Source organism: Tachyglossus aculeatus, chromosome 12 (assembly GCF_015852505.1).
Source record: "Tachyglossus aculeatus isolate mTacAcu1 chromosome 12, mTacAcu1.pri, whole genome shotgun sequence".
In the NCBI taxonomy this organism is placed as follows: Eukaryota; Metazoa; Chordata; class Mammalia; order Monotremata; family Tachyglossidae; genus Tachyglossus; species Tachyglossus aculeatus.
In genome coordinates this window covers 23,109,206-23,181,294 of record NC_052077.1, presented here as the reverse complement: position 1 = coordinate 23,181,294, position 72,089 = coordinate 23,109,206, and the positions used below count along the sequence as shown (strand labels likewise).

The 72,089-nt window shown below is 45.3% G+C and overlaps 1 protein-coding gene across 2 annotated transcripts; it reads right to left on the bottom strand.

The window, feature by feature from the left end:
* Positions 1-26,381: 26,381 nt before the first annotated feature.
* Positions 26,382-71,362, bottom strand: FHDC1 (FH2 domain containing 1). 2 transcript variants are annotated; one of them, XR_005453438.1, is made up of 13 exons: positions 71,313-71,362; positions 61,881-62,554; positions 48,640-48,701; positions 47,905-48,007; positions 44,254-44,339; positions 44,067-44,167; positions 42,050-42,120; positions 41,840-41,947; positions 40,689-40,759; positions 37,455-37,572; positions 32,742-32,906; positions 27,910-30,615; positions 26,382-26,903 (listed from the first exon to the last, which is right to left on the bottom strand). XR_005453438.1 is itself a non-coding variant. In XM_038755247.1 (12 exons), exons 2-12 carry the CDS (start codon positions 62,397-62,399, stop codon positions 28,516-28,518), a joined length of 3,504 nt encoding a protein of 1,167 aa, XP_038611175.1. In that variant the 5' UTR covers positions 62,400-62,554; positions 71,313-71,362; the 3' UTR covers positions 26,382-28,515. The 2 variants fall into 2 exon arrangements, 1 of the variants encoding a protein (XP_038611175.1); XM_038755247.1 differs by having other exon boundaries at positions 26,382-30,615.
* Positions 71,363-72,089: the final 727 nt, after the last annotated feature.

The window sequence follows — 72,089 nt, the reverse complement described above, 5'->3', positions numbered from 1 at the left end:
ACTATGGAATTTTTTTAAGTTTAAGGTTAGACGTTCTGAAGAATCCCCAGGCAGTGCTGTGAAGTCAAAATATTGTATATATGGTATTAAATCAATCCCGGGCTATAAATCCTTAGATGACAAGGGGGACAATTCACTAGCCCAAGATTTAGAGGAGCCTTTTGGCATGGCTGTATACTGAATATTCTCATTGTTCTATCACTTGTATGATCAGTTCCTTGTGGGACAGAGTGGGTGCTCATTGATCGATTGTGCCTCATATCTTTCATTACCGCCGAATGCAGTAAAATCAACTTGATAAATGTCAGTAATAATAACATCGCTCTTTGTCACCAACCATAGCATATGTGAATAAATGGAATCTGAGGGGGTAAATAACATGTAACTGAAAGGCCTCTGATTTCTGGCTAGAAGGAGGGGAGAAACAGATAAAAGAAAGAAAGTGTTTTTAAAAAGCTTTTACAGTATTAGTTGAAAGGCACCATTGGAAGGACTTGAAGAAAAAGTAAGAGAAAGTAATCTGTACTTGCTTTAAGGAAATGATATTAAGGCTATAAGAAAAGCCCAGTCCTTCCTGCCCAGATGAGACTGGGGAAAGGAGGGAGGAACATAGAGACAAAATCAAGAGCTGAGTCACTGGGAGAGATTTCCAGGGAGTACTGAAAGATATCAAATGTTTGGAGGAGAAAAGTCCAGAAAGTTGAGGCAGAAAATTAAATGCAATATGCAAAGGACTTAGAGAGAAATAGAAAAGCATTATTTAGATATATCAGCACCAAGAGAAGGATAAAGAAAATAGTGCCCACTTTTAGACAATGAGAGAAGAGCAATAATAGGCAGCACCCAAAAGAATTGAATGTTTTTACCTCCACTGTTATACCAAACAAATGAACCAGGAATAGACTCATATTGGGAGGATGGGAAAGACCTAGTGGAGAAGCAGAAGCTCTTATAAAAAGCCATCTCAATAATAATAATAATGTTTTTTTGTAAGGTGCTTTGTGCCTGGTACTGAACAAAGCAGTGGGATAGATATGGATCATCAGGTCCTGTATGGAGCTTACAGCCTAAGGAAGGAGAACAGATATTGAATCCCCATTTTGGAGATGAGGGAACTGAGAACAAATAAACTGACTTGACCAAGGTCACCCACCCAGCAAGTGGCAGAGTCAGGATTAGAACCCAGGTCTTCCAACTCCCAGGCCCATGCTCTTTCCACTAAGCCACACTGCTTCAAGTCAACTTGATGTTTTCAATTTGGAGGCCCTAATAACTCCCATCTCTGGATACAGAAAGAAACCCAGGACTGCTAGCTGCAAGAGAGCATTTGATCATTCACATGAACTAGGGAAGTGCCTTAGACTGGAAAAAAAGGCAAACATAGTCATGCCAATGTGTGAAAAGGGGAAGAATAAACAGTACTAGGAATTTCAGGCCTTAAGTATCCAGCAATGCTCTAGGAAGGAAAAAAATAACCCCAAATCAACTTGTAAAGACTTTGAGAAGAAGAAGCAGAGAAACAATCAACATGGCTTCACTAAAAATAAGTCCTGCCAGACAAATCTAATCTTCTATGACAGAGAAGTAGATCAAGGGAAAGCAATAATGTAATCTTTAGCAAGGCTTTTGCTCCTATCCTGCATGACATACACATTCATAAACTGGAATAAAATGGTCTAGACCACAGTGATTAGGTGGGTACAGAGCTGAAAATGGTTATTAGAGGATCAGTGTCTGTCTACAGCATATAAATGGGTTCTGCAGAGGCTGTCCCGTGTTGAAATATATTTTCATCAATAACCTTGATGATGGAATGTAGAACTCACTTATTTGATTCATAGAAGACTCCAAGAGGAAGAGATAGAGGAGAAGGAAGGGGGAGAGAAGAGAAAAGAGAGAGGGAGGGAAGAGGAGAAAGAGAGAGGAAGTAGCATGGTCTAGTGGAAAGAGCACAGGCCTGGAGTCAGAGGACCTGGGTTCTAATCTCGGGTCCACCAGTTGCCTGCTGTGTGGCCTTGGGCAAGTCATAACTTTTCAGTGCCTTGTTGCCTCATTTGTAAAATGGGGATTAAATCCTCCTCTCTCCAATTTAGAGTTTAAACCCCAGGTGGGACAGGGACTATGTTCAACCTGACAAACCTGTATCTACCCCCAGCACTTAGAACTATGCTTGACATATAATAATTATGGTATTTGTTAAGCACTTACTATGTGCCAAGCACTGTACTAAGAGCTGGGGTGCACACAAGCAAACTAAGTTGGACACAATCCCTGTCCCATGTGGATCTCACAGTTTCAATCCTCATTTTACTGATGAGGTAACAGGCCCAGAGAACTGAAGTGACTTGCCAAGGTCACACAACAGACAAGTGACAGAGCAGGAATTAGAACCCATGACCTTCTGATGCCATGCTTATTATTATTATATAGCAGTCGCTTAACAAATACCATTAAAAGGTGGCGGAGAGGGAGGGAGCGGGGAAGCAGCACGACTTATTGGAAAGAACAAGGCCCCTTCCAAGCTCAAAGCTGGAAGCAGTGTGGCCCCATGAAAAGAGCAGAGGCCTGGGAGTAAAAAAATATGGGTTCTAATTCCAGTTCTGACGACTGCTGGTTCCGTGACCTTGGGCAAGTCATTTCACTTCTCTAGTCCTGTTAACTCAGCAGTAAAATGAGGATTGAGACTGTGAGATCCACATGGGACAGAGACTGTATCCAACCCGATTTGCTTGTGTCCACTCCTGCTCTTAGTACAGTGCCTCAGTTTTCTCAACTGTTAAGTGGGGATTAAATACCTGTTCTCCCTCCTACTTAGACTGTGAGCCCCGACTGTGTCCAACCTGATAAACTTTTATCAAGACTGTGAGCCCGTTGTTGGGTAGGGACCGTTTCTATATGTTGCCAGCTTGTACTTCCCAAGCGCTTAATACAGTGCTCTGCACACAGTAAGTGCTCAATAAATATGATTGAATGAATGAATGAATTTTGAATTATGACACACAGTCAGTGCTTGACAAATGCTGTGGAAAAAAAAGGAAGGAAGGAGAGAGAATGATGAAGTAGGAGTGTGGAAGAGGAGCAAGTAGCTGAAACAACCAGGACTTAAAAGAATCAGAATTCGAAATCATCTTGATAAACTGAGAACTGGTCAGAATAAGCAATATGAAGTTTAATACAAGAAGGAGGGGTTCTGGCTCTTTGCAAGTATCTTCAATTCTCCTATAATGCTGGAATTACACTCCAGGTCAACACTGAAAGCACTCACTATGATAATCGATCAATGGTATTTATTGAGTGCTTACTATGTGCAGATACCACAATTGCCATTATTAAGTACAGTGATGTAGATCAGTCTTCTTTTACCTAGTTTTGGATAGACACTGGAAAGGTGTGAGCATCCAGGCAGAGAGGGAGGTGTCCCCTTGTGCTCCCTGATAGGAACACTGATAGAGTTATAGTGGGAGTACCTGCTTACATGGAGCAGGGGAGACCTGCGATGTGAAATGTTAAAACAATTTTATGCTGGGACTGACGGGGCGGGGAGAGAAATGGGTTTACGTGATTCGATCTCAGCCTCCTGAGAGTCAGTAAGCCAGCCTGCAGCCTGGGGAAAGGGGGGAGGGGTGTGTATGTATGTGTGTCTGTGGGGTGGGTGTTTGTAGGGAACAGACGGCATTTTATTAGACTTGTGCCTGCTGCTTGCTGATGGTCTGCTACAAATCATCCAAGGTTTTTGCTTTGATCTAATTACCCAAAACTCTCTGCAAATCCCAAGCTGGAGAGGCACTGCCGTCACAGCAGAGAGGTTAAAGAAAGGACAGTGGGTGTTCACAGAGAGAAATTGAGCTAACTTTTCATCCGCAAAACCCCTCCCGCCCCAAGGGAGAGGCCACTGTCGCCACCCCTAATGCCCCAGCGGCATCACCCTGCCCAGACCTCCAGAGAATAGGCACCCCCGACCACATAGAGGCTCTGATCCAGGACCAGACCTCAGACTAGAGGAGGCCGAGATGCAGGTCTCATCTCCCATGGGGAATAGCCAGGCCCGGGAAATTTGAATCCCGACTATGCTTAGCTGAGAAGGATCCCAGCTGGTGGAAAGGCTGGAAGGAGAGTGGGCCACCAGGGCCTGCCTGGTACCCGGCTGAAGGAAATACAGTGACTTTCTGCCTGCCCTTTCCCGTCACTCCCATCCCCGACACCAATCGACCAATCAGTATTTGAGTGCTTACTGTGTGCAGAGCAGTGTACTAAAGCACTGGCACTATGGTATTCGACTTTCAGCACTAGAGGGACCGGCAGAATGGTAACCAGTCCCATCTTTGTTTCCGAGCCTCCTTGTGATTCCCTCAGCCCGGTGGCTTTATTGTCACATTCTACTCTCCCGAGCACTTAGTACAGTGCTCTGTACACTGTAAGAGCTCAATAAATACAACTGACTGGCTGACTGACAAATCCCTTTGCTTCTCTGTGCCTCAGTTTCCTTATCTGTAAAATGGGGGTAAAATACCTATTCTCCCTCCCACTTAGACTGTGTGTCCCTTGTGGGACAGGGACTATATTCAACATGATTATCTTGTGCCTACTCCTGAGCTTAGCAAATAGTAAGTGCTTAAAGTGGGAAGCAGCGTGGCTCAATGGAAAGAGCCAGGGCTTTGGAGTCAAAGGTCATGGGTTCAAATCCCGGCTCCGCCAATTGTCAGCTGTGTGACTTTGGGCAAGTCACTTCACTTCTCTGGGCCTCAGTTACCTCATCTGGAAAATGAGGATTAAGACTGTGAGCCCCCTGTGGGACAACCTGATCACCTTGTAACCTCCCTAGTGCTTAGAACAGTGCTTTGCACATAGTAAGCGCTTAATAAATGCCACTATTATTATTATTATTAAATATTAAATATTATTATTAAATAGCAGTAGTAGTAGTCGAGTGCCCTGCACCAAGTGGGTACACAATAAACTCTACTATTACTTTATAATACCCCACAGAGTCTAGTGAAGTCCAGGGCTTTGACAATATAAGCAGGCGGAGAAGAAACCCCCACTCTTCCTGTTCTCTTGTGCTCTGTTCCGCAGTCATTGGTGTTGGATCAATCCCAGAACAGTCTGGAGGGCTCTGCCCTCATTCTTTCCCCAAGCACCCCACAGCGTAACTGAGTGGGCTCCTTCTTCCAGAATTTGGCTTCCATGAGCCCAGGGTAATGTGGGACTCGGCACAGACAATGAACCTGAAAAAAGCAGTGCCACCAGAGGAACTGGGGAGAAAGATATTTCGGCTAGGCCATTAATGGACTTAGCCAGGAGCTTCCTCCCGGTGCCATTTCAGGGTCTGAACTTGATGCTTTCCCTGAAGCCTCCTTGTGTGCAAAACCACCTGTACTTGAGGAAGTCCAGAAACAAGCAGAACAAGGCGTCCCACTCACGGATGCAGTTTCACCCTGGAAAGTGCCATCTTCAATCGGAGGAACAGCTCTACTGTTTACAACAGCAATAACAATCCCTCAAATTTGTAAAGAGCTTTGATTTTCCCAAAGCACTTTTCCATTATCTCATTTTTATGCTCACAACATATCTGAGAGATAGTGAGAGACAGACAGTATTATGCCCATTTTACTAATGAAGAGACTGAGCCCCAAGGTGATTAAGTGACTTACTACAGGTCATACAATGAACTAATGACAGAGCTGAAAACCAGAACACAGGTCTTCTGATTCCCAGGCTTGTGTTTTTTTTTCCCCCCACTAGATTACACCCCACCCTACTCTGGGAGAGTGGGAGCTCTCTGCCCCCGTGAGAATGCTATTCCGGCCTGGCTCTAGTCCTGCTTACTCTTCTTTCTGCCAGGCATGGCTGAGTGGAAAGAGTGTGGGCCTGGGAGTTCCAAGACCTGGGTTCTAATCACTCTTCCAGTTCTTGCTTGCTCTGTGACCTTGGGCAACTCAACTTCTCTGTGCCCCAATTTCATTATCTGAAAAATGGGGATTAATATGTTCTCCCTCTTACTTTGACTGTGAGCCCCATATGGGACAAGGTCTGTGTTCAACATGATTAACTTGTATTTACTCCAGCACTTAGAACAGTGCTTGACACATAACAAATACTTAACACCACTAAGATAATTATTATTATCCACTCAGCACTAGTGCTGCTTCCATGTAACAGAGGGAAAGCTGACTCTAGGCTCCAGTCTCACCTCTGTTCCTCACCAGTCTAACTTTCTTCCAAAGCTGCCTTGCCCAGGCAGTCCCAGGGAGGCTGTAGGACCGAAGCTGTCTGTGCTAGGAAAGGAAGAAGGGGAGTGAAGTTTATGCAAAGCACCTTCTCCTCTTTCAACTTATCTTCAGCTCCCCCTGAGGTCAGCCCCAAGGGCACAGAACCCCAGAATATGCACACACACATACACCTGTTTCCACCCAAATGCAGGTCCCTTTCTGCCCTCTTCCAGCCTCCAATTTTTGGTGGAATCTGCAGTGTTTTGAGGAGCCAGGTCTCCTGGGAGCCAGGGGAAAACACTCAGTCCTGAAAGAGAATTGGAACACTCCCAATTTTCCGGTATTTTTCCCAGCACACCCACAGATCTGCTGCTAGCTCCAGGAGGTGATGAGGAAAGTGAGGGATGGAGATAGTGGGGAGGAAGTTTGCAGGCTGAAACCTCAGTTTCCTTTGCTCATCCTCCCGGACACCCTACAGCCCAGGCTAAAGATGCTGCAGTCCAGTGCGCTGTGATTTGGCAACAAGTCCTGGGCCCACCCACTCTTGTCTCAAGGGCTCCCTAGCACAGAGAGTCAGGTTGACTGGTCAGTTCAGTTTGGGCTCATGCAGTTCCCTTCATTCCCCCATTTGGGGTAGGTGGCACAGCTGCCTCCCACCCCCAAATGAGAAATGAGGCAGCACAATTCCTCCCAGTAGTCCCCAGGTGTACCCAAGCCCCCCAGCAATGAGTTTGGACCCATCCACCATTGGACTTTGGCTTGCCTCCAGTCCAGTGGTCTGGAACCAGCCACTCAGGTGGGTCAGGTCAAGCTGAGTTCTTGCACTTCCATTCCATACAGCATTCTGAAATGGTAGCCATCACTCAGTGGGAACAAAGACTTTCCTGGACCCCGGAAAACTCCTTCCCACTTTCCCAGAATTCCCCAGCAATGGAAAATGGGTGCTGGGGAAAGTCTAGTTTGGAGAAACTCTTTTGTGGGAGCATCCCTGATCCCCACAAGTAGGGCCACCAGACAGTAGAAGCACCTCCATGGAGAGCAACTGTGTCTTGTTTATTCTTCCAAAAACCCTCAGCACCTCATTCAGAGCAAGGGCCAGTGTGGGCCCTTCCACACACTGCTGACTGACTGACACTCACACGTGGCTCTAACACCCCTTTGCAATATAGGGAGATTAGTGCCTGGATGAGATTTGGGCTTCCTCCCTCTGTGGAGAGCCAGGCCAACAGGGAACTTTTCTAAAAGAGCTCCCCTCTCCCTGTCCTGGATTCCTCTCGCCCCCTTCCCTGTCTTCCCTTCAGATTTATTGATTCCAACAGCATGGATAATTGCCTGTCATTTGGAGCAGTGATGTATGGTGCTCATTTGACTAACTTTCTTTATTGTACTAATATGTTATTCATGGTCTGTAAGCTTTCTGCATTATGCATGAGGATGAATCAATCTGGAGAAGAGGTTTCCCAGGAGTGTCTTCCCTCTTTTGTGAAGTAGAGCTACAGCTGTCTCTTCTCTTCTTGGTCCTGCGGTTCTCAGACTGGGGAGAGAGGTCTCTTGTCAGATTAATAGTGGTTGTTATTAAGTGCCTACTAGGTGCCAAGTATAAGCAGCATGAGAAGCAGAGTCAGAAAGAGTCAGAAGTCCTGGGAGTCAGAAGGATCCTAATTCTAATCCTGGGTCCTCCACGTGTCTGCTGTGTGACCTTGGGCAAACCACTTCACTTCTCTGTGCCTCAGTCCCTTAATTCATCTGGGAATTAAGACTGTGAACCTGATGTGGGACATTAACTGTGTTCAACTTTTTAACCCCAGCATTTAGTACAGTGCCTGGCACGTAATAAGCACTTAATGCCATAAAAAGTATAATCAGATCAGAAAAGTGCTTAGTATAGCGCAGTGCCCATAGTAAGCACTTGATAAATACCATCACTGTCCCACTTAGAGTTCACTGTCTAAGGGGAAGGAAGAAAAGTATTAAATCCCCATTTTAAAGTTGAGGATACCGAGGCACAGTGAAGTTAAGTGATTTTCCTAAGGTCACATAGCAGGCAAGTGGCAGATCCAGGATTAGAACCCAGGTTTCCTGAGTCCCTGTTCTTTGCTCCTTCCTCTAGACCATGCTGCATTTCTCTTGTCTGGCCAAAGCTGGCAGGCCCTCACTCACTTTGAAAAGCTCAAGGTCATGCATGAATGCTTGAGCTTCATCAACATTTGCCTGAGTCATGAGCTGGGAGGAAGGTAGGAAGGAAGGCTCTCTTCCCCCTCCTTGCTTCCCACTTCTGTTCCCAGGGACCAGATGGCTCCATTCTGTAAGGCAGGATTTTTTGGGTGGCTGCCAAAGCCAGGCTCCTGGGGGCAGGTGCTAGGAACAGGTTTGGAATGCTTAATGGTCTCCAACTTCCACTGGCCCCAGAGCAAGGCACTGGACTTTACACACTGCCTAGAATAATAATGAGGGCATTTCTTAAGCACTTAATATGTGCCAAATACAGGGCTAGATACAATCAGATCAGGCACAGTCTGACCCATCTTGGGCTCACAGTCTAAAGAGGAGGCAGAACAGGTATTGGATTCCCCTTTTAAGATAAGGAAACTGAAGCACAGAGACATTAAGTGACTTGCCCAAGCTCAACCAGAAGGCAAATGATAGAGATGGGAAATGCATCTCTCTTCCCAATAGCTCAGGATTTTACTCTCCCCCTGACTCGAGTCAAACTGAAACCCAGAGAAGGGAGAAGGCCTGAAGAGGCACTCTGATCTCTCATGCGCAAATACCCAGCTCGATACTCTCCCATGGCTCAGGTTTTAAAGCAGGGGCTTGAAAGACACCACTCACTTCTCCAATGTATTTCCATCCTGTATTTCCATCCCCAGAGAAAGGCTGTGTGACCCCTGCTGTTATTTTTTTCCTGATACATACACTGTTTGCCTTAGTCTACCTGTCGGATAATGCATGTTAAGAAAGGCCTCTTCATTCTCAGCCTAGCTCCCGAAAAAAAGGGCTTTGATTAATACACCTCAAGGAAACGCCAAGCCCATAAACCGCGGCTACTAGCAATACATTTACCAGCGTCCTCCAACGGGAAAGCTAAATCTAGAGCCTTGCTTTCTCAAAAAAACTGAGCAAGTCATAAATTGGACAAGTAAGGAAAATGAGGGACTATGAATCAGCCTCATCAGCTCTTGTTCTTGAAAAAGAGAGAGTGACCTCACTCTCTACCTCAAGGCAGGGAAAGCAACTGGATTGCTCATATCTGAGTCAGGCAGATTAGGTGTGTTTGCAGAAGCTTCTCCCAAGGCAGACAAAGGTGGTTCTGCTTGCTATTCCCACCTCCTTTTCGTTTCCCTCCTACTCTTCCTCCCCCCTCCTCTCCTGCTTATCTGTTTGTAGGCTCAGATGAGTCACAGTATGGTAGAAAACTGACTATCTTGGTAAATGGCTGACTACAAAAGATGCTCCAGGAGGCTGTGGAAATGGGAGGAAGAGACACATTTTTGAGGTCACTCCCAGGGACCACTCTGTCTTGATTTGGGGGAGAGGGGCATAGTATTGTTTTTCCATTTGCTCTCAACTCCCCAAACCTTCACTCCAAGGTTCTGTGCAGAAATACTGGACAGTCCTCTCTCCACAGCCAAAAATGTACCAGAAGAGCCCCCTGGAAAGAATCCTGTTCTGGCCATCCTGTACCTCACTGGGAAACAGTTGAGAATTCTGGGCTTCCTCAGGAAACATGTGGCCATGCCCAGTGCTTGCTGGGAGCCCCAGACTTCATGCATGTCTACCAGACCCTAGGAACCAACTTTGACGCCTGGAGGGAAGCAGGCAGGCCCAAGTGTTTGACAATGATGATGATGTTATTTAACAATAATAATAATAATTATTATTTATTATTAATTTATTTGTTAAGTGCTTACTATGTGCAAAGCACTGTTCTAAGCACTGGGGAGGATACAAGGTGATCAGGTTGTCCCACGTGGGGCTAACAGTCTTAATCCCCATTTTACAGATGAGGGAACAGGCATAGATAAGTAAAGTCACACAGCTGACAATTGGCAGAGCGGGGATTTGAACCCATGAGCTCTGACTCCCAAGCCCATGCTCATTCCAATGAGCCACACTGCTTCTCTAAGTGCTATTACTAAGATCATCTTGACTTTTCTTTGAATTTCTGGAGAGGAAAAAAATGTACTCACCATTATACCCCCTCTGCACATTAATAAAAGAAAGAAAAACATTATGATGACCTGGACATGGGCGACCGAGTTCCCTATTATACAGAAACCTCATTTCTCCACACTTTTAAGTGCTTACTATGTACCGAGCACCGTACTACGCACTGGGGCTAGACGCAAGATAATCAGGTTAGACATATTCATTCAATTGTACTCATTGAGCACTCAGTGTGTGCAGAGCACTGTACTAAGCGCTTGGGAGAGTACACTACAACAGAAACATTCCCTGCTCTGTCCCACATGAGGCTCACAATCTAAAGGGGAGGGAGAACAGGTATTGAATCCCCATTTTACAGATGAGAAAACTGAGGCACAGAAGTTAAGTGACTTGAAGGCCACCCAGTAGAGGCAGGATTATCACCCAAGTCCTCTAACTCCCAGGCTCCTTCTCCTTTCACTGGGCAATGCTGCTCTCTCACGCTGATGTTGACCCTGATCGATGGCTTCAGAGTGCCGTCACCCCAACTGACTCAGTGCCAGCCTCCCGCTGTTCAGTTTCGCCACTACCTGCTGCCTGATCTGAGCGCTGGGGAAAGAGGAAATCCAAACAACCACCTACACTGTGGAGTGGAAGAAAGGGCAGCATGAAAAGTGGGGACTCCCTTTTCCCAACCCAAATAGGTAACATAGCTAGAAAATCTAGTTTAGAGAATGAAAGAAATCTTCTCTTTGAGGAACTGAAAGATCATTATTTTTCCCCTTCAGCTAATGGCTGCTGTGAGCTATTACTATAATTGTCTTGACTTTTCTTTGAATTTCTGGAGAGGAAAAAAAAATGTGCTCACCATTATACCCCCTGTGCACATGAATAAAAGAAAGGAAATCATTGTGATGATCTGGACATGGGCCACCAACTGAATTCCCTATTATACGGAAACCTCATTTCTCCAAACTTTTTCCTTGCAGGCATTTGCTCTAGACGGTGGCATAGGTACTTCTTCATGCCCCAGTTCGCAACGTGGCAGTGATTCCCTCTTCTCCTCCCCCCACCAAGAGACAAAACCAGCTGAAAACAATGGAGCACTTTGTCAGTCCGGTGTGGCTGGGTTGAGTTTTCCATCTCCCTCCGGAGTTTACTCACATCAATCAATAGCATTTACAGAGAACCAGCTATGTGCAGAGCACTGAACTAAGCACTAGGGAGCCTACAGTACTTAAAGACAATCCCTGCCAGGATGTTGCAATCTAGGGGAAGAAGAGAGAGAATGAAATAATTTACAGATAGGAGGAAAAAGAGAATGGGAAAGGGGATGTGTGGATGACTGAGTACTTAAATTATAAAGCCTGTAAGTCAATATGTAGCCAAGTGCTTCCTGCAGTGGTAGCTGGGAGGATGTGACCAGGGGATAAGGAAAATTAATTGGGAAAGGCCTCATGGAAAGGGTGGGATTTCATAAAGATTTGAAGATGGGAGAGAGGCTGATTTAAGAGAAGTTCTAGGCTAGGGGAAAGGCATGCACAGGATATCAGAGGTGGGTAAAATGAGACTGAGACACAGTGAGTATGGTAGTTTGAGAGAAATGACAAGTGTGAGCTGGGACATAGTGGGAGAAGAGAGTGAATAAGTAGGAGGGAGAGAAATAGTGGTACCTGTGATGGTTGACATCTGGAGACAGGTGGTATAGGTAAGAGTAGTATTAGTTAAGCACTTACTAGGAGCCAAGTACTGTACTGAGCACTGGGGCAGCTACAAGAGAATCAGAAGATCTGGTTATTGTTCTATATGGGGCTCACCTTCTGAGTCTCAGGCCCGTGCCCTTTCTGCTAGGACACCCTGGGGTTCTCTCCAAGGGAACAGACCCACAAGAGCCCCAAGCTTGGCCAGCTCCAGTCCACCACATTTGAGTTGGGATCAATATGTTTTTCTCCACTGTTCATCCTACAGCTTTCCCTCAGCCTGGAGATTCTGTGATTCAGGGAGATTGATTTCCTCCAGAACTTCAGCTGCAGGTGCCCTGGCCTGTTTCCCCTATTCAAGAGCTTCACTTGATCCTCATCCAGTGTTAGCCTAAAGGGCTTTGCTATATTTATCTTGTGCAGCACTGGACACTCAGCTCCAGAGCCGGTACATTAATATCCTCTGTGGACGGGAAATGAGGCTTCATGAAGAGGTGGGTGGAGCTAGCAGGGAAGAGAGTTTACCTTTGTTGTTCTGTGTTTTTCTTCCTTCCAGAGTAACCACCTCTGACCTCAAATGAGCTCATTAGCTCAGCTGGGTGGATAAGCCCAGGATCTAGCCAGTGCTTTAGCCAGTGAAATTCAAGAGAGCTGGGAAACTAGAAGAAGGGTGGTCAGGGGGGGAACCAGGGTGGGATGGAGGAGGGGAGAGGAAGAGGGGGAACTGGGGCAGTGGGTGGAGTTGTTTGCTGGAACAACTTGTGGAGAATTTCATGCTGATGTGTATCAATGGGTAGGGGCAAGGATCTGACACCCTGCACCTGGCCAAGGGACATTTTGCTATGCCTGAGATGAGGTGGGTAGAGGCTGAAGTTTCCCTTGGGAAGGCACACTCCCCTTCACTTCTTGTCCTTGGCTATGCTATTAGCAGCCTTTTCAGAGTAGCTGCATGTCAGAGGGAAAGATGTCATCACAGGAAGCATCAGAAAAGTGTTAAATCGTAGTTCACACCACCAAAAACAGAAAGTGCAGTCCAACACATCCAGGGAATGAAGGTTCTGCTTCTAATAGCAGATAAGTGTCTAACACCACATGGACCCATCTCCCTTAGGTTTAAATAGCACTGCCATTGTTAGACTGTAAGCTCCTTGAAGACAACTGAATCTATTGTAATATGCTCTTCCAAACACTTAGTATAAGGCTCTGTCCAAAATAAGTGTTTAAATACTTTTGGTTGATTAAGGACCACCTTCTTCACTCTTACCTCGAGAAATGGACAAGGGCACCGAGGTGTCTGCCAATACTGAGACCTCACAAATACCCAGTTCTAGGAGCACAGACAATCTCCACTGTTTCACATCACAGATCTCTGGGGCTCAGGGGGACAAGGAAGAAGAGTGAGGGTGACTCAGCACAACATGCAGACACCCTGGAACCTGTCCTGCTGCAGGTAAATCAGATCTTTCCCACTTGTCCCCTCAAACCTGATCACGGCAGGAGACCAAAAAAGATGTTTTACTGTATCATCACAAAGCAGAACAGAGAATACCTCCAAAAATACTCCCATTCACAGTTCCAAACTCATCATAAGCAGCTGCAAATTCAACCAAAGGACAACTCAACATCTTCTAGTTAGAGCCTACCTTCTTTTAGCCATTTAAATAACAGTCCGAGCCCCTGAGAGAAGATGGAGGGATTTGCTTCAGGTGGTGTGAGGACAGCAGCAGTAACTACTAATTAGGGAGTTTGGAAAGCAGGTTGAGCCCTTAGAGCGATGCTGGTGCCAGGCAGAAAGCAACCTGGGTGACAGATTTGTTAGCCAATGCTGCCAGTTCTGAGGATGAACTGGACTTGGATCATTCCTGGCTCCTTTATTACCTCTCTCACACCTACCCAGGACAGCAGGTCCCACTACAGTGGTAGAGGAGAAGGGGTCTTGGGAGGAGGAAGTGACTATCACTCAGGATTGAACTAAAGTCTCTCTGGGCCTGCCCCAGACAGCCATGCCTTCTCCCTCTTGGGATCCAAGGAGAAAATGGCCCAAAGGAGGTTGGGTTAGAGACACACAGGCAGGGGAGAAATAGAGGAAAGATTGTTGTGGACAGGGAACATGTCTACCACCTCTTTTGTATTATACTCTCTGAAGTGCTTAGTTCAGTGTTCTGCATACAGCAAGTGCTCAATAAATACCACTGAATGATTGCTTGAAAGGGAACAGATGGGTAGATGAGGAGAAAGACAGAGGGAAAAGAGGAGGCTGGTAGTGATTGTGGCCATGCTGAAACAGGTCTTTCTGGGCCCCAAAGCAACTTCTATGTGGCTAGGTGATGGATTTTCAGTCTTACTGGAATGTCCCAATCAAAATCTAGAAGTGACAGTTCAGCAGCAATGGGGAAGTGGCAGCAGCTGCTGCTGCTTTGTAGGAGGAGGAGGAGAACCTCTTCAGTGACTGCACCTGCAGATACTACTGCCATCCTCTCAATGACTGAAGGCCTCTCTCCTGCCCCCCCAGGGCCTGTCTTGAGCTTTCTGAATGTCAGATCATTATCACTCATATTTATTGAGTGCTTACTGTGCGCAGAACACTGTACTAAGAGCTTTGGAGATTACAGCACAAGAGAGTGGGTAGGCATACACAATTCCTAAATCCATCCTTTGAGTGAGCCTGGAGGAGTTGCCAAGGCATTACATGGCAATTTTTGAGGATGGCAATGAGTGCAGCATATGGTGGCTGTGTGAGAAAGCCCCAGGCCAGAAGGATTATGTCAGTAGCTAAAGCATTTGGCCCAATCACCATTCCTCCTTCCATTCTAGGGTCCAGCCAAAGGTGAAACTTCACATTCACTTTTCCAAGCAGCTGCTTCATTCCCTGGGCTTAGGACACCAGCTTTGAGTGACATCACTTCCCCAGCTTCCTTTCTCTTTGCATTTGTTTTCCAAAGAGGGAATCGAAAGCCCAAACTCTGCTCACGTGGCCCAAATATGGGGACCAAGTCCACATCAAGGCTACTGGTGCTAGATTATTCAGGCTGACTCTTTACATGCTCCCACATGTGAAGAGCACATGTGACTGCTCATGTCATTTAGCAAGCACACTGGGAAACATCCAGAATTGGGCCTGCTGCCAGGGCTCATACTTTGGGAGCTTTCTGAATGGAAGTGAAGAGGGTATTAATGTAGGTGATTAATTGAACACAATGGCTGTTTCACTAAAGCAGGTGAGTGTGATTGGCTGCTTCGCTAGAGATGCAGGAGACACCAGCGGCTGAAAGGACCTTCTCATAGCTGCTTTGTGGTGGGGTGGGTGCCAGGAGAGAGATGTCCCATCCCCTATCTCCTGACCCTGCAGCCCCTAAGCTCTCACCTTGGCAGGTGGAGAGTGATAAAGGAAGAAGCAGAAGCAGCATCACTCAGTGAAAAGAGCACAGGTTTTGGAATCAGAGGTCATGGGTTCAAATCCCAGCTCTGCCCCTTGTCAGCTGCATGACTTTGGGCAAGTCACTTCACTTCTCTGGGCCTCAGTTACCTCATCAGCAAAATGGGGATTAAGACTGTGAGCTCCCCGTGGGATAATCTGATCACCTTGTAACCTCCCCGGTGCTTAGAACATTGCTTTGCACATAGTAAGCATTTAATAAATGCCATTATTATTATTAAAGGAGGAGCAAGGGGAAGGGGAGTGGGAGTATGGTAAGTGAGAGGGGAAAGATGCTGGTTGGCATGCGATTGAGGAATTTTGGCTTTTTAAAAATCCCATCATGAAGCAGAGGCATTCCCGCTAACTGTGCTGAGCTACAACTCTTTCCTGACTTGACTGTAGAGTTATTCCCCTCTCTAGACCGTAAGCATGTTGTGGGCAGGGAATGTATCTTTTATTGTTACACTGTACTCTCCCAAGCACTTAGTACAATGCTCTGCACAGAGTAAGTGCTCAATAAGTACGATTGACTGACTGACTCCTGACTGCAGCATCCCTAAGCTCCTGAGGAAGCATCCTCTTTGGTATCTTGGAGGATGCCCATTTGGCTGGCAGGGAAACAGGAGGGAAGGATCCTTGCTGGCAAGTTCTCTGCAGGAGGCAAGACTTACAGGTCGGATGTGCCCCTTGCCAAATGCAGTTTTACATTTGCTTCTGACAAGAACATTATGTTATTAGAAAGAGTACTTTGTACTTACATTGCACCTTTCATCCAAGATCAAAGCCTTTTCCCGTAGTGAACTTGTTCACCTTTAACCCCCTGCTGAGGTCAGCAGGTGGCAAGTACCAGGTGTCACACTCCTGTGGAAGCCCAGAGGAAGCCCAGTGAGGCTCTCAGGTGACCCAGTGAGTCAGCAGGAACATGGAGACAGAGCAGCCTAACTATGAGGCCCTTGCCCATTTGTTACATATCACGGTTCTTGGGGGTCAAAGATTACATTGCTGACAGAGTTACACCTGTGTGGGAGGGGTTGTAAAGACTGACATGGGATGAGAACTCCTTCCCACTCCAGGAGTGCACAGAGTCTGCGCCCTTTGACCCCATTCGAATCTTCCTCTTGGGCCTTGATAATTGCCTGAAGCTTTCATTTGACCAAGGCTCTGACTGTCCGCCAGTGGCTGTATGTTGGGTGGGTTTATCTGCAACTCTTGTCCCCATAGCATGCCACTGTTTCACCGTATCACCTAAGTGAAGCATCCTTACGATGTACCCTCTACTCATCCTGCATACACTTTCTCCATTTCAGGATTAGCAGCGTGGGCTAGAGGAAAGAGCCAGGTTTGGGGAATCAGGCGAACCAGGTTCTAATCCTGGCTCTGCCCCCACTTGCCTGCTGTGTGACTTTGGGCAAGTCATTTAACTCCACTGTATTTCAATTTTCTCATCTGTAAAGCTCTCTCCTCCTCTTTGACTGAGAGTCCTGTGTAGATCAGGGTCTGTATCTTATATCTAACCTAGTATTTAATAAATACCATCTTTTTCCATTATTCAGCCCATCATTCAGAGAATCCTACTGGTATAGGATTCCCCCCCTTTTAGACTGTTTTAGACTTTTAGACTTTTAGATTCCCCCCCCCCTTTTAGACTGTGAGCCCACTGTTGGGTAGGGACTGTCTCTATGTGATGCCAATTTGTACTTCCCAAGCGCTTAGTACAGTGCTCTGCACATAGTAAGCGCTCAATAAATACGATTGATTGATTGATTGATTGATTATAGCCGACTTTTCAATTTTGAACCTGGGACTTCTGGAGGCTTCCAGGGAACAGGATGAAAAAAGACAGGAGAGCGAGGATGAATCTGGTCCCTCTTCTTCCCCTGCCCCTGCCCTCCAAGAAACACAACCAGAAACCCCAAACCAATGAGTCACAGACCACAGCCAGAAACAGACCTAGAGAGAGAGAGAGAAAGAGAGGGAGAGACAGGGAGAAGCAGACCCACTTAGAAAGTCAGGCAGGGATAGAGATACTGGCAAAGTGAGACACGGAGCCTGTGTCACCTGCTCCTCCTGAAGTGAGATTCATCTGTTATTCTCCATTATCAGCAGTGTTTATTCATAACTACTGTGGGCAGAGGGCTGACCTGTTGGGGAACATACAGTAAAAATAAGTCATGCTCCCTGTCCTCCAGGAGCTTATCATCCAATGGGGAAGACAAGCAGACCCAAATAGCAAAACATACACTAGGAAAGAGAAAGAGGGTAGATAGAAATGGTTAAAAAAACAGGCAAAGCAATTAATGAAGTGCATAGTTCTCCAGTGTTCATAAAGCAAATCAATCAATCAGTGGTATTATTGAGTGCTTACTGTGCACAGAACACTGTACTAAGTGTTTGGGAAAGCCCAACTCCACAGAGTTTGTAGACAAATTCCTTGTCCACAGGAAGCTTACAGCCTAGATGAGGAGACATTAAAATAAAGTAGAGATATGTATACAAGTATTGTGAGGCTGAGGGTGGGGTGAATATCAAGTGCTTAAAGGGAACAGATCCAAGTGCATAAGCGAAGCAGAATGGAGAGGGAGTAGGAGAAATGAGGGCTTAGTCGGGGAAGGCCTCTTGGAGGAGGTGGGATTTTTAATAATAATTAATAATGGTATTTGTTAAGTGCTTACTAAGTGCAAAGCACTGTTCTAAGAGCTGGGGAAGATACAAGGTGATCAGATTGTCCCACGTGGGGCTCACAGTCTTCATCCCCATTTTACAGATGATGTAACTGAGGCCCAGAGAAGTTAAGTGACTTGCCCAAAGTCACACAGCTGGCAGTTGGCAGAGCTGGATTTGAACCCATGACCTCTGACTCCCAAGCCCGTGCTCTTTCCATTGAGCCACACTGCTTCTCTGCTTTTAATAAAGCTTTGAAGGGGAGAGTGGTGGTCTGTTGTTTATGATAGGGGAGGGAGTTCCAGGCCAGGAAGAGTAATGAGATAGATGATATTGAGGCAAAATGAGTAGGCTTGCAGTAAGTCAACAGCTTTGGGGCCAAGACTGCAAGATATTAGGCTACCTTGACCTTCCTCTGAATGATAGTTGAGATATTTATAAAGCACTTTTCTCTTGTGTAAGTGCTCAACAAACATTACTTAATTGGGAATGAAGGTACTTTGGTCTCGAGGGTGAGTTCAGAATCTTCGACAGGAAATGCATTTACAGATCCAATGAACTGTCCACACTCCAAATATTTGTATATTTCTATAGCATCTTCATCTCTACACCCCCGCCCCCCAGTGTTTATTAAGCATCTATGAGGGCAAAGGACTGTCCTCAGTGTCAGTGACCAGCTTGCTATTCTGAAAGAAGTGAAGGTGTAGGGCCCTGCCCAAGTTCATCCTGAAAGGGAGAGGAAGAACCAGAAGTGAAGCAGCGTGGCTCAGTGAGAAGAGCTTTGGAGTCAGAGGTCATGGGTTCGAATCCTGGCTCCACCAGTTAGCTGTGTGACTTTGGGCAAGTCACTTCACTTCTCTGCATCAGTTACCCTCATCTCTAAAATGGGAGTTAAGACTGTGAGCCCCCCATTAGACAACCTGATCACCTTGTAACCTCCCCAGTGCTTAGAACAGTGCTTTTCACATATATTAGAGAAGCAGCGTGGCTCAGTGGAAAGAGCACGGGCTTTGTAGTCAGAGGTCATGGGTTCAGATTTTGGCTCTGCCAATTGTCAGCTGTGTGACTTTGGGCAAGTCACTTCACTTCTCTGTGCCTCAGTTACCACATCTGTAAAATGGGGATGAAGACTGTGAGCCCCCCCGTGGGACAACCTGATCACTTTGTAACCTCCCCAGTGCTTAGAAAAGTGCTTTGCATATAGTAAGCACTTAATAAATGCCATTATTATTATTATTAAGTAAAACTCCCTGCACCTGTAGTTTGTCCAAAGAGCCATGCCACCCGTGACACCCCTAGACTCCTCCTCCCTCTCACAACTCAGTCCCCTGTAGAGAGTAACTTAGCTCAAACCAGATTCCCATCCCGGTCAGAGCATCTGGAGAGGTGGGCTCTGCTGCACCCTTGCCCTCAATCCCAGGTTGGCTGGAGGGCTTTCCCCACAAAAACTACCTTCTTCACCCCTTGTCTAACTCAGCAGGTAGATGTGCCTTGGCAATGTGTCTGTCTGCCATCCATAAGTGGCACCCCCATAAGGGGGAGTGGCATGTTGATCGCTCCTTGGACCTGAGCTCTAGGCCCCATTGGAGGCCCCAGAGCTGCCTCTGGCTCTTCAGCGGCTGTGCCCATGAAAGGCTGGGGTGGAGGCTGCCTCTGGAGTCAGCTACCTTACACAGAGCAGCTACACACTCAGAAATGCCCGGGTAACCCTGGCTGGGGCTTTGTACCTGTACAGGAGAATGGAGGGAGCTCTAGGCCCAGAACTCTAAAAGCCAGGGCCCACAGCAGAGCAGATCCGGTCGAGAGAGACCCCCTTCCCTAGCATGGCAAAAACTGAGCCATGCCCTGGCATAGTGTCCTGAGTGATGACTTGAACAGTGGCCTGAGCATCAGAGCATCAGAGAAGCAATGTGGCACAGTGGAAAGAGCCCGGGCTTGGGAGTCAGAGGTCATTCATTCATTCATTCAATCGTATTTATTGAGCACTTACTGTGTGCAGAGCACTGTGCTAAGCGCTTGGGAAGTACAAGTTGGCAACATATAGAGACGGTCCCTACCCAACAGTGGGCTCACAGTCTAGACTTTGGGCAAGTCACTTAACTTCTCTGTGCCTCAGTTACTTCATCTGGAAAATGGGGATTAAAAGTATGAGCCCCACATGGGACAACCTGATTACTCTGTACTCCCCCCCTCCCCAGAGTTTAGAACAGAGCTTGGCTCATAGTAAGTGCCTAATAAATGTCATCATTATTATTATTATTATTATCAGGGTGGTCTGCTCTCGAGGCCTCTGGAGTCAGCAGTGGGGGAGAGGGGTGCACAGCCTCCACTCCCAGCAGGACTGACTTCAGGCCTGCATCTTTGTCCCTTCCATCATTTTTCTACTTTCAGTACCGGTGACGGCTCTTTTCCATCTGGTACATGGGCACTGGCATCAAAGGCTACTCTCTCCTCTTTGGCTATCTTCTCCAAAGGAGCTAAGGAATTGCTGGCAAAGTCAATCCGTTGTCTGCAGAACCACTGCCCTGAGATCCTACAGCAGGCAGGGGATATTGTACCGGCTGTCTGAGCTCCTGGGAATAGCCCCTTTCTTCGGTGAAGTTGGTCTTTGGCAGCAGAATCTGGATCAGTTAAGGCTGACTTCAGATGTTCTCGAGTGCCTCCCCAGCCAACCCTGCGAGGGCCTACAGGGCAGTAGCTGGGGCAGAGTTGCATCAGAAGAGAGTCCAGGTTGAATCCTCCATTTCTCACAAACCTTCAATGGCGATCCATCTCTCTTCGCCTCAGGAAAAAGCTCCTCACAATTGACTCCGAGATTCTCCACTTGCATTTCCCCATTTTACTTATCTGTTCTCATCACCTGGTTCTCCTCAGCTCATACGTTTCACTCTCCCAAGCTCCCAACATTCCCACTATGGCCAGGCATTCCCCCAGCCTGGAACTTCCCCACCATCAACTGTGCCTGATCTCAGCTCTCCCCATCTAAAATCCTACCTTCTTTGGGAAATCTTCCCCCACTTAGTCACATCTACAAGAGCCACCCTAGCTCTTTATTTCATTCCTATCTTCAGCACCTGTGTACCTATGCATATTTCTATTTTTGTATTCAATTATTTAAGCTATTTTATCATGATGTAACTGTACAAATTCCTACTCTGCCCTTCTTCTTTCTTCCAGTCCCGGTTTTCAATAAATTTTTGTCTGTCTCCACCATTAGATTGTAAATTCCTTGAGGGCAGGGAATGTGTTCCCTGCTTCTCTTGTACTCTTCCAAGTGTTTAGTACAATGCCTTGCACTCAGTATCACCTTGCTGCAGAGAGAAGTGCAGTCGCTCTTCCATGGTCCTCAGGAATTGATGACATCTAGTTTATATGTGAGGACAGAAATCAGGTTGTTTCATTGGAAAATCTCCATGTGATTCCAGGATAGGAGACAGGGATCAGAATTGGTGGCCTTGCAGCTAGAACAAGTAGTCTGGATCAGGGACCATCTGACTATCTTGTTCCCAGGCCTGCTTTTGGCTTACTGGGTGCCTTTAAACCAGTGACTTATCCTCTCTGTGCCTTAATTCCCCAACGTGTTACAAGAGAAGCATGGCTCAGTGGAAAGAGCCCGGGTTTGGGAGCCAGAGGTCATGGGCTCTAATTCCAGCTCCGCCACTTGTCAACTGTGTGACTTTGGGCAAGTCAGTTAACTTCTCTGGGCCTCAGTTACCTCATCTGTAAAATGGGGATTAAAACTGTGAGCCCCACGTGGGACAACCTGATAACCTTGTATCCCCCCCCAGCGCTTAGAACAGTGCTTTGCACATAGTAAGTGCTTAACGAATGCCATCATCATTATTATTATCATTATTTACCACCCACCTCACCCTGGGAGCGGGTGAGTAGGAATGACTGTCTGGAAAGTACGGAACACCTTGGGAGTAGCTGAATTTAAAGCATGACTATTATTATAATTATTATTACTAGTGCAGAGGTTTGGAAAACAGTCTAAGAAGAGCAATTAGACTCCTTTTGCAGTGTTGATCAAGGATACAGGCCTGGCATTTGGAGTTTCAGTATTAGGATAAAGTTGCAGAGTGGGAGATGTCTTTGTTCTGTCCATTTCTGGGGTGAAGAAGCCTTAATGGTCTTCATTAAGCACTTACTGTATGCAGAGCACAGACTAAGTGCTTGGAACTGCTAATATCTTCCAATAAATCCCTTGTTGAATCTGCAAAATTTTCAAGCACCTCGTCGGCTTGAATCTCTTCCTGGGAACCACTTGGGCCATGACACCAACATGGCTCAGTGGAAAGAGCCCAGGCGTGGGAGTCAGAGGTCATGGGTTCGAATCCCGACTCTGCCACATGTCTGCTGTGTGACCTTGGGCAAGTCACTTAACTTCTCTGGGCCTCAGTTTCCTCATCTGTAAAATGGGGATTAAGACTGTGAGCCCCACGTGGGACAACCTGATTACCTTGTATCCCCCCCCAGCGCTTAGAACAGTGCTTTGCACATAGTAAGTGCTTAACAAATGCCATCATTATTATTATCACAGAGGTCACACTGAGGGTGGGCAGTGGTCAGATGTTACATTGATAGCAAAATGCGAGGAACATTTATTCTTTTCTTCCTGCCCAGCATAAAGGGATACTTTCTGAGGACAACTAGGTGAATGACTAGTTCCCAAGCTATCAGGTACTTCACAACGGGAATTTTAGATCAAAATGTAATCTTTCATCTCTGTTCCACCAATCCCAATCACTGCAAGTCCCCTCACCACAACACAACAATCCTTTAAAGATAAGAACAGTGAGAAATGGAAATTGGTGAAGAGGCAGGGTAAAGTTAATGGAATTAGATGTTCCCAGCAATGAACTACCCAGAGTATCTGTGAGAAACTGCTCATTCAAGCCACTAAGGCTAGACTGTAAGCTTGATCTGAACAGCTAATATGCTACCAACTCAGTTATAATGTACTCACCCAAGCGCTTAGACACAGTAAGCAATCAATCAATGCAATTGATTGATTGATTGATAAGGCGACTGACAGTGCTTTACACTAGCAGCTCTGGAAATTCCTCTCTGTCCCACCCCAACTGAGAACCTCCATTATCTACAGAGAAGGGGTAAGGTTTGTGGGACTATCTTTCAGTTTCCTTATCGCAAAGGCCCACTCACACACTTCTCATCTACCCAACCCAGAATCAGCACCTGAAAATCTGACCCCATTTCCAACCCGATCGGTATGATCGGCAACCAGATACTGGCCTCCCTCCTCCTAAGACTGTGAGCCCTGTGTGGGATAGGGACTGTGTCCAGCCTGATTAACTTGTATCTACTCCAGCATTTAGAACAGTGCTTGACACACAGTAAGCGCTTAATACCATCATTATTATCCGATTCCAGTGATGAAGAAGCAGAAGCGCCACCCATGACTTAAAGTGAAGCTGACATAGCCCAATCTAAGGTAACATGGGACTTAGGGTGCTTATGGCCAAGAGAAATGTACATTAATTAATAAGTTGAAATCTGGGTGACGGGAAGGAAGGGTAACCCCCAAAGAGAGCATAGATTCTTTCCTAAAAAGGTTCCAGAACCCACAGTGTGCGCACAAACTCTTTCTCCCTCTCTCTCTCTCTGCAGGTCACTGTCGTTTTAGTCATACCTTTGGAAGCCAGACCGGTTTAGTACTTACATTTGCAAAGTGCTAAACAATCACTAAATTACAGTCTCTCAAATCAACAGCTGTTGTAGATGTATTCTGGGTAGTGTCACTTCTGAGTCCTCCTATAACACTCATCCAAAAATCTCTGTCATCAGAGATTGGGATTCCACACTCCTAGGTCAACAACTTAGTTGGCTGAGGAAGCACGAACTGGGGAACGTTGGGGAAAAGGTATACAGACAAATTAACTTCAGTTTGGCTACTGCTCAGACATTTAACCAGAATGTAACCCTCCAAGAACCCAGCTCAGGAAGAGACTGGTGGGCTACCTTTACATCGAGCTACAGTAAAGAGTAAGAAATGGTCTGGGGGTCTAGCTAGGAGTCATAAGGACCTGGGTTCTAATCCCAGCTCTGCCACTTGTTTGTCGTATGACCTTGGGTCACTTAACTTCTCTGTGCCTCAGTTACCTCATCTGTAAAATGGGGAAGTAGACTGTGAGCCCCCTGTGGAACAAAGACTGTGTCCACCTGATTACCTTGTATCTCCCCCAGTGCTTAGAACTGTGCCTGGCTCATAGTAAGTGCCTGGAATATAGTAAGTGCTTAACAAATACCATTAAAAAAGGTGTGGTGGGCGGGGGGGGGGGTTATGTCCTTATGGAGTGGACCTCCAGCTCAGGGCAGCTTCATTGGATCCACTGGGATGTTGAGGGAATGCCCACCAAGATCATTTTTCTACACAAATGGTCAGGACATGTCACCCCGCTCCTCAAAAAAAACTCCAGTGGCTGCCCATCCACCTCGGCATCAAACAAAAACTCCTCACCCCTGGCTTTAAAGCACTCCACCACCATGCCCTCTGTACTTCACTTCGCTTCTCTCTTCTACAATCCAGCTGGCATACTTCACTCCTCTAGTGCTAACCTCCTCACTGTGCCTCACTGCTTTCCACACAGTGAGCATTCAATAAGTACCACTGATTGAGGTGGCCTCTAAGTGATTTCTATCTGAGAGACTTGTTGGTGCTGCTCTGAGACAGAAGTCATTATTTAAAGGAAAACCGGATCAGTTTAAACTACTTGAACACAACGACTTTCATCTGGAAGCGGAAAACCAAGGAACCAGGAGAGTTTCACTACAGTGTTGGGGCTCTGGAAGTTCTGAATGAAAGAAACAAGGTTCATTTTCTCCTGCCTTAAGAAAAGCACGAATGATTCTACCTGGAAGCAGTCACTAGCCACAGGGCATTTTCCTGAAGGATGTTTTCATATGAACGGACTTCGGCTTTATTTATTGCTCTTGTGCTCTGCATTCTGCCCGTTTCAGCATCTTCTGGGAGCAGAAAACAGTCGCTTATCTTACGGAAGAGTGATGAAGAGCAAATGTAGATCCAAAGGTGAAATGCACTGTAGTTGGAGAATGACGACATTCTGGTCACATGGGTTTATGGTTCTGATTCCAGAGGGAGTAAGAACCACCTACATCCCTATTCCGGGTAATGTATTTTTAAAGCAGCTCCCCGTAACATCTCACCACACCAAAACTTAACAAATCGAGGGCACAGAAAGGGAAAGATGGGCCTGCTGATCTGCCCCAGTCCTTAGCAGATAGGAAGCACTTAATAAATGTCCTTTATTAAGTTAACTGGATTCAAACCTGCTTGAAAATAAAGAGCCTTATGGAAAACTGAAGGCACCACAACCCAAGGCAAGTATAAAAATATAGGGCATGACAGCACCTTGAAAAGGACAGTTTTTGCTGGGTGGGTTATAACGGCCACTTTATGTGGCCCTGGCCAGGATTAAGGGCTTGGTTGCCAGCCCTGTAGGCAATAAAAAGAAGATCAAGCTGGCAAAATTAGGGTCTGAACCAGTTCCTGGAAACAGCGACATAAACACTCCTAGAGCACATGATGATAAAAGGATTTTTTAATCCTTTTTTAGGGATCTGAATGATACTGTCTCCTCTTCTGCTTAAACTTTCCTTCTCTTCCTTGCCCTCCCAGCACCTTCCTGAAGCAACCTAGAGTTGCTGACACCAATGAAGAATGGGAAGGAGATGAAATTACACTTCATTCCACTTTTTTTGCTCTCGCTAGTGTTTGGAAGGCCTAACACAACACCCTTGCCATCTGCTTCTGTCTCTACGGCTCCCTCCTGAACCAGTCTGAGAGGTGAGCAGTGATTTCCCAAGACTGCACTAAGCCCAAATGCATGAAGACACACAGTAGCAGATCCAGACTTGCTGGCCCCACAGAGATTACACAGAGCTTGGCCAGAAAACAGGGAATGATTTGAGAGGGTAATAGGTGCCGAGTGTTCCTCGACCTCCCGTCATTTTGGATGCGTGCTTGCGTTTCCAAAGTTCTGGCCCAGATCCCACTCTTGCTGTGGCAAACAGGGAGAGGCCTTGACAAGCGTTTAATGAAACTCAGGTTCTGGACTTTAAAAAAAAAAAAAAGAAAAAAGAGACGTCATCTCTGGCTCCTTGGCTTCCTGCTTTTTAAGTCAGGGCCACTTTAGATCTCATCCCCTCCCTCCCTTTGGGCGAATGCTCTAAAGCCAAGATCACTACTGCGTCAACAGAAAAATCCCAGGATAAAACATGACTCCCATAAATGGGAACTTTATTAAACTACATGTTACTCAAAGATGTATAAATGGCCCATTAAATACATTCAGTTCATCTTACACAAATTTATATAGAAACGTATTTACATTCTGCAACACACATTTAAATTATTTTTTCCAAGCTTACTACCAATAAAAGGTAATAAAATTAATCACCTGCTTACACAGATGAAAACAAAGAGGAAATACACAGGGCTGACAACAAAACACCACTTCATAGTAAGTCCATAACTACGGAGAGCCCCAATGGGTTATTTGATTTTTAAAACAACTCAAATGAGATCCTTTTTTTTGAGTGGCCTTAGAAATAAGGTCTTTGTTTTGAGATGCTGTGGTTTGGCAGGCCTATGGACAGATCCAGATATCTTTTGGTGTGATTGGAGCCTGCTCCGGGTTTTCTTCCCTTTCTTTGACGCTTTAGTGGTCAGTTGCCTTATGTATCTGTCACAATGATCACTTATTTGGCTGGTTGTGGAAGTTCACTCTGAAAGATGAGAATTTTCGATGGGCAGTTAGATACTCCTGAAGGAGAGAAACATTCATCCACCAAATAAATGGATCTATTAGTAAATCGGCCAATGCTTGGCTAAACATATCTGTCCCGGTTGAATATAAAAATGAGGTTTCTTTAATAAAGGAGTAAAAAGGCAATTTTGCTTACAATTTTAAAAAGGTTTAAAGAACACGCCCGGTTTCCCATCTACGTTAGCTACCTTTGTTGGGTAACTAAAGGGCATTTGGTAAAGCTTGTTCAAACACATTTCTTCCTCCTCCATACCCTCATTCCATCTTCCCTTTTCTGTAAATTCCCTTTAAAAGTCATTTTCTTAGGCCAGACGTTTTTTCTTTGTTTTGGCTTCTTTCAGAATTTCAAACAGCATCACCAGACAGCGGAAGCTCAACGTACAAAGCACCACATGGTGTAAACAGTGTGTTTCCATGCTAAATAATCACACTGGTGACAAAGAAAGGAGGAAGGCCGGGAAACTGGAGGCTTTTTTCTACCCAGAGCTTTTACAAGCCATAGCAGCATTCAAATAACTTTACGGCAGATAAACGGGGGGAAGCCTGGATGGCAAGCACTGGTCAGCGCCGACCTAAAAGCGGCTAGCCGTGCCGCTGGGGTGCCAATGATGTGCGTCGTTAAAGACGGTGGCACTGCTGAATTCCATGAAGCCAGACGGCTTGGCCAGTGGCCATCACTGGTCAGCCCTTGGCTTGCTGGTCTCATGCCCGGCGGCGACTGTTTCTTGTCGGGTAGCATGGGGTGGGTGGCCAGGTCCACACATCCCCCTGCCGCTCAGCCATTAACGGCCTGAACTTTTACACTGAAGATGAGAGAGTCAAGGGTGAGAGCCAGGTCTCTGCCCGCAGAGCTCTTCCCTCCTTCCTCCCCACATGCGCGCACAATACACACACACACACATACAACACACACATGCACACGGTACATGAGCATGCTGGGAATTTGTTGAGAAAATGAAGCCAACCGTGAAATGTCCAGGTCCAATTTGAAGGCTGGCAGGTCCTGCCAAGTCCAATTGCCCGCAATGGACTCCGCGAGAGGCCCACCAGACTCTTGAAGCCGGGGAAATCGAGGAAGACGGAGACATCTTCATTTGAAGGACATTTTTTTCCTGTATGGCTCCCCAGAAGGCATTTCAATGCTGACAAAGGAACCCACTAACACAGACGTTAATTTTCATACTCTATCTTAAAAAAAAAAGCCTTCACTGTACAAAAACTGGCCAGAACCGTTTCTCTTTTTTGTTTTCACCATTTTGTACTTTCAAAATTCTTCGAGACATTTTCCTTCCTGGGACAGAGGAGCACTTAATCACATGTGTTTCTGCCATCTGGGTGTGTGCTTCGGCCTGGACTCCCATCACAGTAGCATCACATACATTCAGGATTTTATTTACAGTCAGAGTGAGACCAGAACCCAAAAGCCTCGCTCATCAGAAGTTGTACCTTTCAAGACAGGTGGCACCAACGTGTTTGGTTTGGTGAAATGGTATAATTTCCCCATCCCCACAAAATAGGTTCACATTCCAGATGCCCAGGGAAGCAGGGTTTGTGGAAAAGGAGCTGAGCCATCATTTCCAGAGCGGGTTCAAGATTTTCCCCAGGGTGGTCCTACTTCCCTCTTTTAGTTTATGAGAGGGCTTCTCCGGGGGACCTCTGGCCCTCCCAGCACCATCCCCTCTCGGGCCAGGGCTCTCGCTGGGCTCCGGGCCCCGCCTGGCAGCTCTGGCGCTGCTGGCTCGCCGCAGGACACCACTCTCCTTTGAGCCGGGGTCCTCGGGCACCGCCTTGACCTTCAGCTGCCGCTGAGACGCTGCCCGCATCAGGCTCGGCGGCTTGGAAGTGGGAGGCAAATCCGATTTCAAGCGCCTGGAGGAAGAGGCAACGGTGTTCCGGGCAAAGCTTGGCGTAGAGGGAGGGACGCGGGGGGCGCTGGCCACCGGGGCGCTGGGGGCTGCTTCCTCGGGCCCCACCAGCTCCCGGGAGTTGGAAAGGCAGATCTTGGACTCCTCGAGCTTCGTCTTGGGGAGGTTCCTGATGGGTTTTGCGCTGGGCTTCTTGAGTGAGCTCCGGCGCTGCGGCGGCTCCCTCCCTGGACGGGCGGCTCCGGAGGCCGGGCCTCCCCTCAGCCACCTCTGCTCCTCGATGGCCACCACCATGGACCCCACCGGCCTCCTGGGCGAAGTATCCGCGGTGCCCCTCACGGAACTGCGCCGGGCCAGCCGGGCATCCGGGCCACTCAAGGGGCCTTCTCGGGGGGCTCCCCGGGCCGGCCCCTCGGGCCGCTTCCAGCCGCCGGCCCCTCGGCTGGCCTTGGAGATGGGCACGACCTTCCGCATGCTCTCGTTCTCGGAAGAGTTGAGGGTCCTGATGGGCTTGGCGACAGAGCCTTGGCCCCGGGGAGCGGTCCCGGGCTTCGGGGCACTTGCGGGCTGATCTTTCACAGAGTTTCTCTTCGGTGCTAGAAGGTCTCGGCCTTTGGCGGCCCTGCACCCTCCAGTCAGGCCCCGCTTGGAGTTGGGCTCGTCCCTCCGGCTGAACGAAGCTGGCACCTCTCCCGCAGAGCTGGAATTGGGATCGGAGACCAGTCCGCTCCCGTTCCTCCCCTTCGGGTCACTGGCCCCGGGCAGGACAGGGCTGCCGGCTGCCTCGTCCTCCGTCTCTCTGTCTGCAGTCTTCACGTCGTTTCCTTCCGAGCAGTCTAGGGTCAGCGAGCAGTCGGTGGTATCTGATATGTAAAACACGGGCCCGGGTTCTTTGCTCTCCGAGTCACTTGTGTCCAAGGACGCGGGGGTGGTACTGGTGGGGAGTGACGCGCCAGCCCCAACCCCGCTCTGGTCCAGACTGCTCCCTTTCCAGTCAGCTGTGTCCCGAGAGCCGGGGCTGTAGGGCCCAGAGCTGTCATCGGCAGTGCCGAGAGACTGCAGGCTTAGATCAGCGTCCAGCGACTCCAGTTCCATGGGGCTGAAATCCTCCACGGTGACCCCGGACTGCTCTCCCGAACCCCTGGGCCCTTGGAGATCGAATCGGATCAGGCTTCCCACCAGTTCTCGCTCCTCGATTTCCACGGCCAGGGGGCAGCGGGCAGGGGCCGAGGCAGGCGCGCCGCCTCCAGGACCATCTGTCCTCTGTGGGTGGTTAGCACTGGCCCTGTTCTGGGCCTCGTAAAGTCTAGCGTTGGTCGAGCAGGGCTCGTCTAGGGCCTGGGGGAACCTGGGCTGCAGCGGAGAGGAGTTCCCGCTGCTGCCCCCAGGGCCCGGGCTTAAGTGCACGTGGTTTGAATTGAGATCCCTGGTCTCCTGGGGCTCCATCCAGGCCTCCACTGGCCGGGTTTGCCGGGCACTGGCCCGAGGGAGGCTGTTGAATTTGTTGGGCTCCTCGCCCGTGGAGGTCTCCAGGAAAGTCAGCAGCTCCCGGTCCGCCGACGTCCCCAAGGACAGCCGGGAGCGCCGGGAGTTGGCGGGGGCCCGGGAGGAGGGGCTGAGAGGCCTCTGTTGCAGGAAGGGGAGGAAGTCTTCCAGGCCTTTCTTCGTCAGCAACTCCACATCGTTCTCACTGCTGCTCCTGCCGAACCCGCCGAGCTCGCCGGCGGCCCAGGACCGCCGCTTCCCCTCCACCTCCTTTAGTTTCTGCAGCTGGCGGAGTTCTTGCATCTCACGTTCCCTGTTGTCCTGCAGGGAAGAAAGAGAGGGGCAGAAACATCACCAAAGGTTTCAAACACTGCAGGGGCGCATCTACCCACCTTTAAATGTCTTCTGACTGCAGCCGGGGCTGCGCGCAAGGCACATTTTATCAACTTTTGAGGTCATGGCTGTCACTTTCTTCCCCGCTCGCCCCCTTCCCTCCACCCCTACCCCCACCATACAAAGATTTTCCCATGCAGGCTCTCGCGGCGCTGGCAAGCAGAGGAAAGGGAGAGTAAGCGTGTTGACAGACTTGCTGACATGGTTCCTGGTTCCCTTGAGCCAACTCCTGAGTGCCAGCCAACCTCGCGCAGGATTACACTCAGCAGGTGACTTGCAATCCAGGCACAGTCTCCATTCTCTAAAATAAATCCACTTCTAATATTCATTTGGAGCCCCGTTGGAAGGTGTGAAAATGTCCACCCTGGGGACAGGGCCACTCTTTGGATCAGAACACTCGGTGTCTATTATCTATGTGCCTGGGAGTGAGTGCTCAAAGATATTTACAAATGTATATAGCTCTCCTGGCAAAGGGCACAAACCCTGCAGGGCCAACAAAGGTGCTGGGAAGGGAAAAGTACTCTTCTTCCACCATCACTTCACCCTCCCCAATCCCCCACCAATCTTCCGGCCCCACTCAAAACACTCTTGGGGGGAGCGGGGGAGGGGTCTGCTCAGTTCTTCGAATCTTTTGTTAGAGTGATTTGACATATAAACTCAGGAACCTTACAACCTGAGGAAGCTATAACATCAGTTTCTTTGTTTCTTAAAACAACCTTGACTATGGACTTTGACTATGGCTGGAATTTCTCTCTTTTCCTTTTGGCTCTGGCCCCACAGCCACCACCTCTGCCTCTTCCTCTCCCCTGATCTACTCCCCCAACTCCTCCTGCAGGGCTCCTCCTCTCCCCCACCTTCTTTTGGGCCGTCTTATTCTAGGCCCAGCTGTGGCAGGGGTGGGGACAACTTCACTGCTCCCACGAACAGCTGTGCAAGGGCCATCCCGGGGCAGATGAACCACACAGGTGGCCTCATTAAAAAGAAAAGGCTGTTGGGATTCCAGCAGAGAAGCAGAGCCTTTGAAAAGGCCACTGCCTCTGTGCTTCCCCAAAATGAGTACACTGATTGGATGGGGAATGTAAACACGGTTAAGAGTTGGGCCCCCTGTCTGGGCTGGACTTTAGGGAGGGAATCCTAGGTCTCCAGGAAGATCAGTCCAGAAGACGATGAGCTACATGCAAGCAAGAATTTCCACTGGACTAGGGAAAAAAAAAATTCTCAGACCATTCCTACTTCGTTGGCTTCTGGTCCACCAAATCTGTAGACCATATTTAGCTGAGCCTCAGGAGTGGGCTTCTGTACACTGACAATGTGGTAAAGAACTCCAGCTCCCAGGGTTTTTTCACCTCTAGGGCAGCAGGAACAGTCCTGAGGACCTGAAGACGTTCCAAATGTAATGCTTATTTGCCTGTCCCACTCCTGATAGTGGGTCAACCAGGACCTTTCTGACCTTCCCAGCTGTTGGATGCCTCACCATTCTGCCGCAGAGAAGTGAGAAAGAGATCCGTGGAAGTAGAAACAATTGGTACGTGGGATTAAAAGAAGCTGGGTGGCTAGCGGGCTTCCCATAATAGCTAGCGGGCTTCCCATAATAGCCTAGTCTTCAGACTGTGTTGGGAAGGTGCTCTTTGGCAGAGAGTTTCCATATTTATCAGGAGTTGGCAACCAAAGCGCCCCTCAAAGAGGCTTCTAAAAAGGACTTTTGCTTTCACTAAAAAGTGTTTTCTGAGAGCTAAGAATGCATTAAGAGTTTTTGTTAAAGTGATGCTCAACAAAGCAATAAAGGCAGCAGAATGTTTGGTGACCTGTAAGGATGTGAATGGGCTGGTCTGGAACAGACCCTTCCCCGCTGGACAACGGCAGGCCAAGACCTGGTTGCTTGGATTCCCTGGCCTCCAGTGCCAACTAAAACAATCATTCCTATGGCAGCGGAAATGCCAAAGCTTCCCACAGCCTGAGCCAGAGGATCGATATCAACGTATGGAAGACAGTCCATAGGAAGGGAGGGAGAGAGGGTTCGCTTCATTTCACAGCATATATCCAGTCTTCCTTACCTTAACGGCTTTATTGAATTTGGTACAGAAATCCCGAAATATCTGGAAACACTCATCGAGTTTCATGGTTTCTTTGTCTTCACAGAAAAAATCTATAAGGGTATGAGCCTCCTCCTGCAACACTTGCTTCCACTGCTCCAGCTCTTTCAGTTTTTTTAAAGCAAACTGCAGCAAAAACAAAGGGGCATACTTTTGGTCAACACCAGCACATAAGATGCTCCTTAAGTGAGATATCCAACAGCTAATAAATCAATCACTCAATACCATTTATTGAGCACCTAATGGGTGCAGAGCATTGTCCTAATCACCTGCCAAAGTACAACAGAATTGTTAGACATGATCCCTGCCCACTCACGGAGTTTACTACAATCTCAGGAGGTGAGACAGACACTAAAATTAATTACAGGCCGGAGGAAACAGTAGAGTCTAAAGAGATATAGTAAGGGCTGCTAAATTGTCATGAAGGGCAAAATGGAAATACACAAGGTAATATCTATGTTGCCCTACACTAAACTGCCACTGAAGAACACTAGTAAACACTAGTGGCACCAGGCGCCATCCACTCGACAGTCATGGCTGCTTTGCACATAGTAAGCACTTAATAAATGCCATCATTATTATTATGGCTTTGGCTTATCCTTTCTACTCCCCCAGGGCCCTTAGCAATAGAAGCAATGGGAGGATGCTGACAGACCCATAAAATAACTCCTCTTAACTGGGACCCTTCCAGAGTCAGGAGACTACAAAGTTGACATTCTAGATGCCTCAAGTTGACAGAAGGACTTATGGGGCCTCTCTGGCAGCTGGATGTCAACTCTAAACTGGAAGCTCATCTCTAGACTGTAAGCTTGTTGTGGGCAAGGAATGTTTCTGTTCATTGTTACATTCTTATATATAGTTGCTATACTACAGCCCGATCCTAATTTTGGCTTGTGCCCCATACCAATTAATTCATCCTCTTTCAGTTTTTATTATTTCCTAATTCACCTGAGTACCCTGATTAACAAAGGCCTGGACCATTCAAGGAATCCATCCTTCGGCCACTCCTACTCTTAATACCTTTAAGTGCTCCTTTTTCTTGGGGTTGGAATGGTTCAAACATTAGAGCAGACAGAAATGGAAAAAGGACCTAGTGAACTTCCTTGAAGACCCCACGGAATGTATATAAGTATATGTATACTCTTATATATAGTATTTTTACTGAGTACTCTCCCAAGTACTTAGAACAGGGCTCTGCACACAGTAAGTGCTCATAAATATGATTCACTGACTAGCTCAGTGGTTAACTCACTCCCAAATCCACAAGGGGTGGGATTGGGTCAGCCTGATTCCAGAGGATACAGATGGTTAGAGCTTGGGCGCCCTAAATTCTCTGGGTCTCAGAATGGCAACACCAGTGTAGTTCCACTCAGGACTCAGGGTAATTATTCCCCAGGGCCGAAATTTAAGGCACTAAACACTGCAGACTTAGTGCCACCTCATAAATATGATTGGTTGATTGATTGCATATTGAGGGTCTGCTGTATGCAGAGAAGCAGCGTGGCCCAGTGGAAAAGAGCCCGGGCTTTGGAGTCAGAGGTCATGGGTTAAAATCCCAGCTCCGCCAACTGTCAGCTGTGTGGCTCTGGGCAAGTCACTTAACTTCTCTATGCCTCAATTACCTCATCTGTAAAATGGAGATTAGGACTGTGAGCCCGCCGTGGGACAACCTGATCACCTTGTAACCTCCCCAGCGCTTAGAACAGTACTTTGCACATAGTAAGCGCTTAATTAAATGCCATTATTATTTTTCTAGACTGTTAACCCACTGTTGGGTAGGGACCGTCTCTATATGTTGCCAACTTGTACTTCCCAAGTGCTTAGTACAGTGCTCTGCACACAGTAAGCGCTTAATAAATACAATTGAATAAATGAATGAATGATCCTCTTTACAATTTTAATCTTCAAACCTCACTTAGGGCTTGTTTCACCCCAACTGCCTACCAAATCAAAAGTTGCTCATGAGAATTTCTGAAAAATGCTCCAGTTACATCTGCAAAGTTGATTGAGAGACAGTTTAATTCAAGTACAAGTATCCGCAACAAAATCAGTTTAATTTCCCAACTGAATCTGTGAAAGGACTATAGCCTGATCCCAATTTTGGCTTGTGCCCCTTACCAATTAATTCATCCACTTTCAGGTTCTTATTCTTTTCTAATGTCCGAGTGCCCTGATTAACAAAGGCCTGGACCATTCAAGGCAACCATCCTTTGGCCATTCCTACTCTTAATACGTTTAAGTGCTGCTTTTTCTTGGGGTTGGAATGGTTCAAACATTACAACAGACAGAAATGGAGAGAGAACCCAGTGAACTCCTTGAGGACTCCATGGAAATGTTAAAGGGACTTTTTTCACCTTTTAAAATGGTTCTAAGGGGGGGAGTAGAGGAATGGAAGTAGAAATATCAGAGATGAAGTGGTATCTGAACATGCATAGAAAGCTGCAATGACAACATTTTTGTATTTATTTATGTGACTAGTACTGACTCTTTTTGGTTGCACTGTCCAAATCAGCTGTCCTTTAAGAATATAAATGGAGGAGGTGGGAAAACCAAAAGTGGTGGTGGTGGTGGTGTGTGTTTGTGTGCGTGCGTTTGTGTAAGCTGTACCTTTATGGGGAGAAGAGCATTAATGAGAGGATAAATCTCAGCATGTTATTCTTGCAAAAGAAAAAATGGAATAGTGCCAGAAATGGAGAAAAATAGTGTTCTTTACAAGAATATACATGGAGAGCTAACTCCACCTTGTATGTCTGTACTCCAATTCCTGGGAATGATCTGATGAAGGCAAGCCAGAAACAAACAAAAAAGTCAGCAGCATCAATTCCTGAACTTGCACCAACCAAAATAAAAAAAGAGAGAAAGAGTGCAAATGATGGATTTAATAAAATGAAAAAAGCCCTTGTTCATGGTTGGCACTTGTCCTAGCAAGCTTCATTTCTTGTGGTCCTCAAAGTAGAGGAACTACATTTTAGGGAGGGGAGGGAGGGAAAATATGCTCAAAGCTTTTTGGAGGCTCTGGTTTCAACTGATGTCAACTGGTATAATAACTGTCAAGTTGGTCTCCATTTCCCCAACCTATCAGGAACTGACAAAAAAACTCCATCAAGGTCAATATTTACTGATTAAGATAAACTAAAAATGGACCCTGTCTGAACATATTGATTAAATCCAGATGACCTAAGGAGTGGGTCAAGATTTAAACTGATCTTGCCTTGGGGTAGGGGATTCTAACTAGGTATGGAACCGCCTTCATTTTTCTTCTCATACATCCAACAGAACTGATGGATTCTTGTCCCCCAAAGCATCAACAGCAGTGGCAACTGACAGCCCTGTATCAAGCCTGATGGAAGTTCAGGCAGTTGTCTGGCCAAATTGGTCTCTCCCTCTGGTCTGTTAGCAAAGCTATTTTATAAAGCTATCACATCTGTTTGTCCTCTCAGCACCTTGTACCAAGTTCTGCCCATAATAAAGCGTTCCCCATACTGCTGCTGACTGACTGACTGACTCTCAGTGCCAAAGATGATCTCTGGCACACAGATTCATTCATTCATTCAATCGTATTTATTGAGCGCTTACTGTGTGCAGAGCACTGTACTGAGCGCTTGGGAAGTACAATTTGGCAACATATAGAGACGGTCCCTACCCAACAACAGGCTCACAGTCTAGAAGGGGGAGACAGACAACAAAATAAAACATGTGGTCAGGTGTCAAGTCATCAGAATAAATAGAAGTAAAGCTAGATGCACATCATTGACAAAATAAATAGAATAGTAAATATGTACAAACAGATACATTTCTCACATTCAGACTCATTTTCCAAAAGCACTTAAAAGAAAGAGTGTGAAAAGGTGCCACTTGTTTCTCACAAGGGAGGTAAATAAAAGGAGTATGTCATCCAGTGTAATTAATGAGTCATGATGAGCTGACACAAACATGTCCACTTGACTACTTTTTTGTTTATGTTATGCTGATCAACTTCTTGGACACACCCTGTTGTCCTTTTGTATCCACGGTTTTGATGTGAAGGCTAGAGGGTTTTACTGACTCCATTATGGGATACTCCAAAAATTTCACTTTGGGTCTTAAAACAACCAGAAGAAACAAACATGATCACACCTAGGTTCCAAACTCGATACAGAATTTCAGCCTCCAGCCAATGTTTTTGGCTGGGAGCAATAAACTCCCAACAACTGTGGCTTAAAAGGAACCGCCCAGTGCAAAGAAAACTGCCAGACACAAGCATAATAATCCAACACGTGCAAGTTAAATACAAAGCAATGATGTCATGTAAATTAGAAACGATGTTTGAGACTCTTATCTGGGTCAGTCATTCCCAAAAAATGGAAAAAAATGACTCGATTTCTCAGGCTTCATGCCAGTAATACTCATTACTTAAAAAAAGGACTCTTTCCAGGATTAATGGCTGGCAAAAAATAAGAACCCACAGACCAGTGATTCTAAATTACTGCCACTGGAAGTTCAATCTCTAAAAGGAAGTCAACTGCTTGGGCACAGATGTGCATGTACACACACACACACACACACACACACACACACACACACACACAACTCCCCCCCCCCCCCCCACTCCCGTGTACAAATTTCGCCCACTTGGGCAGTTGCTGCCACTCTACGCAATTAGAGGGACTCGTTATTTTGAGTTCCTCTACAGACCTGAATAAAATCTTCCATTTGCTGAAACAGTTCAGGATCCCTCTGGATATTCTCCCTTAAAGATCTTGTTCTGGCCGACAAGGAGTGAAGCTCTGCCTCCGTGTTATCCAGAGATAACCTAGAAGAAGAAAGGGGAGAGTGGGTAATTCATGCAAGAAAAGAGCTGCCCATTATGTCAGAATAGGATCTTTAGAAATCATTGTGTGCCTTTGAGATATACATCAAAGGAGGCCTTCCTTGCCTGGAAACCAAAGTAGAATAGAAGAAGGGGAGAGTTAACTGAGGAGCCTGGGCCCCCCAAGTCCTGTTTCCTATATGTTTTTGAGAGGAGATGGTTTCAAAATGAGTATAACATCACTTTGTCCAGCCCATGAAGCTCTCGGGTAGAGGGGGGAAGTCAAAGCCTGGAACTGGCTTCCAGGTGGTTGGCTCCTACTTCGGGATATGACTTTCTTACAATGCAGACCTGGTGAACACCAAATGGGGTCTCCAGTGGTCCCTGGGTGTGGGTGGGCAATCTGGCTGAGATCAGGAATACATCTTTACGCTTCCGTTTACTAAACCACATTCCCATCTGAAAAGTCACGCCTCCAGGATGCATTCCCTGATGAATGCCCCCACTTTCCCAACCAGGCCACCAAGCACCACCTCAGGAATGGGGTATGCATCTCTGACTAGTCACCTGCGTCCACTACATAGGCCTATATTTTCTCAATTGTGATGCATTTTTTATGTGATATTTGTTAAGCACTTACTACGTGCCAGGCACTGTACTAAGCCCTGGGGTAGATACAAGCTAATCAGGTTGGACACAATCCATGTCCCACATGGGGCTCACAGTCTGAATCCTCATTTTACAGATGAGGTAACTGAAGCACAGAAAGGTTAAGTGACTTCCCCAAGGTCATAAAGCAGGCACATGGCGGAGCCAGGATTAAAAACCAGGTGCTTCTGATTCCCAGGCCCATGTTCTATCCACTAAGCCACGCTGCTTCCCACATTAACCAATGTACGTTTACTACGTTCATCATTAGATGTGCTTCCTTCCTACAGCAGGCCCTCTGCAAAATAATAATGTTGGTATATGAGAAGCGCTTACTATGTGCCAAGCACTGTTCTAAGCGCTGGGGAGGTTATAAGGTGATCAGGTTGTCCCACAGGGTGTTCACAGTCTTAATCCCCATTATACAGATGAAGTAACTGAAGCAGAGACAAGTTAAGTGACTTGCCCAAAGTCACGCAGCTGACAAGTGGCGGAGCTGGGATTTGAACCCATGGCCTCTGACTCCAAAGCCCATGCTCTTTTCACCGAGCCACGCTGCTTCTCTGCATACAGCAGACCCTCAATATGCAATCAATCAACCAATCACATTTACTGAGCTAAGCGCTTGGGACAGTACAATATAGCAGACTCAGTAGACACGTTCCCTAACTGCAACAAGCTTACAATCTAGGCAGTAGGTATTGACATGGCTGTGAGCCATCGAGAACTGGACAGAACACCTGGGTGACCCTGCCCTGTGGACTGGTACGACGCTGATACTGGGGGCTCGATCCAACTCTGGCAGTGCTGTTGGGAACTTCCTAAAACTAGCTCTGAAAATACAGACAAGATGACCAAAACAGCAATCTTCAGTCCTTTGAGGCTTAAGTAATTTCTTCTGTACCTTATGGGCAAGCTCTACTATATATATATATATTGCGGACAATACTATCACATGGCAGAGCCCAGGAGATTAGCTTCCTTAATCTAAAATGGGCAGAACCGATGTATATTTTTTACTAACAGATTGTCAATCAGACTAAAATTTAATCAGCAAGTAGTTCACACTCATTTGAAAGTGCTTGGGTAAATTTCCTTAAAGCTTTAACTACCCATAATTCTTAGCACTCTAGCATCTTCCTAAATCAGATTTTTTGAGGCAATAGTGGCAACACCCTAAAAGTCTGTTGCATCACTACAGAAGTATAAAGCCACTCTCTTTGAACTCTTTTGCAGGTAGAAGGTAATACAGTTCCTAACCCATGCTTAATAATGCTCCTCTTAATTAATGCAGATTATGGTTTGTTCTACAATGTTAAAAGTTTCAACAATAATAATGATGATGGCATTCATTATGCATTTACTATGTGCCAAGCACTGCACTAAGTACTGGGATAGATAGAAGATAATCAAATCAGAGCCAGTCTATGTCCCAAACGGGGCTCCAAGTCCAATAATAATAACAACTGAATAACTGTGGTATTTGTTAAATTCATTCATTCATTCATTCAATCGTATTTATTGAGCGCTTACTGTGTGCAGAGCACTGTACTAAGCGCTTGGGAAGTACAAGTTGGCAACATATAGAGACGGTCCCTACCCAACAGTGGGCTCACAGTCTAGAAGGGGGAGACAGAGAACAAAACAAAGCATATAAACAAAACAAATAAAATAAATAGAATATGTACAAGTAAAATAAATAGAGTAATAAATACGTAAAAACATATCATCATCAATCGTATTTATTGAGCGCTTACTATGTGCAGAGCACTGTACTAAGCGCTTGGGAAGTACAAATATATACACGTTAAATGTTTACTCTGTGCCAAGTGGTTTACTCTGTACTAAGTGGTGGGGTAGACATACGATAATCACGTCAGGCACAGTTTCCTATGCCACATGTGGCTCACAGTCTAAGGGACAGGTATATAATCCCCTTTTTACAGAAGAGGTAACTGGAGCACATTTAGATTAAATGACTTCTCCAAGGTCACACAGCAGGCAAGTGGCAGTACAAGAACTAGAACCAGTTCCTTGGTCCTCCAGATCTGGCTCTTTTCACTAGGTCATGTTGCATCTCCTCTAAGAGGAGAGGAGATTAAATATTTTAACCCCATTTCACAGATAAGGAAACTGACACATCAAGAAATTATCCAAGGGCACACTGCAGACAAGAGGTGGAGCCAGGATTAGAACCAAGGTCTCCTGCCTCCTTGTCCCATGTTCTTTCCACTAGATCATGCTGATTCTAAAAAATGAATTAATCAAAACCCCAAAATTTATAAGATATGTATCGCCCACCTCCTGATGCAAATGGAAATGGAAAATGGAGCTTTGACAGCTAGGTGGGTGGCAAGTCATAAAACTCTCTTCTCAAGCCAAAAGCTTTGCAGGTGCTCTAAAGCCCAGCAAAAAAAAGTGGCAGAGGCTTTCACATTCTCATAAGAAATCTTTAGCTTTTCTTTGCTTACCTGGCAGCATCCTGAACATGATGCAATTTTTCTGAGAAGATTAGGAGAACAACATCTTTCTTCTGGGCTTCCTAAGACAAATACACAATTTTTCTCTTTCAGTTATCGCTCATATTAAAATATTTCAGAAGAAAACAAGTTCAAAAAAGAACCCATTTAAAAATTATATTTTAAATTTTTTCTTGTTCTAAACAATTAAGTTACTGAGAAAATGAACTGCGGCGTCTTGAATAAATTCACCACCACCACCATCCCAAAGCTTTGAAATACTAGACAGCACATCCTGTCTGAACACAGAAGACAATTCATGTATATTAAAGTTCATGTATATTAAGGTTGACTCAGGCCTTGATTGCTGAGTGGCCTCTGTGTTTCTGACAATAACCAATATTTCTTGACTGGACACTCCCAACCCTTCTGCATTCGCCTTTTAATGATCAAGATAGCTTCGGCTGTTAAACCAGTTTGCAAGTTGAGTTTAATCGGGAGGTGTTTGGGCTCTTTTCCTTGTCAGAGGGAGGAAAGGGAGTGATTACTGACGGATGAAACTTCACCCAACATTGGCAGGGACGCTTCCCAATTGCAGCAATTGAAAACATTAACCAAAGTAGGAAGTAAATAAATCCGTCGTGATTAATGACATGGCTTTCATTTCAGTGGCTTGAAAACGAAAAATGTGTAACACAAGATGGGTCACCCGAAGATAAAGAGAGGGGATCCCAGGTTCCCTTGACAATGTGGGGTCACAGAAGATTCTCTGCAACAGGACAGTAGAGACTCCTAAATCGTTCAAGCCACATGAGCGCTGGTCCGTGAGGATATGGATTGGGGCAGACTTTTTGTCTTCACCAAACCACACACTGCTCGCTTGCTTCAACCATTCCTGAGAACATTCCGACTGGGCAAAGGATGGAGTGGGGCCATGCAATTATCTGTCTAGAGTGGCTAAGACCATTACAGTGCTGATATTTTCTCTCTGACCATGTCATCAGTACTCTAAAAACATTGCTTTTTAATTATAAACCTCTTCAGGGACAGACTAAATCCGCCCTCCCCCTCACAAAACAACTTCTATGAAAGGTCATTCAGGCCCCGCTTATATTGATGATATGGACTTCCAGCTTCCCCGTGGGGCTATGGTTTTTACATACCAGAGCCACAAAGTGCAGTAGATTCATTCCAGGCTTGTTTGCTTTGGTGTCTGCTAGTTTGAGCAAAGACGACAACTTAAAACCAACCGCATTGCCAGCATAACCTCCCTAAAGAGACAAATCAACAGAGATAGTATGCAACTTTCACAAAGTGGAACATCAATGTTTGAAAACTGGCCATGTTGCATTTTCATTTTGAATAGTACTTACTGCGTTCATAATATTCCCGGCCTGGAGGACTAAATGTAATATGGAATGTAACTCTTCACACGACATCAACTCTGTCAAGAGAAAAAGAAAACCGTCCTTCAGAGATTTTTGAGTTGGTGGAAGAGAGATTCACTCGCTCCAATCATTACGGCATATCCTACACCAAATTATAAAAGGCAAAGGTGGAACCCTAGAGTGAGCAGAAAGGTTGCGAGAGGTCAAATTTGCCATCCATGGTGACATGTAAATCAATCGTAAAGCCACTACTGATGACCCTTGCACTTAATTTCAAAGCTCTGTGTTTTACTGGCAAGAGATTCATCCAATCAAAAAGAAGGAAAATGAAGTTTATTCCAAAAAAGAAACTGCCCGAAGTGATTTTTAAATAATTACTTTCCCGAGCACCTTTGAAAAATATGGTTTCGGCCAATTTAAACTGAGAGTTTACTGTGTGCAGAGCACTGTACTAAGCGCTCGGGAGAGAACAATAATTACAGAGTTGGTAGACATGGTTCCTGCCCACAACAAACTTGCAGTTATTTGCCATTCATAATTGCCATGAATTATTGGGGATTATTTCAATGAAAGAGAACATACAAATAACCCCTCTCATGTTATACAACATTAATTTTAATAGGGTTATAGTGATGAAAAGTCCCAAAGAACTTAAAACACATTTAAATAGATCCATTACTGTTTATAGACACAGATACATACAAAGTTATTTCTCCTGTAATATACGGGTGACATTCTTGACGTACCTAGCATTAAGGAAAACTCATATCTTGAGTCATATTATGAGTCTGACAGCATGGGATAGTAGCCCAACTGACACTCGTTGTGGGAAGAACTTTTCCTGATTCCCAACTGCGTTCTATCAAAAGTGTGTAGTGAAACATGTGCTAGGGGAGAAGTGAGTGTACAATAACCTAGCCATAGAATAAGACCACAAATGGAGAAGAAGAATGAGTCATAAACTAGATTCTGGGAGGGAGATGGATGGAAATAAAAATGCCTTTCACCAGCTCATAAAATGGGACTGGGTTGCCAAGATGGCTGGAACTCCTGGGTTCATTTCCTACCTGTAACCCCAACCCCTTAGTGAGACTGAAGGGACTACATTTATCTCACGTCCTGTCAGAAGTCTAGGTTACATGGGAGGTCAGAGAAAAGAGAAAGGGGTTGCCTCCACATACCCCCCAAATTTTAAAGGCATATGTAATTTTTAGTCTTATCAAAAGTGAAGAACTACACTGCTCCAAAACCAAAACAGAACTGGATTTAAAACAGACCCTTAAAATACGGTTCAGAACAAAAAAATAATTCATCCCTCCATCTACCTTCCCTTCCTCTTGTGTGTCTGGTATTTGACTCTTGTCTCCACAAACCAATCTTTGTATAATCATCATCATCTCCCTACCTTTTCCCCATTTTTCTTTAAACACAGAGTAGCAAATAAGGCCAAGCCCCTCTTTTCAGCTCTGTGAAAAGTGAATCTGTCTCTCCAGATTTAAAGTATGAGAAGGAAGTGGGAATTCTGAGCAAAGATAGTTCTGTCTGGGGCAGCAGGGATTACGGGGATTGGAATTTGCCCTATCCCATCTGCCACCATCCCGAGCAGTCATAAACTTAAATTATCTATTGTGGAGTTTTTATTTATTTTGAAGTTCTGAATTCTTAATTGTTTCATATTAACCTCTGGCCTTATCTCTGTTTGGCCCCTCTCTCACCTAATGCATGATTGAGAGAAAATATATTTAATACTCAGGGACTTCACAGGCCACAACACTTTCTACATGCATGAAAAATTTGATGACAACATCTCAAAAACCCCATGTACCACACACCACACTACTAAAGAGACCTCAAAAAATCTTCCTATCTCACTTTCTAGATGCTATTGGCAACTGGAGCTATGAGTTTCTGAATTTTCCCATTATGACTTCTTTAAATAGCAACAACCAAATGAATCACAAAAATAAACAAAAACAAAATGCACACATGAAGACTGAATTACCCTTCGTGGCCGCTCTTAAAACTGTCATGTCTTTGTATAGAGAAGAACAAGAAGGTAAAAATTCCTTCTTTAGCACCATGGCTTCCATCCGGAGAGAATAACTGAAAAACAAATGAAATACAGTTTAGAATACAATGTCAACATTGAAGTGCTTACCAAGAATAGAATAAACCTAGTACCTCCTTACTTTGGCACCTGGATTAGGAAGTACATAAAAGAATCAGCCAGAGACAGTTTGGACACATCTCCACTAAATGCTTTTAATTTCTTTACCTAGAAAACAATCGAAAGGGGAATATAGTGAGCACAACTTACAGTCAAAATTTAAGAAATGTTTAATTCTACTGTGAAATGTTTACAGAAAATACTATTTCAGTGCAAAATTAAATTTAATGCCAGCCAAACTTGAGCACAATCACACGAATTCGATTTCTGTAAATATTTTGAGATGCAGGTGGCCTGCAGAGATTATGCCCAAAGGAAGGTAAAAGAGGAAAGCAGTTTGTTGGGGAGAGTGCTGAAGTAAAGAGTGGAGAACTGGAGAGAGCTCGCTCATGTAAACTCGTTATGGGCAGGGCTTGTGTCTGCTAATTCTGTTGTATTATACTCTCCCAAGTACTTAATACATAATTTGCGCTCATAAACAATAATAATAATAACAATGGCATTTGTTAAGCGCTTAACTTCGTGCAAAGCACTGTTCTAAGTGCTTGGGGGGATACAAGGTGACCAGGTTGTCCCACATGGGGCTTACAGTCTTAATCCCCATAAATACAACTGATTGATCTCTGCTGCCTAGCAACATATTCTGGCCCCCGGACTGCAGAGTTTTCAGGTCACACTTGAGGTATATTTGTTTTATAAGACCCCCCAAGTGGAAAAAATAAAAACCTCATAAACTGGTAAAGCTCAGAACTCGTAATGCTGGTAATGGGTACATGTCCACTTTCTCTTCTCAGTTTAGAAAATAAATTCTCACTGAAGGTCTGATACTCAAGAGCCTCTTGTCCCCTTTGCCACCTGAATTACACTTTACCTGGTAGCAACTGCTAGCCAGTGTGTAACTCCTGGCCCTGCCATGAAGGAGGACAATTAATCTGAGCAACCAAAAACCACACAGGAGTATGACAACAACAATCCCCCAACTTGTATTTGCATTGGGCTTTAGCCATTAGGCAAATATAGCTGCTCCTGCTACTCCCTCCCTGCAGCACAGCTATTCTGCTTTGGCTTCGGGAGAAGAGAAGCAGTGCAGAAAATCAGGGAGTGACTGCTGGAAGAAAGCTTACAGCTGAAAAAGGGAGGGTGCTGTGAACCGATGCCAAGAAGGTGGAACCGTCCCTAATGTAAACAAGGAGAGAAATTATGACAGAGCTCCTAGGCTCTGACGGGGGTGGTTCTGGTGCAGAGAAATGTCAGTTTCTGGCAAATTCAGTTTTGAGGTTCCAGTTTCTGAAGATTCTCAGACCAGGACCTTATCTGTAAGGTTAGCTAGCTGCTCAAGGTCAAAAAGAGCCTTAAGAAGATAGCCATGTTCCCTGCCCACAAGGAATTTAAGGTTACTTGTCATTCATAATTGTCATGAATTCTTGGGGATTATTTCGATGAAAAAGAATATAAAAATAACTCTTCATGTTATCCAACATCAGTTTTAATAATTTTATAGTTCCTTGTGGGTTTCAGTCATCACATTCTTAGTGTAGCTTTAGAGACAGGCTCCCACACCCCGTGTCCTCTCTCTCCCACTTGGGGTGGGCCGGCGTGAACTTGAGGCCGGGCGGGGCGTTCTCCTGTGGAAGTAGGGTCATGGCTGGGTGTGAGAGGGCGGCGGATGTCAGCACACTGTACTAAACTCCTTACTGCCCAGCTAGATAGCAGCACAGTTTAAAAAAGAAAAAAGAGATAGGAGAGGGGAAGGAAAGGGGCATGCGTGTTTGAAAAGGGAAGCAAGAGCCTATTCAAATCAGTGTAAGAGTTCAGGAAGGTCTATCATTATATAATTAGAGCTGGGCCACAGGTGTTAAATTGTCCAGTTTGCTCGTGACCTCTTCCAAGCCACAAGGAAATCTGAAACACATTTTTGGAACTGCTAATTTGGGCTTTTTAAAAAAATTCTTCAATCTTTTACAATATTTGCTGTAATAACTTTTATAGTAGAAATAGGAATTAAAGACACTTGACAACCTCACTTCATCATTCCCCTGAAACTGGCAGAATCCAGAACATTCCACCTCATCCAACTCTCTAATGCTTTTCAGATTTCCAACTGCCCCGAAAATACCAGCTGTCTCCATAAACCACACTTTGCTTCCAGGAAGAGGTGGTGATGGTGCTCTAGCTAATGTGTTCGAGGCTCAGAACAAGAAATGTAGAATTGACAGGTTTAGTACCAACAGAACCTTAATTAGAAAAAGTCAGGAAAGGGCCTGATTAAGATAACCCACAAGTTGAATCAAAGCAAACAAATACTTTAGCTTTTGTCACAAATAATCCTTTCCCATATTACTCTGATTGAGTCTAAATACCTGAATGGCTTTTTCATGCCAATGAGTAAGATCCAGAATAAATGATAATTTTAGGACACCTTTTATCCAAAGATCATAAAACTCTTTACCAACTTTAACTCTCAATTATTCTTGCCCTGTAATATAGCTACTACCTACTTTACAAATAAGGAAACTGAGGCACATATGTTTTAATTATCAGACACGCTTCAACTCAGTTACCCCTTTAACTTCTTCAGCTTGACATTCATTGCAACCCTACACGAGTTTAAAAATTCTTGCTTGAAATTTTTAGAGAGAAAATTGTGGCAGAGGAACTGGAAAATGGCCCCACCGTTCGTTAACACATGGCTTTGAAAGTCAGATATTCAGTAATGAGTTTGATATTACAAAGCCTAATTACTGCTCTAAAGCCACTTCTTTCCTTTTCTTTTGCTTTTTGGATGACAAACACAAATGTTCTCTTTTTAGGAAAAAACAAAAGTCTAGGTCTCCTCTCCCGCTGAGGGAGGGAAAGGTCTGAGGGATGGAGAGGGGGTGCCATGCGGATCGCGGAGGAAGCACAGAACATCACGATCGTGTTCCTTCCTGCTAAATCCATCTGTAACCTTGGGTGGTGATCAGAGGTTGGCGAATGGCCCTCCTGCTTACTTCCACCACCCCCCACCACCCCACCGACAATGGACATGAATGTGTATCAAGCGTGTGGGGAGAAGGTGGAAAAAAGGGTTCTGACACAGAAGAAAGAAGTCTGAATCTATACAATTTGTCTGCCTGGTGCAATGGCTCCTACACAGGCCAATTTGTGAGGGGGGTCCTAAAGACCCACCTCAGAAACAAATGGAAAGAAGGGGCAGCTCTCCAGATCCTCTGCTCTCCTTCTCATCATTCAAAAACATCTTCTATGTGCAAAGCACTGTACCAGGCCCTAGGAATATACACACCCAATCCCTGGGCGTGAGTATTGCAAAACCTAGCCAAACGAGTCCTACGCCTACTGCCCTTACATTTGCTCCCCCAAAAATGGTCAGGTTGCCAGTTCAACATAAGGTCTAGTCCCCACACAGTGGGCTAGAGGATTATTTGACATCTCTGGGCACTGAGCTGTGCAATTCTCTGTGTAACAACCCCAGGGAAAAGGGAGATAATCAGAAGCCTAACTCAGATGAGGAAGTCTCCTTTACAAATGGTTTATATTTTTACCAACACCCCGAGAACCCCCTTTAGGCGAAAGCAAGGGCTCTGGAACGGAAACATCCACCCACCCCACCCCAGGTGTCCCAGGGCAATGCACAGATCATTAACCTTGCCACTGCACCCATTGCCCAGGTTACCTCTTCTGACTCCGGCAAAACCTTAAGAAATTCCCGCAATGTTTCCGAGCCGTAGTGTTCGCTTTCTCCTCGGTGAATATCTTCGACTATGAACTGAGGAGACCTTGAAAAGACAATTGATCAAATTCCATTTCAAATGTTGGCAAGGCAGCTCCAGTGGCACAATTAAATGGAAATGAAAACAATCGTGCAACCCCACCCTTCCCATCCTGCCTTCTTCCCACAGTTTGACAGGCTGCTATGTATCAATAGTCACAACAGCTGCTATTGCCAGGGAAACGGCGTGACTCTAGTGCTCTGTTCAATGTTGCCTTTCCACCAAGGAACACTTCTCAAGCAGTCCAGGAAGCCTCTAGAAGCACCAGTTTACTCTCAGGGAGGAAAAAAAAAAAAGATAAAAACTCCTTTGTTTCACCCAAGCTCTCATTTCAGGAAAAGGAACCTCTTATTAGAGACCAATCTTTTCACATTAGTTCTCTTGAACTTACCAGCTTTTTGCCTCTGCTGTTTTAAACTCTTTACTCAAGGGGCAGTGCTAATTAAACCATGAAGAAAAATTCTGTATACCATACAGTAACCAAGTCTAGATGAACAGTTAGGAGGAGAAGAGAGGAAGGAAAGTCACACACACACATCTCAGAATTTTAATTATTCACTCATGCCCGGCATTTGATGATGACAGCACTAGTATTAGTAAATAGGTTCAAGTGAATAAAAAGAAAAAAAAAATCTTACTTTTTGAATTGCTTGAGAAATATTCCAATGTTCATACTTCGTTTTGCATCCAAAATTGTACTCTGAAAAACAGCACAAAGATTCTTAAAATGCAAGCAGCAGGCAAGGGAAAAAAAGTTACAATGTACTGAAGTACCAAACTGTTCGTGATAAGAGAACTGTCAGCTACACACAAGCTTACTGAATAAAAGATAGGCCTGGATGTCCAGGACAAAGCTTATTCAAAAGCAAAACGGCATCCCATCGAAACGACACGGGTCATCCGCCACAGCAGCCACAATTCAGAAACAGATGTCTGAAGCCGGTACACAGTTAGAACTGACCTAAGACAGTCAATCTTTCCCTGAGGATATGAAGACTACACTTTCAACCAAGTAGCAAAATAAGCAAACTTGCAATTTCCTATTTCACAATTACTCTACCTTATCATTAAAACAGAATCTTCTGTCCTAGGAGACACATGGAGTATGCAGCAGCAAAAATCTTTGGGAACCATACGTCAATACGTACAAATAAAGGTCTCAATTCTCAATGACCTTTTTGTGAGATAAATTAGTACTTGCATTGCAATGAATCACCATGATAATAATTCTTCCTTAGCACCTTTTTTCTTAATTAATTGTATGAATGTACTTGATCCAATATTTGGTTTTTTCCAATTGGAAAAAAACTTGTTTTTGGGGTTTTTTTTTTTGCATGACCCTCTCACTTCATTGCTCTGGAAGCAAATGTGTAGGGTAAAGATAACCCTAAAGCTGCAACATTTTTTTTTCCTTTTGTTTTTTAATATAAGAGAGACTGTGGCTAAAATAGGAATGTTGTTCTAACCCTTTTCCTTTCCAAATGTATGTTATTCATTCTAGACAAAAGAGACTCATATTTCCCACAAAACTGCCTTCTCTGGACCTGTCTATAAATCAACACAGAACCCAAAGAAGCTTGCTAAACCACCCTACCCAATAGCAAGTCACCTCCAGCTGCAATGAGAAGCAGTGTGTCTTATTGGAAAGAGCACAGGCCTGGAAATCAAAGGACCTGCGTTCTAATCCTGAGCCTGCCACCTGTCTGATGTGTGACCTTGGGCAGGTCATTTAACTTCTCTGTGCCTCAGTTACCTCATCTGTAAAATGTGGATTCAGACTCTGAACCCTAAGTGGACTGTGTCGCACTTAGTGCAGTGTCTGTACATAATAATAATGGTGGTATTTGTTAAGCACTTACTATGTGCAAAGCACTGTTCTAAGAGCTGGGGGGGAAACAAGGTGATCAGGTTGTTCCACGTGGGGCTCACAGTCTTAGTCCCCACTTTACAGATGAGGGAACTAAGGCACAGTGAAATTAAGTGGCTTGCCCAAGGTCACACAGCTGACAAGTGGCAGAGTCACGATTCGAACCCATGACCTCTGACTCCCAAGCCCACGCTCTTTCCACTGAGCCACGCTCCTACATAGTAAGTGCTTAACAAATACCATTTAAAAAACATAAAGCTTTACAAGAGCAAGTGTGTTTGTTTTCAGTGACAGCCATAAACAAGCAAATGATTTACTAACCAGAAGGATTTATTTCATGTTAGTTAATGCCATCACCTGTCAGCCATAAAAACAATTTCAGATCCACAGATCAGCAGACTCTTTATTAACAACACCACCAAATGCTGCTTTCAGTTCAAGTTCAGTGTGAAAGATGGGGGAGGATGGTAGATGAAACTCAGGAGGAAGTAAAGAAAAGTAAAATAAAAAAACAATAAAAACTTCATACCGTCATCACACTGAAAATCATGCAGGGTTAAAAAAACAAAAACAAAGGAATTCATTCTCTAAATCAAGAAGAGCTCCACTAGGTAGCTAGAGAAGCAACATGGTCTACAGCAGAGAAGCAGTGTGGCTCAGTGGAAAGAGCATGGGCTTTGGAGTCAGAGGTCATGGGTTTGAATCCCAGCTCTACCACATGTTTGCTGTGTGACCTTGGGCAAATCATTTAACTTCTCTGAGCCTCAGTTACCTCATCTGTAAAATGGGGATTAAGACTGTGAGCCCCACGTGGGACAATCTGATCACCTTGTATCCCCCCCAGAGCTTAGAACAGTGCTTTGCACATAGTAAGCACTTAACAAATGCCATCATCATTACTACTGGAAAGAACTCAGTAGTAGAGCTGGGTTTTGATCCCAGCTCTGTCACTTACTTGCGTGTGACCCTGGGCAAGTCACATTTGTGCCTTAGTTTCCTCATCTATAAAATGGGAATTAAATACCTGTTCTCTCTCCCCCTTAGATTGTGAACCCCATGTGGAAAAAGGGCTGTGTCTGATCTGCATATAGTTTATCTGACCCAGCCCTCAGTACAGTGATTGGCATCTAGTAAGTGCCTAAGTGGGCAGGGAATGTGTCTGTTTATTGTTATATTATACTCTCCCAAGCCCTTAACACAGTGTTCAGCCCAGAGTAAGCACTCAGTAAACACGACTGAATGAATGAACAAGTAACACAATTATTATTTATTGCTAATCCACTAGAGTGGCCTGATTCAAAACTGGAGAGGAATTAAAATTGAGAAAAACACAATTTTTTCTTTACATTTTGCTCAAAAACTTCAAGTCCATGCTCACCCTAAACAACGCCTCCACATTTCTTTTTTGGGGTGGATGGTATTTAAGAGCTAGTGCCAGGCACTGTATTAAGCGCTGGGATAGATACAAGACTGTTGCACACAGTCCTTGTCTGACGTTCTTTATCACCACTTTACAGATAAGGCAACTGATGCACACAGAGAAGTTAAGTGACTTGCTCAAGGACACAGAGCAGACAAGTGGCAGAGTTAGGATAAGGACTCACATCCGCTGACTCCCAAGCTCGTGCTCTATCCACTAAACCACAATGCTTCTCTAACTCCTGAACTCACACAGTCCCTCACTTTCCTTACCTACCGTTCTCCTATTGCACTATCATTAAGGAAACAAGAATGAGCTCTGGGAGTGAGGCACAGACAGAGGGACAGTCTGATCAATGTTGGCGACAAGGTCTCCCACAGGGTCTGGACAGCCTGTGGACCGTGGCACTGATGACTTCAGACTACAGCGAGCTGCCCCCAAAAGAAACCAGGCCAACTGGGGCTGAAGAGCAGCACCCTAGAACCCTGTAAACATTTACCTCGGCCTCAGAGGACTGAAAGCAGAGTGGAGGAAGGAGTAGTCTAACCGGGTAGCGCTGCACCCCATAGTACATGCCGGGGCCTATCGTGCTGAATACACTTGCACCCTGCTTGCCAAGCAGGTCTATCAGGGATTTAAAGAGGCAATGCCCACTTTAAAGTCTTTGGGCCTCCTACGCCCTAACCTTTAAAAAAAGCTGGGGTTTCCAGCCCAATATTTTCACTGCCCACTGGGCCTGGGAGTGAGCCATCTGGGGTCACACAACTTGTGAACTTCACACCTGGAGAAGGCTCTGACTGGCAATACTCATCATCATCATGGTGATCATTAATGGTATTTACTGACCACTTACTATATGCAGAGCAGCACACTAAGTGCTTAGGAGAGTAAAATATAACAGAACTGGTAGACACATTTCCTGCCCACAAGGAGCTTACAATAGTCTAGGGGACTATTAGTTAGCCCAAGCTTCTTCCCATACCATCGTGTCACGTCCCCAGGCTTTTCATACTTCAATCCCCAAGCCTCTGTTTACCAGCATCTTCTCGGCCAGCCCAGGTGACTGAGGAGCAACAGTAACTCAACCCTTTCGGTTTAAGGCCCACATATGAAAAAGCAAGTCAGTAGAAGGTATGCTCAATTTTGGGACTCCAGGTAGAAGGAGGAGACTTGTGATTGTTGCTCTTTTTTGATGGGAATCCTAGTTTTTGGGGATGCACCAATTCCCCCTAACATTTCCCCACCACCTCCTTAAATTTATTTGTGGTAACACATTCTAGACAGCTCATCCACAGATTTATCCGAACCCCCTGGTGAGCAGAGGTTACTCATAAAATGAGGTAAGGGATGAAGATACCTGTTTTGTGCTTGCAAAGAGGGATTAGATGACTAGTTTAACATGACTCGCTTCATTTAACTCTTGGGGAGTTGAAAAGAGAGGCCCAGAAAATTAACTTCTCCACCAAAGTACGGGGGGGGGGAGGAAGAGAGGGAGAGAGAGAGAGAAAGAGAGAAACTGCATGCAACTTGGACTGCTGTTTTAGAGGCAAATTAGGGAACTGCTTACTTTAAAATTTTTCAAAGAAGTTACGATTACAGTTATTTTGTAAGGTAAATTGACCAGGCATCCTTCCTTGGGGGGCCATCACAAAAATCTGTGACTTTTTCCCATGACCCAGACAAACCAATTAAACCATAAATCAATCAGTTGACCGATCAGTGCTATTTGAGTGCTTGTTACGTGCAAAGAACTGTACACTATGCATCAGAGAAAATACAACAGAAGCAAGACACCCATTGTTTGCCCTCAAGAAGCTTACAATCTGAGACAAATATGTGTGGCTTCTGCCATGACAGCAATCAATCCATCTAACTGCATGTAGGGCACTGTACTAAGTACCTGGGAGGGTAAGATATAACAGAGTTGGTAGACATGTTCCCTGCCCACAAAGAGCTGACAGTCTAGAGAAGGAGACAGACATTAACATAAATAAATTACAGATATGGACATGAGTGCTGAGGGATAGTAAAGGTAAAAAGTCCAGGAGAGACAGTAGAGGTTAAAAGTCCAGGACAGCTGGCGATGAGACTATGTGGGAAGGCTTGTGTGCCAGTAAGGCACGCCAGGAACTCTTCCGCCCCAGAACAGTCAGAAATGACTATGCCCAGCACACAAGGTTTGCTGACTTAGGTGTTCTCTGGGAAGGGGAAAGGCCCGTCCCTACCGAGAGGAGGGGTGATAGTGATGGCTCTGGCCACCATAGGGTCGGGATTACAGCCCACAACAGGTGCTGCCACCTGCTTCCTGAGCTCCGTGCCACTCCTCTCTAGGCCCAGAGGAAGTGAGAAGAATCAATCATTAGATGGTATTTACTGAGTGCTTACTGTCTGCAAGAGCACTGTACTTAGTGCTTGGGAGAGAACGATACAACACAGTCGGTAGACAGGATCCCTACCCTCAAGGAGCTTATAGTCCAGTACTCCCATCTCTTACCAGCTGCATTACTATACCTGCAGCAGCATCTCAGTTGGGCACTTGTTTCCTTCAGTGGAGAGGAACCGTCCTTTCAGCTTCCAGGCCCTACACAAAGGCCTCGGCCATTTCTGATTCCAAGGGAAGATGTGAGGAGTTGGTGCCTGGAGCTGAGAGGTTCCCAGTGGGCTCTGCCACATGAAACAGCCTGACCCTGGGGCCGAACTCCCTCAAACACAAACACACTCAGCCCATAGTACAATACGTGTGCATCTAAAAGTCCTTTGTGTGTGCATGTATGTGTGCCTGAGTATGTTTGTGTGACACACAATATCAATATCTTCCTCACCTGGGCTTCTTGGTTTTCTCTCTATATCTGTTCCTGCTTCTCCCATGACCTGCATCTGGTTCTTACTCCAGTCTTTTTCTCCTTCCCCTCAACCGTCCCCCATTCCCTTCAGACAACTGTTGGGATTAACTGTCACTTCCACTGGAAACAATCTTTTTTTTCCCCCACTGTGAACTAGAGAAAATCTGGTCACTTTAAGAACTGCTTGGAAGTGAATCAAAGAGAAACAGTGATAGTCTATGCTGGTACATAAATCAGCACGTTAAGCTTCTTGAAGAACTTCCAAGGGTCATGAAACTAGGCACATTCAGGACTCAAGTCGAACTCTTCTGGTAAAAGAAATCTCCCTCCATCCTCTCAGGAACAGCAAACCACATGATGCCCTTAGTTCTCCTATAACACGGGGTTTTTATTCTTCCAGAATACTATGACAGAGAAAACTCACAATGCAGTACTCACCATGTCTGATATTACATGCATACACACAACCCATTTCTTTGGACATTGAGGCACACTGTGTCTAAACAGGCTTGTCTTGCCAGACTAGTGTTACCTAATTGCCTTACAACATTTTAGCCAAAATACCTAGGGACAGCACACGCTAAGGCAGAACTGCTTGTACACCAACTAATTTGAATATAGGGATTAAAAGCCCATTTAACAGCCCTTTGTTCTCTGGTGCTAAATACCGAGAGATCTCTAGTATGTTAGTGCAAGGTGTCCTTTTGCCAAATGGAATATGAAAAATCTCTCTCTGAACTTCAAGCATTTATGCAGACAGATCAATCTAAATATATGTTGATATACACACAAGCAACATTTAATATATGTGTAGATATACACACAGAACATTTAGTGTAGGTATATATACATACAAAAAAATTTAATTCATAGTAGTTTGCTATGGTAAACTATTCACATTACTATTTGATTCTTCAGGAATCCTGTCTATTGTATTGTACTCTCCCAAGTACTTAGTATCAGTGTTCTACACAGAGTACGAGCTCAATTAATACCACTGATTGATCATGTAACTATTATGTTTTCAATATATTCATATTTTGTTCTTTTTTATATTGGGAAGGGAATCATTGCACGTCGCATCATTTCCTGTAGGAAATTATTCTTTGTTTAGTGCTCCATTGACTTTCATTAACCCGAAGCCACACTTCACTGCAGTGTGGGAATAAAACAGACAGAAGTTGGCGAATGCCTTCTGGAGCTAAGCCATTAATTAGCAGGGAAGGTTTTTGACCAAAGTACCAACTAAAGCATCAGAAACCCTCTAAAGCATCTTTTGTGGTGGACAGGCTCAACAGAAATGCTGGAAATGGCTGGCTAACAAGGGTAGTGAAGACTGCAGCAAGTACCAAGGAAGCTAACCCAGCAACTGCCTGCTGGGCTATTATGCCAGAGCACAGCACCTTCACTAGGCTGAGGCTGCTTTGGCCACAGTTAAGTTCTGTTCATAAATTTGTTGTGTGAACTTCACGATGCACTGTGCCGCTGCCCAGCTACTTGCCTGTTGCACCCCACTGTCCCAGCGAGAACAAAACTGGTATTATTGGCAATTTTTTGTTTTAAAATGGTATTAGTTAAGCTATGTGCCAAGCACTGTATAAGTGCTGGGATAGATACAAGATAATCAGGTTGGACACAGTTCCTTTTCCACATGAGGCTCACAATCTTAATCCCCATTTTACAGATGAGGTAACTGAGGCACAGAGAAGTTAAGCTACTTGACCAAGGTCACACAGCAATCCAGTGGCAGAACTGCAATTAAAACTCAGGTCCTCTGACTCCCACGCCTGTGATCTTTCCATTAGGCCATGCTTCTTCTCTGCTTTTTGTTTGCACAGTTCTCAGATCCAAAGTCTTCCTGACTGGACCAAGCCTCATCTGCCTCTTATGACAGGAGACTCCATCATCCTGAATACACAAAAGGCCATTACTGAATCAGACCAGGATTCGGTCTCTGATCATGGAGGAATCTGATAACTGGCTTCCTTGATGTCTGTTTTCAAGGCAACAAATAGGTCTTGCACCTCTAACTTTTCCCTCTGAATCCCTAAATAATCATCAGTGTTAGTTTCCCAGGGGCAGCCTAATCAAAAATGACTTCCCAAATTCTCTTTTCATTATTTAGTTTTATTAATGCCTGTCTCCCCCTCTAGACTGTAAGCTCGTTGTGGGCAGAGAATGTGTCTGTTTATTGTTACATTGTACTCTCCCAACCTCGTAGACAGTCCTCTGCACACAGGAAGCACTGAATATATACGATTGAATGAATCAAGTTCTCAAAAGTGACAGGAAGAAATTAGCTATTTGTTTTCAATTCATTTCTAAATATCAAGGTAGAGTCTCCTGTTTACATATTTCCTTGGCTAGAACCTTCCTAGAACCTAGGAAGATTAGTGCTCTTGTTAAATTCTGGGGAAAAAACCCCAAGACTTTCCATATAAGGGCCAATGTAGCACTATACTGATTTCAGGGTTTTAACTGAGATTTTAAACAATTTTAAAAATTTCCTATATAGTACCACATTACCAATCTCCAATTTCCAGTGATGAGAACATTCTCAGTCCCCTTGGGCTGTTGCATGTTGTGATCCATGACAACAATTCAGAATGAGTGCGGCTGATTTCCCTAATGGCAAAATATCATTGTGGAAATTTGGTGACATGGGTTGCATCAATACATTTCAAATGAACAAGAGGACTGAACGACTGTCTATGTAAAAAACCCAAATGATCATTCAGGCCAAAAGGTGAATTTTTTTGCTCGGATTATTTGACAGAAATAATAACCTCTAGGAACAATACAACTGGATAATCACCTAATTCTCCACTTTAATTTGAGCTTTGTTAAAAATTAACCCTTGAATTAACCCTAAATATTCTCCCCTACTTTGCTTTTTTAAAAGATGATACTAGCTTCAAATCACCATTATTATACTAAATTACCAAGTATGCTGTCAATTTTATTATGCCAAATTGCCACTTGCTGTTTTCATTATGATGTCCTTCTCATTATCTCTCCACTAGGGAGTTGTACAACTGATGAGAAACTTTAAGCTGGATGCAATGGGCAGGGACCCTTATTTTTTCATCCTCTTTCTGCCTGAATATCATCTAAATTTATATTTTTATCATTCTTTCCTCAATGTGGAATGCTTTTATAACTTAGAGCTTTTTCCAGATTAGACATTTCTACCAATAAAAACGTTCTATATCTTTTTTGTTTCAAGTACTTCCAATTTCAGCATTTGCTTTGATCCCATTTTACTTCACCTTCCCAGTTGAGTACTCCACTTAGTGCTTAACCTGGGAGTAGGCTGCTTTCCTGCTGATTAAGACTCTTTGATTATCTCCATTGTACTAACTTCAAGAAGACATCCCTTGGGAAATCATTACATAAACTATGTAACGCTCACTGCATTTCTATCTTATGCCATACTGAAGGAAAGATCGTGGGAGAACTTTGGCAACAGAATCCGTAATTTGGCAATACTGACTACAGGCTACAGTAGTTTGTTTCATCCTTCAAATTAAAAGGTCTTTCTCCAAAGGAGGATGTTTTTTAATCCAGAAAAAAATCAGCATTTCACCTTTACAATGAACAGCAGCTCATTTTCCCCTCAAAGCCTAACCTTGTAGCCTAGCACAGATAACTGTCCCAGTTCTTATTCCCATTTTCACCTATATCTAGATACTTCTGTTTCCACCTTGAGGCAAGGAGGCCCACAGTAACGTTGGTAGTTGTGCTAGAGTATACACAGGAAGCATAATTTCTGCAAATCATGTGCCCCACCTAGCCAATGTAAGGACGCGCGTACACACACACACACACACACACACACACACACACACAAAACAACAACACTTGTTCGACATTGTAATGCTTGGCATCAAAGTCCTGATAAACTTTTCTAGTGGATCCTAAAAGTAGACAAGTAGGATAAAGTTAAAACAGGGAGGGCAAGAACTTTAAATCAGTCGAGCATCAAGTTCAGATGGACATCTTTCCTCACCCATGGGATTGTAATTTCTAGTGATGGACAAGGTTTGGAATGTAGGTCTGCCTCCTGGTTCAGGAAGCATAATAACAACGACACATTTGTCAGCTTGGTTCTTTTATGGGAAACAAATCTACTTATTCCATAGTAGGAATTGATTGTGAGTCCTCGAGGATCAGGGTCCATGCCTAATTCCCACTTGTATACTCTATTCCAATGCTCAGTATAGTGCTTCGAATCCAATAAGCGCTTATTCCTACTATGAATGACAAACCCCATTGGTAAACAGGCTTCTCCAGGAAGACACCATGACACCAGGCTGGATCTCACCTAAACCCTTCCTTCTGGAGAAATGCTACTTTATTGTCCACGATAATTCTGAGACATTTTTGTGGGGTGGAATGTCGCCGCTAACTTCTTATCATGTCCTACCTCTGGCCTGGAACTCCCTCCCCCTTTATATACCACAGACCACTGCTCTCCCCACCTAAAATCACACCTCCTCCAACTAAGTCCTCATTTCCCTTACTTGCTCTCCCTTCTGCATTGCCTATGCACTTGGATCTCTACTTTTTAGGGACTTGACATTCACCCCATCCTCTGCCCCACAGCATCATGTACAACATTCATTAATGTATTAAGTATGGCTCTCCCTAAAAACCATAAGCTTCCTGTAGGCATGAAATGTGTCTACCAAGTTGTGTTGCACTCTCCCAAGCGCTTAGCACAGTGCTCTGCTCTCGATAAATACCCTCTAGAATGTACACTCGTTGTGGACAAGGAACAAGTCTACCAACTCTGTTATAGTATTACACTGTACTCTGCCAAGCACTTAGTACAGTGCTCTGCACACAGTAAGTACTCATTAAATATTATTGATTGATTGGCACCTCGTATTCCAGATTTGAATCTGTCAACTTTAAACTGACCATTTCCATTTTAAGAGGGGCAGCATGTACAGGGGTTCAGTGGAAAGTATAAAAATGCACCACCCCATCGCCAGAGACAACATCTCTCAACAGCCCCAACACTTTATACTTCTACCCTGGCTGCCCCATTAATTAATTCATTCATTCAATCGTATTTACTGAACGCTTACTGTGTGCAGAGCACTGTACTAAGCGCTTGGGAAGCCATCTGAAGGCAGCTTGGAAGGGAAGGGCTGGGGGAGACGGGGAACTGAAAAAAGCAAGGTCAATATCATCAGCAATTTGGGGGCATCTACTATGTGCCTAAAATAGTGGGTTGGGAGATCTCAATCAAGGCAGTAGGCATGGCCCCCTGCCCTCAAACAATTTAGAGCAGAATGGGGGAGTTTACATCTCCCAAAACTCCTACAGCGGCAGAAGCCTAGCTGACCCATGCCTTCCACTGAGAGAGGGGACAAAGCCATTCGACAAACAGGCAAATTTCCACAATGCAAGATCAGCAGGCACAGACTCCAAGGGTGAAGCTTCTGGGGATAAGTGACATCTTGTGTAATAGCATTAAGGGGTTGGGTTGGGCCACACCAGTAACAATTCTGCTTCTCCACTCACCCTATCCACTCCCTGAAGTACAGTCCAAAAGGCTTTTATGCTAGTTCAACCCTGGGCAAGACTCAGATGCTGAGTGTCCCATTTAGGGAAATACCTCAGCAATGATTGTATAATCCAAAAGAAATCAGAAAAGAGCAAACAGTAAATACCAAAAAGAAGCTTAGGAAAACATTTACTCTTGGCCTTCCTAACATTTTTCAGCCCAATGAAAATATTTAGAAGTTCGATAATTAAATTTTCTAATGAAGGTGGTCATTCTTACGACTGTATTGTTGAGAGCTGTTGTAAGTGCTGAGGTAGATGCATGATAATCAGGTTTGACAGTCACTGTCCCACATGGGACGCACAGTCTAAGTAAGAGGGAGAACCAGGATTAAATCTCCATTGCAGATGAGGAAAGTGAGGCACAGAGAAGTTAAACGACTTGCCCAAGGTCACAAAGCAGGCAACTGGAAAAGCCAGGAATAGAACCCAGGGCTTCTGATGCCCACTAGGCTCTTTCCACTAGCCCACGCTACTTCTTATACATGGAACCTCCTGGGTGGAGAAGAAAATCAAAGACAGGGCAGAGGGTAGAAATTGAGGCCAATTCCTGGGAGATTTTTGGTAGGGCGGAGGAAGGGAGAACGGGCTGTGTAAACTTGGATTAACCATGGTTTTATTCAAAGTCATTTCCCATCTATCTTCTACCAATCCAGATTTAACATCCCTTAGAAATATTCTGACTTCTTAGAAATGCTAATGAATATCACTAGTGATATTAGCTTTGCTTATAAATACCTTCTTGATGCTGTCTACACAATGGAACAAAACAAGGCAAAAAATGCATCACTGGTAAGAGTTTTGGACCCAGCCACAGTGAATTTACAAGAAAATGAACCAGGAAGAATAGCTGTCCACAGAGATACACATTTCTGTGAAGAAAACGTAATAACGCAAAGGCCTGTTACATTCCACAGTCAACACCCATTTCCAATCAGCTCAGCCCCAATCTTTCGACCCATAGATTCCTCATAGGCAAGGAACGTGTCTACCAACTTTGCTGTATCATACTCTCTCAAGCACTTAGCACAGTGTTCTACACACAGTAAGCACTAAATAAAGGCAGTGGCTGACCTTCCTTCCTTCATTACAACAGCCAGGTCTTTCTTTCATTTGAGTAGGTATTACACACAAATACACTACTCTAACTTTCCCTATTGGTTTTCTGGTTGTTGTGGAATTTTTCATTTCTTTTCATTTCCGAGCTCTATGTTTTGGCTAAAGTGCGCTTAGCCTTATGGTTCAAATGTTGCTTCCGTCATCTCAGATAAAGCCAACAAGACCCCACTGTAAAATTTCCCTGGAGGAAAACTGGCATTGTAACGCTCACCCATTCCACTGCCCTGCACCTGCCTACACATTGTTTCTTCTAACAATGTGTGGACAAACCAGGCAGCGCGGACCTGATGGATGAACATTTGCTAATCCCCTAAGAACAAATAATCAAGCCCAAACGTATAGTGAAAACCCACATTATGGGAGAACTGGGTGTTTTTGACTTCCTACTTTCTTCAATCTAATATGAATTTAGTGGTTTCTTCTGAAATAATCCACTTCTGAACCTTTTTCTCTCAAGTGCTTAATATAGCGCTCTGCACACAACAGGCACTCAATAATACCTTCGATTAATTGATTGATTGTCCCATCTGTTTTACACCCTTTTCTCACACTTAGAAATTTCCATGTTTTGAAAGTTGAAATATGATAGAGAAGGGAAATGAAAGATTGAACAACAATAACCCAAAACACAAAAATAGGCAAATTTTTTAGGGTATTTGCTAAATGCTTACTATGTATCAAGCACTGTTCCAAAGACCAGGGTAAATACATATCAATTGGTTCAGCCACAGTCCCTGTACCACATGAGACTCACGATCTAAGTAGGAGGGAGAACAGCAATTTCGTCTCCATTTTACAGTTGGGGAAACGGAGGCACAGAGGAGTTAAGTCATCTGCCCAAGTAACCATAGCAGGCCAGTGGCAGAGCTGGGTTGAGAACCCAGATCCTCTGACTCCCAAGCCTGTTTCCTTTCCACTAGATCACGCTGATTCCCATGGAGAGTGTCGAGATTCCCAGAGTGAAATACAACACGTTATAGCAGATTTTCCAAGGGCCTACCCACAGACACAGACAACAGGAGGAAAAGCAAGTCTTGTGGGGATGTGAATTCCTACCTCTTCCTTAGCATCTTTGAAGGATGAATTCAAATTTCCACTTCTCCTGAAAGCTGGTGAGTTAGTGTCCTCCTGCTGCCCAAAGAGCTCCTCAACGGTTTTTGTATCAATCTGGTAGTGGTGTTGCTGCCTTGCAGCTATTGTCCATATGTTGGTTTTACCACGCACTTGCTCTTCTGGAATTGTTTTCCAGAAGAAATTCCGCATGCGCTTTTTCTTACTAAGGTGGCCATGTCCGTTGTAAAAGGGGGAAGGAAGAGGTAATCCTGGAGGAGGTGGTGGTGCAGCAGGAACCCCTGGCAGGGGTGGAGGAGGAGGGGGTGGGGGAGGAGGAGGAGGAGGAGCAGGAGCGAATCCAGCATCTGGAAATGGACATGGTGGAAGAGGAGGGGGAGGAGGAGGTGGAGGAGGTGGAGGTGGCGGTGGAGGTGGTGTTTGCCCAATCATTAATCCAGCTGCAACAGCGATATCCCCATTTTCTTTATCACTGGCCAAGGAGACACAATTCATAACATGCATCGTTCAGTTGCCGTCAATGGAAGTAATGCCTTCGCTTTAGGGGAGCTGCCTGACACCTGCAACAATGGAATGACCATGTGTGTCATACCCTTTCAAATTCTAGTCGGCCATCCAAGAGAAAAGAGATGCAGGAGCTGCGGTGCCATCTTCAAAACCTGCAACAATAAAACACCATTGAAATTCACTGCTGCCAGAATCCGATAATAGTTTTTCTTTTTCTCCTAAAGTTTAAACGAGTAGTAACATTCTGCTCCTCCTAAACAGCCCACTTATTCCTCCCAACCAGCCCACTTATTCCTCCCACTCTTCTCACGCTGAATGTTGATTTCCAGAATCTTGTGAGTGTGCTCAAGAAGTTCTGGGAACCAGTCAACATCCTTGCTGATGGATTCCCTAGCCAAACCAAAGACCCACTGTGAGCTGGAGGTGGAAGGTAATGGGAGAGAGAATGGACCCAAGGACATCTGTCTGTTGCTCCTAAGAGTTTAGACTCACTCTCTGGTAGTGTAACACCCATTTCACACAATAAACATTCATTATCCAGCTAACTCCTACACTAACATACCAATCAGTCACCTTCTAGTTAATTAGCTTACAATGGGGGGGGTTGCTGTTCTTTTTATTTTCTAATTTGGAAGACTTTGTTAGACTTGGATAGATGAAGAAAAACAATTCCTTCCACATAGATTTGTGGAGGCCCTCTAAAGATCAGTTCTCCCAATCAGTTCAATCTGAGGACTAGAGAATTTAGTTTCTAGTCTTGAGACTAAACCAAAATGTTCAGAAGCTTTTGTTTTTGTCAGTCATATTAAAGAGCTGTACTTTTTCACTTAAAAGACATTTTTTAACTTTCATTTTATATTACCTGCTTTCAAAATTATGTCTTGAACACCAACAAATTGTTAAGTAACTTTTACTTAACTGGATAACTTTACTTAGCTGGATACCTTTTACTTTGCTCAGGAATGTAACTCATTTTAAAATAGTCCACGAAGTATGCAGAAATTTCATTTAAAGTTTATCCCTAGCAATGGTAGAAAAATTAACTTATGGTATTGAAGTTTATAAAATTTAAAATGAGCTTTTTGAAATTTTAGTGCTCATGGTTTATTGTGAACCATCAATACAACAGAAAAATGAGTGTTTAAAACCAAGTGGAAAAAAAAACACATTTGAACATCTAAGTTAACAGAACCACACAAATATAAGGATAGGGGCGGGGCTGCCTACAGTTAAAATATTAACTGAAAGCACATAAAACCCAACCTCATTACTCTGGCAAAATGATAACTTTCTACCCAAAACACCTTATATGCCATAACGCGTATTTGCTAGTGTAACAGCCCTTCCAAAATCAGTAGGATTAAACTATGTTACTTTCACATGTAGCACCCCTAAAGCAAGTGACTCGTCACCATTTACAGTGCACAGTTATATTTGAAGTCTTCTCTTTTCAATAAGACACTGGTTATTTTGGTAGGTTATTCTTGATCATATTTTCAAAAACATACACACAATACAGTAGTAGCAAAAAATAATCTCTTCTATGTACTGTCAACCACATTGACTATGACTTCATCAGAGAAGCAGCGTGGCTTAGTGGAAAGAGCATGAGCTTGGGAGTCTGAGGTCATGGGTTCTAATCCCGGCTCCGCCACTTGTCAGCTGTGTGACTTTGCGCAAATCACTTAACTTCTCTGGGCCTCAGTTACCTCATCTGTAAAATGGGGATTAAGACTGTGAGCCCCATGTGGGAAAACCTAATTACCTTGTACCTACCCCAGCGCTTAGAACAGTGCTGGCACATAGTAAGCACTTAACAAACACTATCATCATTATTATTATCATCCCATTAATGCCATTCTAAAACCTTCTCCAGTGAATATTTGCTGATGTGTCTAGACTGTTGTCCTCTAGACTGTAAGCTTGTTGTGAGCAGGGAATGTGTCTGTTAAATTGTACTCTCCCAAGTGCTTAGGACAGTGCTCAGCACACACTTAGCACTTAAAAACGATAATGATGATGACGATAATAATAATAATAATTGTGCATTTAAGCGCGTACAATGTGCCAGGCACTGTACTAAGCACCAGGAGGGATTCAAGCAATAAATTCGATTGATTTGATTGATTGATGTGATGTAACATTATACCAGCCGGAGACGCTCCCATGTAATTTGTTTGGAAAGGAGAAAGAACACACTTTAGGTATAAACATCAGTATCTTCTAAGGTGTTTAACCTGATTAACTTGCATCTACTCTAGTGTTTAGTACAATGCTTGGCATACAATAAACACTTAATAAATACTATTAATTAATACCATTAATAATAATGATTACTATCATTATTATACACAAGCCCAAAAGAAAACTGCTAATGAGGCTCAAAGATATGCAACAGTGATGACATTCTGTATTAAATCCCTTCCTTTGAGATTTCCATTTTTCTGACTATGGTGTCAAAAATAAATGTGGTTCCCTAAGAAATAAAGACTTTTACCAGTTTTGCAGTATCACAGCTACCATACACAGCATTTTCTCATTTTGATTTCCTCCTACCCCCTGTAGCCTCCCCAGGTGGCTTCTGAGGAACCTAGTTCACGATTAATAATCAGCCACTATGGAGTATAGTAATTCCCTAAAGGTACATGATTGACCCCATGAGAACGGAATTTCAGGTGAATTAAAGCTGTTAAGGAAAAGGAGAGTGTAATCTGGCACTAAAATTTCTGAGATGCAGGCATCCAAATGTATATGTGATTTGAAAAGAGCCCTTTCCAAACTCAAGGTATAGGAAAGTGCTTTCCAGTGCACCTGAAGAGAATGCTGGCCAGGACAATGAAATTAATTCCTCCTCCATCGGTAAGGTGTCGGGGCCTCATCCATCCATCTACTCGGGACAGACTGAAACAGAAGTGGAACATATGTATAACGTCTCACCATCCCCCTGAGACTAAAATCCAATAACATGGAATACTACCCTTCCAGTGGGAAGTCCCTTACCAGTTCAGAGGGCACCATGAACTACTGTTCTGGCAATTTTAATCTCTCACTGTTAGCCACAGAGATGTTTATTTTTCTTCTGAACACGTTGGGCTTTCTATAGAGCAAAATGGGGTCATGTTGATTCAGGCAACATCCCCATTTTCTGTGTTAAATTGTGGTTCAATTCAAACTGCTCCCAACTCTGCTGGATTTGATGTCCGACTCCCTACCTCGTCTACTAAGGTCTACTGCAAATACTAGAAGTATTACCAAAACTATTACTTAAATTGGAAGGGAGGAATAAAGGACCCTAAAATAAATATGGCCAGAAATGTCCTCAGAGAAATGTCCTCAGAGAAAAATGACTGCAAAAATGATCTCATTCTCCGAGATAGGGCCCACCCTTGAGCCCGGATCAGAAGACATCATCTTGTAAAGTCTCTGCGAGGGGAGAAGAGAGGTCGGGAAAGGGCAGTGTGGGGAAAATGCAGGTTTTTTAACCCGCTGAAACGGACTAGAAAACAACTTCCACAGGGATCGGGGGGTTCCACTGTCTCACCACTTGGGATGATCGCACACCCTGTGGCGAAGGGAAGACTAAAGATCACAGATGAAGAGTGGGAAGCACCGGAGAAAAATCCATCAGAAAACCCTTGCAACATCATCTCATTACATGAGTCACCGCTTCAGGCGGTGGCAGAGTAGGCAAGCTCACACCCTTTCTGATGATGAATGAGAGGGAATTAAACCTGGCCTGGAGAAGGGAGACTGACCAACCCAACTCAAAAAGACATACAATTTTCTCGCACATATGGGAAAGGAAGACGGGGGGGAAAAAGAACCCCACCAAACACTTGTCATAAAATTGAAATTTTACTAATCAAAAAAGGATACAGGAACACCCTACTCTAAGGCATATTAAAAGGTTTGCCATACTACAAGGGATGGCAAAATCTTCAATACGATAGATTACATAGGAATCAATACAGCCATCCAGGTGCACTACGGATTGCCAACGTCCAACTCTTGGTCTCAGCACATTTGCAAAACTTAAATTGGTCAGCTCACAGTGAAAAAGTCAAGACACTAGGTGTGCTTTCAGTCAACACATCAAACCTGTATGCGCAACATAAACACTTCACAAAGCCAGGATTCTTCAGGAGCTAGAGAGAAGGCAGAACATTATCGCCTACAACGGTTTGCAAATTTTCTATTTTCTTTATTCTACCGTTTCGCCCCTGTTTTGAGGGGGGGGGGGGGCGGGAGGAAGAAGAACCCAACAATCCCAATGTACGTCAAGCAAGTAACTGTATGTGGTACCCCGAAAGACATTCCGGGATGCGAAAGAAACATTCCAGGGACAATTGTTGGTCAATAAAGAGGTTCACAAAGGGAATGGTCACTGGGGGTGGTTTCAAGGCCAAACAAATGTTTGCACCAGCCAGTCCAGCCCCGAATCTGGATAGGTGGTGGAGGGGATCGAGGACTTGTTAGTCACTTTAGAAGGGGTAGTTTTATGGGCCGCCCTGTGTCGTCCACCTCACTGACCCCGGCCAGATGCCAAAGCCATGGTGGCAACCCCAGGCCTCTCCTGGGAGTGCTGGCCGCGGAGCCCTGGGCAGGCCCAGAACGCCACACTCGCTACCCAAAAGAGCCAACTGGTTGTTGCCCATTCATTCCATCGTATTTACTGAGCGCTTACTGTGTGCACTGTACTAGGCACTTGGAAAGTACAATTTTGGCAACAGATAAGGGACAATCCAGTGTGCTCCCTCCTCAAGGACCAGACCTGTCTCTTCGTGCGTGTGCGTGGGTGTGAGTCAGTCACTCACACGTATTTACTGAGCGATTACTGGGTGATGAGCACTGTACTGATCGCTTGGGAGAGTACGACACAATATAACAGACCCATTCCCTGTCCACATCGAGACCTGCCCCGTCTCTCCGTGTGCATGTCCGAGAACCGTGCGTGTGTGGTGTGTGTGTGTGTGTGTGTGTGTGTTTATGAGGATCTGCTCCACCTGTGTGTGTTTATGTGTGTATCCATGGATCTGTCCCTTTTGTGCATGTGTGGGTCCACGGATCTGACTCTGTGTGTCCTCCTGTGAGTGAGTGTGTGTGTGTGTGTGTGTGTGTGTGTGTGTGTGTGTGTGTGTGTAGAGGGGGCAGGGGCAGAAGGGGAGACACACCGGACTTCCTAGATGAAAGCGCCCAAGCAGGCAGCGGCCTGGGGCTAATTCATTCATTCATTCGCACTTATTGAGCGCTTACTGTGTGCTGGGCACTGTAGTAAGCGCTTGGAAAGTACAATTCAGCAACAAAGAGACACCATCCCTGCCCGCAACGGGCTCACAGTCTAAAGGGGGGGGGGGGGGCGGGGGAACATCGAAACGAGTTACCAGGCAGCCACAGCATCAGCATAAATCAATATAATTAGAGACAATATATAGACATCAAAAGAAAGAAAACTGCCGTTAATTAATTAATTAATTCATTCAATCGTATTGATTGAGCGCTTACTGTGTGCAGAGCACTGGACTAAGCGCTTGGGAACTACACGTCGGCAACATGTAGAGCCGGTCCCTACCCAACAACGAGCTCACAGACTAGAAGGGGGAGACGGACAACAAAACAAAACAAGTAGACAGGCGTCAACACCATCAGAATAAATAGAATTATAGCTATATTGACATCATTAATAAAATCAATAGAGAGATAAATATGTACAAGTAAAATAGAGTAATAAATACACACAAATATATACAAGTGGAGCCAGAAGCGGGGCCGGGCTTACCCATTTCCCCCCCTCCTTTCCCCTCCCCACAGCAATTGTGTCTAGTTGTACATATTTGTTACTCTATTTTCTTAGTGATGTGTATATAGCTATAATTCTATTTATTCTGACGGTATTGACACCTGTCTACTTGTTGTGTTTTGTTGTCTTCTAGACTGTGAGCCCGTTGTTGGGTTGGGCCCGTCTCTATCTGCTGCCGATTTGTATTTCCCAAGCGCTTAGTACAGTGCTCTGCACACAGTAAGCGCTCAGTCAGTACGATGGAATGAATGAATTCGGGGCGTGTGTGCTAGGGGCGGCGGCTTTTCTGCTCATTCATTCATTTATTCATTCATTCACTCCATCGTATTGACTGAGCGCTTACTGTGTGCAGAGCACTGGACTAAGCGCTCGGGAAGTACAATTCGGTAACAGAGGGAGACAATCCTTACCCAACACCGGGCTCAGAGGCTAGAAGGGGGCCTTGGTCAAGTCAATCAATCAATCAATCAACTAATCGTATTTATTGAACGCTTACTGTGTGAAGAGCACTGTACTAAGCGCTTGGGAAGTACAAGTTGGCAACATATAGAGACAGTCCCTACCCAACAGTGGGCTCACAGTCTAAAAGTCACGGCCGCAGTTACACCGGAGGGTCTCCCCCTCCATTCATTCATACTTATTCATTCAATCGTATTTATTGAGCGCTTACTGTGTGCAGAGCACTGGACTAAGCGCTTGAGAAGTACAAGTCGGCAACATATAGAGGCCGGTCCCCATAACGGGCTCGCAGTCTAGAAGGGGGAGACAGACAACCAAACAAAACATGTAGACAGGTGTCAAAGTCGTCAGAACAAATAGAATTACAGCTCTATGCACTTCATTAACAAAATAAATAGAATAGTAAATATATACAAGTAAAACAGAGCACTAAATCTGTACAAATATATATATATACAAGATATTGTATACATTAGATACAAGAACTGTGGGGAGGGGAAGGAGGAAGGACGGAGGGGATGGGGAGGAGGAGAGGAAAACTTGTTGCCAACTTGTACTTCCCATGCGCTTAGTACAGTGCTCTGCATCATCATCATCATCAATCGTATTTATTGAGCGCTTACTATGTGCAGAGCACTGTAGTAAGCGCTTGGGAAGTACAAATTGGCAACATATAGAGACAGTCCCTACCCAACAGTGGGCTCACAGTCTAAAAGGGGAAGACAGAGAACAAAACCAAACATACTAACAAAATAAATAGAATAGATATGTACAAGTAAAATAAGTAAATAAATAGAGTAATAAATATGTACAAACATATATACATATATACAGGTGCTGTGGGGAAGGGAAAGAGGTAAGAAGGGGGGGATGGAGAGGGGGACGAGGGGGAGAGGAAGGAAGGGGCTCAGTCTGGGAAGGCCTCCTGGAGGAGGTGAGCTCTTAGTAGGGCTTTGAAGGGAGGAAGAGAGATAGCTTGGCGAATGTGTGGAGGGAGGGCATTCAGCGCTTACTGTCTGCAGAGCACTGGAACACGCGCTTGGAAAGTACAATTCGGCAACACACAGAGACAATCCCTACGCAACAACAGGTTCACAGTCTAGAAGGGAGAGACAGACAATAAAAGAGAACAAGTCCACCAAAATTGCCGGTGGAACTTCTCCGCCGATCGCGATTTCACCCGAAAAGCAAACATTTAAAAAAAAAAAAATCACGGCCGGGAGTGTTCTCGCCCATCCATTCATTCGATCGTATTTATTGAGCGCTTACCGTGTGCGGAGCACCGGACTAAACGCTTGGAAAATACAAGCCAATAGTCTAGACTCCCAGTCCACCCTCCCTGTGCCCTAAACTTTAGCGAAGGGAGCGCATTTTCAATCCGAAAATCACCCGCCAAAGCACTGAAAACACACACACACACACACACACACACACACACATACATAGATAGACAGACAGATAGATAGATAGATAGATAGATACCCACCGCCCCTCTCCCGGGAGGATGGATGGGGTTTCCTTGGTGCAGGCCTCCATCGAGCAGCGAGTGCGAGACCGAGGGAAACTGACCCAAAATCTGCAATCAATCAATCAATCGTATTTATTGAGCGCTTACTGTGTGCTGAGCACTGTACCAAGCGCTTGGGAAGTACAAGTCGGCAACACAGAGACAGTCCCTACCCAACAGTGGGCTCACAGTCTAAAAGGGGGAGACAGAGAACAAAACCAAACATACTAACAAAATAAAATAAATAGAATAGATATGTACAAGTAAAATAGAGTAATAAATATGTACAAACATATATATATATATATATATATATATATATATATATATATATATACAGGTGCTGTGGGGAAGGGAAGGAGGTAAGATGGGGGGATGGAGAGGGAGACGAGGGGAGAGGAAGGGAAGGGCTCAGTCTGGAAAGGCCTCCTGGAGGAGGTGAGCTCTCAGCAGGAAAGTTGGGGGTTCAGACTGCCCTCCAGGGATTTTGGGGTGCGGCGAGATGAAGGGCGGCCTACCCCGCGACCGGTCCTGGAGGAAGGGGCTGGTTTTGTTCCGTCTCCCCCTTTTAGACTGTGAGCCCACTGTTGGGTAGGGACTGTCTCTAGATGTTGCCAATTTGTACTTCCCAAGCGTTTAGTACAGTGCTGCGCACATAGTAAGCGCTCAATAAATACGATTGATGATGATGAGGACGGTGCTCGGCGCGGGGGTCCGCATCCCTCCGTCTGTGCACAAACCAAGGAGTGTGTCGGAGGAGGGAGGTGCAAATGCACTGCAAGGATCCGCAGCTGTGCAAGGAGCTGCAGCTGTGCAAGGCTCCTTCCCCCGGAAAGCTGCGGCCGCCGGGGCCGAGCCTCCCAATGGCTTTCTGGCTGCACTGTACTTTCATCCGTTCACGCCGCCGAGTGAGCGCTGACTGGGTGCGGAGCGCTGGGAAAGGACCATTCGGCAACAGAGAGGGCCGACCCCTACCCAACGCCGGGCTCACTTTCCAAGCGCTCAGCAGAGGCTTCGGCGCCCAGGAAGCGCTCAATACATCGGACTGAAGCGGGGTGAGCGCCCGCCCCCGGCCTCTGGGCACCGCTGGGCACCGCTGGGAGGTGCCCCCCGTTACCCCTGCCTGCCGCCCCCCGGGGCCGCTCACCTGGCTCCGGGGCCTCGTGGCTCCCCCGGCCGGCTGGGGCTGGGGCTGGGGCTGGGGCTGGGGGCGCTCCTCCGGGCTCCTCTCCGGGCTCCGTCCGCTGTGCCCATGTCTTCGCCGCTCCGGGGCGCCCGGCGACCGAGCCTAGGGGGGCGGGCCGGGCCGGGCCGGGCCGGGCCGGGCCGGGCTAGGGCGGGGCGGGGCTGCGCTGCCCGCCTGCCCGCTCGCCCGCCCAATTGCTTACTCGGCCGCCTCCTCTCTCTCCTGCCCGCTCGCCCGCCTGCCCCAGGTAACAATGCTGCTTCCTTCCTCTCCTCCTGCTTCTTCCACTTCTCCCCTTTCACCTCCTCCTTCTCCTTCCCCTCCTCTCCCTCCTCCTTCCCCTTCCTCTCCTCCTTCCCCTTCCTCTCCTCCTCCTCTTCCTCCTCCTTCTCCTACTCCTCCTTTCCCTTCTCCTTTCTCTCCTCCTCTCCCTCCTCCTTCCCTTCCTCTCCTCCTCCTTCCCTTCCTCTCCTCCTCCTTCCCTTCCTCTCCTCCTCCTTCCCCTACTCCTCTTTTCCCTCCTCCTCCTCTCCCTCCTCCTTCCCCTTCCTCTCCTCCTCCTTCCCCTACTCCTCCTTTCCCTCCTCCTCCTCTTCCTCCTCCTTCCCCTTCTCCTCCTCCTCTCCCTCCTCCTTCCCCTTCTCCTCCTCCTTCCCCTTCTCCTCCTCCTTCCCCTTCTCCTCCTCCTCTCCCTCCTTTCCCTCCCCCTCCTCTCCCTCCTTTCCCTCCCCCTCCTCT

Coding starts and splice junctions, on each gene's coding strand:
- FHDC1 (XM_038755247.1), bottom strand. CDS start 62,399: ATGCATGTTATGAATTGTGTCTCCTTGGCCAGTGATAAAGAAAATGGG. Junction 41,948..42,049: donor CCGGGAATATTATGAACGCA/GTAAGTACTATT, acceptor TTGTCTCTTTAG/GGAGGTTATGCTGGCAATGC. Junction 40,760..41,839: donor TACTGCACTTTGTGGCTCTG/GTATGTAAAAAC, acceptor TATTTGTCTTAG/GAAGCCCAGAAGAAAGATGT.